The following is a 59019-nucleotide window of genomic DNA, read 5'->3' as shown; positions in this document are numbered from 1 at the left end:
CTCCTACCATCCCATCTCTCTCCTATCAACCCATCTCTCTCTCCTACCATCCCATCTCTCTCCTGCCATCCCATCTCTCTCCTACCATCCCATCTCTGTCCTACCATCCCATCTCTGTCCTACCATCTCATCTCTCTCCTACCATCCAATCTCTCTCCTGCCATCTCATCTCTCTCTCTTATCATTCCATCTCTCTCCTACCATCCCATCTCTCTCCTACCATCCTATCTCTCTCCTACCATCCCATCTCTCTCCTACCATCCCATCTCTCTCCTACCATCCCATCTCTCTCCTACCATCCCATCTCTCTCCTACCATCCCATCTCTATCCTACCATCCTATCTCTCTCCTACCATCCCATCTCTCTCCTATCAACCCATCTCTCTCCTACCATCCCATCTCTCTCCTGCCATCCCATCTCTCTCCTACCATCCCATCTCTCTCCTACTATCCCATCTCTCTCCTACCATCCCATCTCTATCCTACCATCCCATCTCTCTCCTGCCATCCTATCTCTCTCCTGCCATCCCTTCTCTCTCCTACCATCCCATCTCTCTCCTACCATCCCATCTCTCTCCTACTATCCTATCTCTCTCCTACCATCCCATCTCTCTCCTACCATCCCATCTCTCTCCTACCTTCCCATCTCTCTTGTACCATCTCATCTCTTCATTCCATCCCATCTCTTTCCTTCAATCCCATTTTCTCCCACCATCTCATCTATCTATTACCATCCTATCTTCCTCCTATCATTTCATCTCTCTTCTACACTAACATCTCCTATCATCACTAATCACTAATATTGAACAGAAGAAAAGATATGCAATAATCATATGCAAGTGACATTTCTATACTTAAATGATACACAACATTATACCCATCTATTTTGGTTTCATATTTTTTTCTTTTTCTGTTTTAATTGGTTTTCATCAATTAACAATAACAAACAATATAGGCTGACAATAAGTTCAAAGCTATTGAAACATATTACCAAGCTTAATTATCTCAAATTAACTTATTAATCACCCACAAACATCCATCCTCACACATACACATGCACATCCATGTCTTACCAATGTTAAAAGCTTGTATTAAGTTTAACTTTCTTCATACTTTCTTATGTTTTAAAAGAGGACCCTCATTACTGCATAACAAGTACAAATTAAATTAAATAAGTAAAATAATTGAACCAGGATAAATTTCTTTATAACTGTATGCTCCATTTCTTGAAATGAGCACTCAGCTTATTCTTTTTTTGAGCTATCTTATATTCTACATTTTGTTTTGTTTTGTGACTCTTCCCCTAACAAAGGAATATCTAAGGGTGCAACAAACTCATTAAAAAATTCCATATCATTCTGAGAAACTTTTGAAGAATACAAATTCTCATAAAAAGTATAAATTTCATGTAAAACTTTTTTAGGATTGACCACAATTGAACTACTATTAGTTTTCAATTGACAAATATTCTTTTTTCATAGCTACGCTTTTCCAAATTACAGAAGTACTTAGAGGTCCTCTCCCCATACTCTGCCCATTTCCCCTGCCTTTAAGACTCCATACAGTTTCTGCAATTCATCTTTATATATAAAGATTCATTCATTATAATCTATGATCGTTCAATATGTGAAAATTTTAGATTACATCACCTATGATTTGTGTATATTTTTATCACAAATAAAACAAATTGCAAAAATTTGAAAAATACAGTTGTATCGATGGATGGTCTGATGACAATGTTATTTAAAATGTCTTTAAAATCATCATCTTTTGTGCATCACAGATTACAAATTATTGTTACCAATTAAACAAGGAATATAATTACCCCTTCGTAGATGCCCATCAGTCAATTATCTTTCATCTTGGAATATTTATCTTATTTAATATACTAAAACATTACTTTAATTCCTTCATGATAACTATAATACATTGGTATGATTTCCGTTTTCAATGAATCCAATCCTATACTATAAACATGATCTATCAATGTTCCATTTTCTGTTGTAGCATTCACAACATGTTGTGTGTAACCATGTAAACACATTAACTGGTGTATTTTTGAAGTTCCTTTTAATAAATCTTCATTAAAATCGCCTGTAATAATGCATTTTGTGGTTTGTTTACTTAGTTTGTCTAATAAAGTACGTAAACTTTCACAAAACGATGTTATATTGTAAGATGGAGGTCGATATACCACTGAAATAACAATTGAAATTGGATCAGTAATAACAGTTGCAATAAATTCTAAATTATCTATACATATATCTAATCTACTTGAAGTTTGCTTTTTAGTGTAAATTCCAACACCACCATGTGATTGGTCTTTAAATTTGTTTAATATACCAGATTCATTGTATGAATGATGGCGTGGCTGATGATAAAATTTAAAATCTTGTATATTAACATCACAGATGTCGTCATCATTAATCCACGTTTCAGTCAAACAAATGATGTCTGCATTCATAAATTGACACTGTGACTGAAGATCTATGAAATGTTGTTTTAATCCTTGTATATTGTGTAAAATCAATGTAAAGTTATAGTTATCATCATTTTCATTCTCAACGTTTTCAATGAATACTTTCATGTTTTTCATTCTTTCTTTGATTTCAGGATTACAATGTATATTTTGTGGTTTGAAATTCTCCAATGTAAGTCCAGATAATGAAGAAACACGACTAAGGCCTACATATGCTTGTCCAGAGTCAAATATTCTTTTCAATGATACAACAGCTTTGTCTAACGTCAAACCCTGTACTTTATGTATTGTACATGCGTAAGCAAGTTTAAGTGGAAACTGTTTCCTTGCATATTTTTTACCCAAAAATTCTTCACATCGTTCAATAGAATGAATACCAACATTTTCTCTGTCAAAGTGTACTTTGATGCAAATTGTTTTAGAATTTGATTTGATTATTTCAGTAACATTTCCAAAACACCCATTTGTAAGACCTTTGCTAACATCAATATTTTTAAGTAACATGACCCTTGCATTAACAGCAATCCACAAATAATTAGGTAGCTGGCTTTTACAACGTGTGACGGGATTTTCACGAATTTTACTTCCATTCTTTGCATCTTTCTCAGTGTCTTCTGCTTTTAAACAAATTACATTAGCACATTTTTTATGCAATAATTTCTTATTCCATTCATCTACTTCTTTGTTACATGAATAAATGTGCAAAGCATCCTCACATTCTTCACCTGTTTCACAAGATTTTAGCATTGATAAGTCTCTATCATTAAGAACATCATCACGTTCTTTTATACGTAATCTATTCAATAAAAGTGCAAATTCTGTATCATCCTTTTGTCTCATTATCTGTTGTAGTTCTATTGTTTTGAAATTATCATTCCATAATACCCCTTGAAGACTATCTTTATATAAAGGATTTCCAAACACAGGTGGTAACTGATACATATCTCCAACAGCAATTACAGATACACCACCAAAAGGAGTTTCATCTCGAGATTGTTTGATTTGTCGTAGACGACTATGAATATAATACAGTAACTTCTGGTCTACCATTGATACCTCATCAATAATAAGAATTTGCAACTGTGCCAGTTTATTTCTGAGAGCACTTATTTTCTCTTCACTTAGCGGCTGATAAGGCATTTGAGCTCTAATTGGAATTGACAAGATACTGTGAATAGTATGACCATTGATATTATAAGCTGCTACACCTGTAGGGGCTATTTTTAACACTGAAATATCGTCAGGATAATGTAACATTCTGGCCAGTATACGAGTAGATTCATAATAAAGACATTTGACTAGATGACTCTTTCCTGTTCCAGCACCACCAGTAATAAATACATGAAAAGGTTCTATCATTTTTCCATTAACTTTATTTAAACACCATTCTCGTATTTTATAAAAGACAAGCATTTGTGTTTCATTCAAATTTCTTATCATACAATGTCTTTCTGTTTTAGATATTTTTGATGACCGTAATTCTAAACTGTAATTTTCTGATTTAGAATCATTTTTCAAATCAGGAATATCAAGATTTTCATCACAATCTTCCAGATCTATGTTTTGTTTTGGATGCTCAAGGCGTTCTACTTCACTTTCAGGACATAAAAGACTCCAGGCATCTTCCTGTACACCAAATTCTTCTAAATGTGCTTGAGCTTGATCTATTGATTCAGCATTTATTTCAAATTTCTTTCGATTTGTGCAGACAATCAAACTAACTTTTTGTACTGAGCCGTGTATCTTCACAACACCTGTTTCATAGAAATTCTGATATGACTCAAAACCTGGAGGCTTTAGATGTTCATCATCATAGTGTGGAAAAAAGAGCTGTAAGATGCTAAGGAAATACTTTTCAGGTGAAACAACAACAGAAAATCGAGGGTATCTTACAACTGCATCTTTTCCACGTGTACGTTTTTGAACATATCCCAAATTTTCATCCAATTTAAAGATATTTTCTTTGCATGTATTTGTAATTTGTGATTTTGTTAAAATTCGATATTCCGAACAAAACGTTGCAAGACACATGGCACTAAATCTTTTGGTTTTAGGTCTGGCTTTATATCTGTCAAGTTTGCTTGGCATCCAGATATTATCTTCATCATCATCACATTCTGGTCTGTTATTAATGACACTTAATGGTAAACTCATTCTAACTGGATCAGGTCCAACAGGTATGAATTCTACTTTTCTAGAGCTCTCTTTTAATCGAAGACTACAAACACGATAGACACTTTCTTGAGCGGACACTTCGCGATTATGCATGTAAGCTTGACCTAGTTTTTTCATACTTTGTTTTGCATCTGTATTTCCTTCTTCCATTTCCGATAAGGTATGACTCAAAAGCATTCCCATTTCACGTTCGGCCTTAGACATATAAGACACAATGTAAGCTACACAGGCATATGCATTAGTAACATATTGCAAATCCATATTTGCATTCCAAGCTCTAAGTAATTGTGGATTATATTGATTTACCCATACATCTTGTGGTTCTCTTTGGATGATCACACTTTCCTGTGAAGCAATCTCGTTGTGTGCACTTTCAAACTGGTTTTGTGTTATACCCAATTTTTCAAAAAGATCTCTGACACTGTTATATTCAGTCCCACCAGATAATGCATCTTTTACACTATTCAATAATTGTTTTGCATCTTCTATCCTCCTTGTTTTTTCAGATTTTTTCCCCTCGGTCTCATTTTTATTTTTTTGTTTTGTTTTTTTATCTTTCACTTCTGTATCCTCAACAGGTTTTATGATAAAGGTTTTCTCTGAAGGTGGCCTTGGAAAATTAAACCTACATGTAGTTCCTTTCTTTTTGCATGATTTAGAATGTTTTTTACTATGCTGTTGTACAGAGCTAACTATTTCATACAGTTCTGGATCTTCTTCCTTATCAGGTTTCCGGCAAGAAATGTATTTATCTATAAATTGTATAACATCATCGTCTTTATCAATTCCTAATTGCGGTGCTTGTTCTACCCACATCAATAAATGTACGTGACTACTTCCGCGACTCTGAAACTCGATTCTTGTAATATAGTCTATGCAACGACCTACTGGTGCAGCTGTAGACATAATGACTTTATTCATAAACATATGGAATCTATGATCAAACATTCGTGCAACGGTTACTGGATTTGATCTTATAAGTTTACACTTATCTGCCCAATCTAATTCACTCAATTTTCTTGAGTCTCCAATCTGACATAAGAAAGTATTTAATAATTCTGGCCATCTCATATCTGCACATGAAAATGAAGCAAACCATGTAGGTTTTCCAAGTTGCCTTACCATTGCCAATACATCTTTTTGTGTCTTTTGCCAGTAAGGAGGTGTTCCACGAATTTGTTTTAAAAATTTATATCCTTTGTCTGCTTTTAAAATATTCTGAATTTTTTCTGCATCTTTCAAATCCTTGGCAGTTATCGGTGAAAGGTTATCTTTGGTATTCTTACTTTGTCTCAATGCAATAGAAACTTGCGACAAAACTTGTTGAATTTCATAAATATACTGTGCATAAAAGATAAAGTCTGTATTTTGTGCGAACCTGTTATCAACATGCATTAGTCGATTGTGTAAATATCGTCCCAATGTTAGCTTTTCATTTCTTTTATCATGAAAAGTAGGCTGACCTTGAGGAAACAATACAGGAAAACATTTGGCCTCATTGGTTTCATCTTGCAATACTGATACAGGGCTTTTTCCTTCACATGGAGCACAACATATTATATCGTCAAAATACTGATCTAAAATTTCCTGTCCAATGTCAGCTGGTTGCAAACATGAATTTAAGTGAATCCCATTTAATCTTTCTTCAACATCATCATCATCTTCATCATTTGGTTTATTATTGACTGAAACACTGTTTTCTTTCTTTTTTCCATGTGAACTTTCAACATCTTTTGGGAAGTATTCATCTAAACAATCCAAAATTCTTCTCCTAAATTTCTTTAAATTAGATATATCACACACTGATGATACTTCTTCACTTTCATTTTCTTCTTCATTCTTTTCCATTGAATTTTCCCATTCATCATTAACTAAAACATCACGATAATACTTATTATTCATTTTCAAATAACTTAATGCATTCAATAATTTCGATTTATCTACAAACTTATACTCATAATAACTTTTAAAAGACAACTTCCTTTTCAACTTTACACGTATCAGCTGATCTTCTGTCTCATGTCTAGGCAATATCTGTACAGTTTGAATGGTATTTGAAGGAACACAAACAACTGGGCCATGAACTCCATTTTGACCACCTTTCGGTAATGACATCATTTTCATGAAAGGAATATTAAGTGCAATCAAGTGTTGCTCTAGAGTGTTTAAATTAGCCAGTTCTTCTGGAATGTCATGTAAATGCAAATTATTAGTATGTGCTTCTGCCGGGACCTTTCCACATTGTAACTTTCTATGACAAGTGTAACATATCCACAGGGATGATCTCACTGATTGGCCTATCTGGCATTCTAGTTGACATGTTGAGTTGCAAACATGCAAATACTTTTCACTGATACATGTCTGTAATTTATATTTACTTTTATTGCATTTCATAACTTGGTTTTCAAAAAGAAGTTTAAGGCACACACAGCAAACATATTCTGGGCCATGACTTATAATCTTCTGAAATTCTTGCAAAACATTGTCAAACTGAGACATTTCCAATTCTTTCTTTACATTTCTCTTAATGTTGTGTTTTTTTACTTGTTCTCTATAGCTATTGTTTTTTTGGTACTTACTTTTTAAACTCAGCAATTTTCTTTGTTTAAAACTATAATCTTTCTGATATTTATTTCTCATTGTATTTTTGTGTGGCTGCTGGAACTGTTCATCAGACTGATATTTATTTCTTATTTTATTTTTGTATGACTGCTGGAACTGTTCATCAGACTGATATTTATTTCTTATTTTATTTTTGTGTGACTGCTGGAACTGTTCATCAGACTGATATTTATTTCTTATTTTATTTTTGTGTGACTGCTGGAAGTGTTCATCAGACTGATATTTATTTCTTATCTTATTTTTGTGTGACTGCTTAAACTGTTCATCAGAGTGATATTTACTTTTCATAGTATTTTTCATCCTACTCTTCTGTGACTGCTTAAACTGTTCATCAGAGTGATATTTACTTTTCATAGTATTTTTCATCCTACTCTTCTGTGATTGCTTAAACTGTTCATCAGAGTGATATTTACTTCTCATGGTATTTCTCATCTTACTCTTCTGTGATTGCTTAAGTTCTTCATTTGTCTGATAGCATTTTCTTGTTGTTTCTTTCCTATTTTCACGAAATACTTTATTTAATCTATACTTTTCATTCAACAAATTGTAAAGTGTTATTCGATAAATTGAATCAGTATGATATTTTTTGTTGCAATCATAAGTCATTTTCGGCCTTTTTCCAGCATCCTCATATTTTTTCGTTATCTTCAAATCCTCATAATTAAGAAGCTTTTCTATATCCATATCTTTTTTTTTCTTAAAACTCCGCTCTTCTCTTTTTTGTTTCTTTTTTATATCCTTCTTTACACTATAACTTCTCTTACTTCTACGTCTTTTCATTGATAAATCAGATATTTTAACATTGTTTACTCTAGCATATTTTCTTTCTTTGTCATTTGCACTGCTACTTATATTTGTGGTTTCATTACATGAAAAACTAGAATCACATGATTGCACTGACATAACAACATCATAATGGATGCCATGAGTATTTCTTAAATAAACACCATACGTAGTTGTTTCTTTTCCTATTTGAACATTTTTACCAGAAAATAGACTCCACTTTAACCGGTCTTCATCATATACATAAATGTCAGTTTCAATCAAATTAGCTAAAACCATAATTTCCATTTCAGTTGCCCATGTACCATTTTCCTCCATATCATTACTTGACACATAGTGTGAAATACTAGAGTAACCCATTCTCAAGAATCCAACAAACCTATCTTCATTTTCCATGAGATGTGTAAGGATAGCTTGTCTAATGATAAGATGATATTCCTCACTTCCTGTCAATGCAAATGATATAGCACGATAAAAACAGTTTCCATCATCTTCAATATCTTTTACATCTTTTGGTTGCTCTAGAGGTACCCATTTTTCATAAGCATAATTTTCTAAACTAGCAACAAAATGTGGAATATTTATTATCTCACAACATTTTTTTTTCTGTTTACCAACAAGAGGCTTGAACCACAATATACTTTGACTTTCTTCAATTATCATTAAATCATCATTCGTATCATAATCAATTTCACCAATGGTTGATAAATCAGTTTCATTAAGTTTTGCAAATTTTGAATTATGAATTTGTGTGTGAAAATTGTCATTGCATTTCAAGCCACTTTCAGGATTAGTCAATTTGCGTTTTGTACCTAAAATACTGTTAGAGTTCTCTATTTTAGTCATAATTTTCAACTTTTTATAGTCATTGCTGTCAACACTATCTTTCAAGTTTGGCTCATTTTCATTTACATGCATTATTTCTTCATCGTGTAAATTATTATTAACTGTTTCATTAGAGTCCTCAGTGAAATATACATTATAGTTATGAAATACTTCTTGTGCAAATATCCTTCCATCTAATCTTTCAGTTTCATCTAAGCAATCAGATTCCATGTTAAATTCAGATGATCCATAATTTCTTTGACTATTTGTATTTGAAGGACCTTCAATCAATGAATCTTTTAATTGAAAACAACCATTCATTGTTTCATTTTTATTTGACAATGCTTTTGCACATATACTAGTTACCTCATATTCAGTTCGTGAAGAACATTTCAATGTTTTTGCCAGCCTCATGCAATGATTATAAACACCTTGCCAACTTGGAGTTTGAAGCACTACACTATAGCCATCATCAATGAGTAAGCCTCTTGTGTTTCTTGAATGTGAATCAAATATAAAGAAACAATCATAACTAGATATGACAATAAAAGTATTTCCAGAAAATGTCACAAAACATGCATCAGAGTCACTACTCAATTCTTGTTCAAGTGCCTGTTTCAACGGCATTGAAATAGATTCTTCCATTGTTGTTTCATCTCCTAACAATCCAGGTATTGATTCACGTCGTTTTATCTCAAACAATTCATCATATGCCTCTAAGTGTTCAAGTAGATCAGAAATTAATAAATATTCTTGTTCACGTGCTACATAATACCTTATGTAACGATAGAGTTCATCACCATTGGCCAGAATTTTATCTAAATCTTTATTGTCCCAATCATTAGCATTTTTCATTTTGCTATACAACAAAGCAGACAATGAATTGGCAACACATTGCTTTCCTGCTGAATCACCAAATCTCATGTCACCTTGATGAAATGTTCCTTGTGCAACTGGTTTTATTTGCATATTTACTGTTGTGTTTATATCTTTCATTGTTGCTATGTTCTTTGATAAATCACTACTGACAGAAGTAACGGATTCAACTACATTAAAATGAACATTTCTTGTGTATTGTATATAAATGCCTTTATGAGATGTAACAACATTTATTCTTCCCGGTTTCCTTGCAGAGTACAACTGCCAACATGGTACTTGATCATTGTAAGAATAGATATCGGTATCAATCAAATTTGCCAATGCACTCATTTCAGTGTCTGTAGCCCAAGTTCCATTTTCCATTATTCTATTTTTCAAAACATATTCTCTGACAGTTCTGAACTCACTTCTCAATGTACTCTTAAACTTATCATTGGTCTGTAATAAATGGTTCACAGTAAGATTCCTTAAAAACACATGATGACATTCAGTTCCAGAAATAGCATATGAAATTGCACGAAAGAAACAGTTGCCATCCTCATCTATTGTTTTAATGTGTGAAGGAATTCCAATGTACTCATTGGTATTGCACTTTGCATGGAAGCTTCTGTCTGTATAGGGAATATTCAATTTTCTACAAATGGCTTGTTTGTCAGTTATCTCAAGAGGTAAAAATTCAAAATATTTGTCTGGCCTATCACACATTCCAAGATCTGATACAAACTCTACTTCGTCTCTCGATTCATTGTACAAAGGATGCATATCATCTTCTTTTCTTTCCTGAGCAATTGCTGCTTTCATATGAGATTCAAAGGAATTTTGTGCAAAAGAATCATCAGTAGACTCATCTCCTGCATTCAAAATTGCATTGTCTGTATTTTTATTCAATCCTGCATCTGGGACAATTTCAACGCGACATGTTTCATCATGTACAAGCTGTGTATCAATAGGCTGACATGACCTTTCACTTTCAAATGAACTGCTCAGTAAATCATCATCTTCAACACTTGTGTCTGATTCAGATTCTATGTAATTTCTCCCACGATTGCGTTTGATTGCGTCAATGTCACTATCGCTCTCATTCTCTTCAAGATCAATCTGTAATTTGACATGGCTTACTCCATCTGGGATGTTCACGGTTTCTGAACTAGTCATGTGTTCTTTTGAAATTCCATCTGCTGGACATGCACTCTCATTTGAAAATATGTTTGAATGATTATTGTCGTTTCTGTCTGTCAATTCTCCTTTATCTTTGCCTACTGTGATTGATCTACCAGAACTGTTCGACTGATTACACACTGGTTCTTTGTCACAATTTGCATCATTCTTAATCGTATCCATGTTAAATTGTTTTGTGATCTCTTTCTTCGGCAACTTTGAAACATCAGGGCAATCATCATCATGTACCCTTTGATTCACTTTTGTAAACTGACCTTTCATGTTCCTTTTTCGACCTCTTCCTCTTTTACCTCCTGCATAGACCCTGTATCGTCTCAAATCCTGCATCTTTTCCAGAATGTTGCATGTTCTTTGATTACAGCGTTGATCAGAATCTGGTTTTGACAATGGAGACAAATTAGCAGTTACGTCAGCGTATGATTGATTATGCATTCTTTTCATTTCTTCACAGGCTTCATTGTAAACCTTCATAGAATGTAGAGATTGCACACTGCAAGCATAAATGCTCAATAGATTTTCTGCATAGGATTGCAAACTGACATCTTTTTCTTTCATCTTCTGCTTCACCTTACACTCTTTTTCATGTACTGTGTTTTTTCTCTTATGACTCTCATAAAACATCTTGAATGCTTTGCCAATGTAGGTTACACCTGGTTCCAACAATACACCATTAACTGATCTTCTCTTTTTTTTTCCTGTTCGTTTTCTTCATCTGAGTGTGTTCTTCCTTCTGTTTTTCTTGCCATCAATTTTGTTCTTTTGCATTTCACTTTTACCCAATTATCGTCAAGTTCTTCATTGAGCAAGTTTTGATCTTTGACATGAGACAGATTGTCTGTTACACCATTTTCACATCTGTTGCATTGCTCTGCAAACACTGTGCTCTTTTTTACTTTAACATACCTCTTTTTTGCTCTCCTTACTTGTCTTGTCTGTTTAAAGACTTCCATGTTCTCATCATCATTGTCATCATTATCATCTCCTGACATGAGAGGTTCATATCTGTTGTAATGAGATGGAATACCTACTTTGTCAAATATTCGATCACCAATGTTGCTATGACCACAGCATGAGCAAATCCAAATCAATCTCTGGTCAGTAAGTTTATCATTATTCAAGTTTCCCTCACATGTCACATGGAAATGGTTTGTACAAGACTCGCATGTTACATAGTTGTCACTTTTATTGATCTTATCCATGCAATGATAACATTCATCAACATCTGTGTTTATCATCGATGTGTAACTGGAAAGCATGCCTAGAATCTCATGAACAATAGAGCTGAATTGAGTGGAAGCCATTTTCAATCTCTTTATCTCAATAGGCATAAAATGCACAATATTAAAAGTTTAGTCTAACTATAGTTATATTCAAACAAATGCCTCGATTTGTTTTGGATGTACAAGAAGATAATACAGAGATTTCAAATACGAATCTTTGTATTTATTCTGCAATATATCTCTTCAAAGTGCAATACTTTATTAAAAACTGTTAGTTCCCCAACAATTTTTCAATTCTGTTTTCTAATGAACGAGACTCTTAAGTGGACTCTGTCACTCTTGATGCAAAATTATTTATCCCCTTTTCACACTTGTCTCCCTTTCTAGATTATTCTTCTTTTTTATTGTTTGTTGATTATGATTCTCTTTGATGGTACTCTCTTGGTTTTGGTGGTTCTCTTTGATAGTGCTCTTGCTTTTAGAATTCAGTTATGGTATTTCTCAATATCAATTCAGTTCAAGGTTTTGTATGCAAATCCAAGGTCTCACTTTTTCACACTTAATTGTCTCCTTTTTTAGATTCTTCTTTTTTTATTTGTTTCTTGATTCTGATTCTCTTTGATGGTACTCTCTTCGTTTTGGTGGTTCTCTTTGATAGTGCTCTTGCTTTTAGAATTCAGTTATGGTATTTCTCAATTTCAATTCAGTTCAAGGTTTCGTATGCAAATCCAAGGTCTCACTTTTTTACACTCGATTGTCTCCTTTTTTAGATTATTCTTTTTTATTGTTTCTTGATTCTGATTCTCTTTGATGGTACTCTCTTGGTTTTGGTGGTTCTCTTTGATAGTGATCTTGCTTTTAGAATTCAGTTATGGTATTTCTCAATTTGAATTCAGTTCAGTTTCGAATGGAAACTGAAGGTTAGTACGTTCAGGGTCTGAACAGTCTTCCAGACACACCAGCTAACGCTATGAGTGGTTAGTGGATACGTCTGACTGTCAGATACATAAAACTTTAAACAATGACAAGACAAACGATTAGTGTTAGTTTGCTCGGGTCTGAACAGTCTCCGGACACACCAGCTAACATTCAGTGGTTAGTGGATACGTCTGACTGTTGCAGATACAAAACTCACAATCACTGCAACAAGACTACATACATTCAATACAAGTCCTTGCTTCTCCTAGTTGAGCCCTCAGAAAATCTGAAAAACAACCAAACCAAAATCATAAGTTATTATAAAACAAATTACCATAAAACCCCTGTAAGGGGAAGAGGGAGGGGGGACTACTGCTACTGAAACATTGACACTACGCTAAAAAAATCAGTAAATTACACAATGCATAACGTCCATAAGATATGTGAGTATACTCCTTGTATTTGTACTGCAATATCTCTCTTCAAATTGCAATACAGGTACTTTATCAAAAACTTTCAGTTCCCTTTTGAAAATCTCTATTTTGTCAATGAAGCAGACTTATAAGTGGACTCTGTCAGTCTGAATATAAAATTGTTTATCCCCTTTTCTCACTTAAAGGTTTATTATAATGTTATTTTCCTTGTAATGAAAGTCACTTAATACAGACACTGAATATCTTATCCAAATTTTTAAAACTATTTTCTCTATCAACAAACTTGAGTTTATTACTTTAGATATTAGCTATATTAACATGTTTCATACTGTCAATGAAACTACTTAACCCTAAATAGACTGGGCTATTTCGACGCCTAAAAAGACTAGGGGGGGGGCTGATTCAGCCCCCCCTTATGATCTTGGCTGTTGATCACGCGATCGCGACCAAAATTGGCAGACGCGTTACCCATGGCATTATCTACAAAACTATAACATCAAATTCTGCAAAAATCTCATGTTTCATTAATTATGCTAATTTATGCGTAAAATCATAAGTTTGCTGTTACTAATAAAATAATGCCCCTGAAATGCTAATTTTTGTTTCACTTACTCTAGATAGGCATCTGATCACATTTATTTTTAAACAAGTGGAATGCCTCTGGCCGTCTCACCTGCATCACGCGGTTCAATATAGCAGCAGTGCTGACTTTGCGTACAACTCTAACTCACACAAGATGTTCAGTGATACATGGTTACTCTTATGTCCTCTTTTTATGAACTAGACCAATAAACTTACAGAGATATGATGGTTATTCAACAAAAAACCCCTAACATGGCCAAAGTTCATTGACCTTACATGACCTTTGACCTTGATCATGTGACCTGAAACTGGAACAGGATGTTCAGTGATACTTGATTACTCTTATGTACAAGTTTCATGAATCAGATCCATAAACTTTCAAAGTTATGATGGTAATTCAACAGATACACCCAATTTGGCTAAAGTGCATTGACCTTTGACCTTGGACATGTGACCTGAAACACGCACAGGATGTTCAGTGATACTTGGTTACTCTAATGTCCAAGTTTAACGAACTAGACCAATAAACTTTCAAAGTTATGATGGTAATTCAACAGATACCATCGATTCGGCCAAAGTTCATTGACCCTAAATGACCTTTGACCTTGATCATGTGACCTGAAACTTGCACAAAATGTTCAGTGATGCTTGATTACTATTATGTCCAAGTTTCATGAATCAGATCCATAAACTTTCAAAGTTATGATGGGAATTCAACAGATATCCCCAATTCGTCCAAAGTTCATTGACCCTAAATGACCTTTGACCTTGGTCATGTGACGTGAAACTCATGCAGGATGTTTATTGATACTTGATTAACCTTATGTCCAAGTTTCATGAACTAGGTCCATATATTTTCTAAGTTATGATGACATTTCAAAAACTTAACCTCAGGTTAAGATTTCGATGTTGATTCCTCCAACATGGTCTAAGTTCATTGACCCTAAATGACCTTTGACCTTGGTCATGTGACATGAAACTCTAATAGGATGTTCAGTAATACTTGATTAACCTTATGGCCAAGTTTTATTAACTAGGTCCATATACTTTCTAAGTTATGATGTCATTTCAAAAACTTAACCTCAGGTTAAGATTTGATGTTGACGCCGCCGCCGCCGCCGTCGCCGTCGCCGTCGGAAAAGCGGCGCCTATAGTCTCACTTTGCTTCGCAGGTGAGACAAAAAATTCAACATCACATTTATTTTCTTATGTATTCTATTGTGGTTAAAAACACTATTTGCATTGGATTTGTACACAAATTCACGTTTTTGAGTAATTTTGGGTGTGCATGTACTTACGAAATGTTAAATAATTTCCGAATTGCGTACCGGGGTCACAATTTTGGTCTCAAAAGTTGCGCGAGACTTGAAAGTAAAAAGTCAATGAGTGACGCGGTCAAAAAATTTTGTGCGGCGGATTTATCGCGAAAAATGTCAAGGGGGGGCTGAATCAGCCCCCCCCCCAGTCTTTTTAGGGTTAAGCCTACTTGTTTTTCCTAACCCTTGTTCTTCCTAACCCTTATACTTCAATTTATCTACTTTTGTTTAAAGGGAAAATCTGTGATTAAATATTTTCTTTCCAACCACTCAAGCCAACTTGTATTTTTTGTACCTTGATCTCTTTAATACTTCAAATTTCTTTGTTTATCTCAAAAACTCTGTAAAGGATAAAATACCCTCTCTGCAACTTCTCAACCCACTTGTATTTCTGAACCTTATTCTCTTCAATTTTCCTCATTTTTTTTTAAATGTGTGTAACTTATCAAAGTCACTTCCTTTTCTCTAAACTCTGTAACTTCTCAACTTTACTCTGTTACTTCAACTTTTCTCACGCTTTTGAAATCAATCAACCTTACTTTATTAAATAAAAGAATTTGTTATGAAATATCCTCTATCAAAGTTCTCAAACCCACTTGTATTTCTCAATCTTTTCTCTGGCTTTAATTTTCCTCACAAATACAAAATTTACTAAGTTCCGTTTTTTTTATTGAATTATTCTAAAAACATTCTAATCAAATATTTTCTTTCCAACCACTTAACCTCACTTGTATTTACAATATTTCCTCTTACTTTAATTTTCCTCAATCTTTTTGTTATTTATCACAGATTTTTTAACAAAAATTTTCCTCACCTAACTTCATAATGTATAATTTAACCCTATAGAGCCTGCACTATTTTGAAATTGTACAGCCAAGGGGGGGGGGGGGACCTCAGATCTCGGCTGTTTTGCGACCAATTGCAACCAAATTCAGTGTGGGGGTGTCTCATTATGTATTTTACAAGAATGGGTTGTCAAATTTGTCATATTTATTATTTTTTATTTATCTAATTAATTATGCAAATTTTTTCAAGGAATTTTCATTTTTTTTGTAGTTTTCCCCCCATTTTGGAGAAAATGCAATGGAATCAAGCATGTTAGTAGCCAGTCATGTAATCTAAAAGACAGCTCACTCAACTGTATTGTAATTGTATAATTATTAGATTATAATAGTAATTCATAATGCGCATTTGATAATTTTCCTCGAAATTCTGAATTTCACATATTACTATATCTGGGCATAAATTTTTCTTTTATAATAGTGTACTGAAGAAAGGTGATATTTACTTTAAATTTTAACATTATATCATCAAAAAGTGAAGATACTTATGCAAATTAGAGATAAATGAATATTCATTAGCAGCCAGAAAGTTCAATGGTTCAAAGTAATTTATTAGATGGATAATATTCTTGTTTCCTTCCATGTTTCAAATTTCTTATGTATTTCTTTGTTTTTAATTTATTATGTATTTCTTTGTTTTCAAATCTCTATTTTTTATTTTTTTTAAAATCTAGAATAGTTGGTGATAGCCCAAAAGAAAGTTATGTGAGGAAAAACAGAAAAAAAAAACAGTCATCTGACAACACTTCTTGTAAAACCCATACATTGTACACACAAAAGTCGATGGAAATTGCCATTTTCGGTGACATTGGTCATGAATATGTGCTATATCTTCACAAGTGTACCCCTGATTTTCGCAAACAGGATCTTAAAATGTGCGTGAGATGTGAAAGAAAAAAGTCATGAAATTTCAGCATATTATTTTTTTGCATTTAGAAATTATCACGAAAAATGTTGAGGGGGGGGGGCCTTTAGGCCCCCAAGGGCTATATAGAGTTAAGAGCCAACCCCCCCCCCCTTTTTTGAAGCTCTGAAACTTCGAAACCTTACTCTTTTACATCAATCTTCCTCACTGTTTGTAATTAAAAGGTTACACCTATTTAAAAAAACCTCTCTGTAATCAAATATGCTCTTTTAAACTACTCTAGGTTACTCATCCTCTTCACTTCAATTTTACTTACTCTTTTGTAATTTTTCAAACTCTATTCTTTTTATTTTAAGTTAAAAGACTCTATAATCAAATATCTTCTATCCAACTACTCTACTTCTTTCTTTCTCACTTTTTTCTTTTTGGTCTTTGAATTTATGTCACTTAAAGCATGTAATTTATATATCACTAGAGATAAAGTTGCTTCCTTATTTTACCGGTATTCAATGCAGTCTTGACAGTACACTATTTCATTCAGTATTTCATTTCACTTCAGTATTGACAGCCTTGCCAGTACTTCTTTCATTATTTACAGCCCTATCAGTATTTCTTTCATGCCAGAACCAGGCAAGGTTAGTGATTTCCACATAAACTTCTACACAGAATGATTCCTGAGTGTCCTTAACACTAGACTGCCATGTACTAGAAAACACAAAGAATAGAAAATTACAAACACAAGAAAGTCACAAAACAGTACTACAAGGACAGAAGAATTGTTAGTTTCACTTGTGTTTTATCACAAATTGCACAAATTGTGCTAGATGCACCCAACAAAACCATAGAGAAAGAAAACATACACTGTTCTTTCAAAAGTCTTGAGCATTGACAGAACCTGCAAAAATACAAAACAAGAAAGATTTATTTAACAAGAATACAATCATTAATGAATCAACTTTCACTACAGCTGCACAATATTGTGATAACATCACAATATTTAACATCAAAACTTAAATAAATTAACAATATTGCGATACAACATGTCTAATGACAATGTAAAGAAATACCAAATATCATTAGGTTTGTGATAACATTTCCTCAAATTGTCATCAATCATCATCCCTTATTCAACTCATCAGCTTCCAAACTAAATAAGGCCATAAAACTGTCAGTCCTACCCAATTGCTTTTGACTTTTCAGTGCACTTGTCAATGTATTATACAGAGTTGAAAAAATTTACTATGTAACTTTCATATATTCATGAGCCACAATATAATGTAGGCAGTGATTACATGCAGCCACACGCATGTGTCTTTACCAGCCAGCCACACGCGTGTGGTCATATCCAATTGAAAGCGGGCCCGATACAGCCACAAGCCACCCTTAGAAGAACTGGACGTTACATCAGTACGTACTGTATATAGCTACACTATGAGATTCCAGCCTATGCAGAATTGCAATCAAATTGGACTCATTCAGGCTCAATCGTTTCTCTAAATTGCTTTGATTTCATTCTCAGTCGTCTTCTCTCCTTCCCTTTTTATTCTTGTTTGAAAAGTACGCCAAGTTTAGCACCAAATTACGCCAGAACTTCTTCAACTTTAGCTTTACTTTTTGTGTCTCACTTTCTTCAGTTCGCGGCAATGACTCGTGTAAGCACTATATACACACGAATCCTGGAAGTAGATTGTGTGTGCTGCAGTACGAGTTGTCATGAAGCAAGCCAGACATGAAAAATAAAACTGAAGTTAAAGAAGTTCTGGTGTAATTTGCTGCCGAACAGGCAAGTGTTTCCAACAAGAACAAGGCAAGAGCGATTTTGTGTCTCACCCACATGTGAAAATAACCAGAAATATCGTGATTTGCGAGGGCACACAACAGAATTGTATCGAAACTTCATGGTGAAATGACTGTGATGATAACACTTGTCATAAGAGCCTTGCACATAAACTTTAATGTTGACCTGAAAATGAACTTTGACCTTACCATGTGACCCTCAACTACACCATAACATGCAGGTCTCCTAAGTCCATCTACCATCCAAGTTTGGTTGAAAAGTGACTACCAGTTGCGAAGTTAGGTATCACAAGGGTGTCTTACAAGTATGTAAACTTTAACATTAACCTCAAAATGACCTTTGACCTTACCATGTGACCTCTGACTCCAGCCTGACATGCAAGTCCCCCAAGTCCATCCACCATCCAAGTTTCATTGAAAAGTGACATACGGTTGCGAAGTTAGGTGTCATAATGGAGTCTTGCAAGTAAACTTTAACGTTGACATAAAAATGACCTTTGACCTTATCGTGTGACCTCTGACTGCCGCATAACTTGCAGATCCCCCAAGTCCATCTACTATCCATGTTTGATTGAAAAGAGACTTACAGTTGCGAAGTTAGGTGTCACAAGGGTGTCTTACAAGTATGTAAACTTTAACGTTAACCTGAAAATGACCTTTGACCTTACCATGTGACCTCTGACTGCACCCTGACATGCAAGTCCCCTAAGTCCATCTACCATCCAAGTTTGGTTGAAAAGTGACTACCAGTTGCGAAGGTGTCACAAGGATGTCTTACAAGTATGTAAACTTTAACTTTGACCTGAAAATGACCTTTGACCTTACCATGTGACCTCTGACTGCAGCCTGACATGCAAGTCCCCCAAGTCCATCCACCATCCAAGTTTTGTTGAAAAGCGACATACGGTTGCGAAGTTAGGTGTCATAAGAGTGTCTTGCATGTAAACTTTAACGTTGACCTGAAAATGACCTTTCACCTTACCATGTGACCTCTCAGTGCAGCATAACATGCAGGTCCCCCAAGTCCATCTACTATCAAAGTTTGGTTGAAAAGGGACTTACGGTTATGGAGTTATGTGTCATTAAGTTTTATGACAGACGACGGTTGGACACCTGACAGATGACGGACGACATTTGGATCCCTAAGTCTCGCCTTCATCTCTGGTGGGTGAGACAATAAAAGGAAAGGAGAGAAGACGACCACAGACAAATCATGTGCATCAAATTATACTACTTTAATGAACTGCTAAAAAAACATTTAGAAACATTTTTAATCACCAAGTAGGCCTAGATCAACTTATATTAAAATATACTTACACACAAATGAGGCTGCAATTGACAAAAACTGAAACTTGGCTTTGAAGAAGTCTTCGATTTAAACTCAACTGATGTAAACTGTCTTAAGAAAAGTAAAACATAAAATATGAATTAAATATTTGCATAATAATTAAGCACCTCAGTAAAATCAATAAAAGAAATTTTTGAAAGCACCGGAACTCCTCCTCACACTCCCTTCATACATTGTATATCAAGAGATTCAGCTAATCTTTCCTCTACAACATGCTGATATGAGCGGAATCACAATAAAAATTCAACTCATTCAGGCTCATTTCATTGTTCTCTAAATCGTTTCACTTTAATCCTCAGTCATCTTCTCTCCTTCCCTATCTATTTTGGTTAACATTGCATGCCTGTTCAGCAGCAAATTACGCCACAGCTTGTTGCACTTCAGCTTTAGTTTTTGTGTCTCGCTTTCTTCGTGACAACTCATACTTCAACATGCATAAATTACATTACAGTAGTACACATAACCGGGACTTGTGTGTACATTACATGTTTCTGCATACACAATTAGTATGAGTCATCACAGAACACACACACACAGACACAAAAACCTGAGCAAAGGTAGCTACCTAGACAGTACTCTAGTGAGCTACCTCAGCTCAGGCTCTGATACCTAAGGCTAAAACTAGTTCTGGCTCAGTAGCCTACTAAGTAGGTCTAGCAAGCCAGCTAAGTCTAGCTGCTATTTAGGCCTATCTCTCAAACTTGACCCTCAGCTCAAGGGCAATCCTGTATTTTAGGGGTCTAAATTATTTTAGGTTGCTAACTTCAGTTCAGGCAACACCTCCACGACCGCTGTTAACAGTACTTCAGTAGAGCGTACATTCGTGCCAGGTATCGCAGGCCGTTTATTATTTCTTCATTCTACATGTATAACCCCCCTCCCCCGCCATGACAAGTAACACTGATAACCATTGGTTTGATATACCATTTGGCCTATACTCTTCATCCTTCACCCATAAGTGCTCAGATATACCCTCTATTATGCCCCAAATAATAAAACCCTCTAGACCAACGCGTGCTGCATGCCATTATATCTTCATTGAATACCCCCCCCCCCCAGCATGTACGTACTCACTACTGAACTACCGTTAACAACAGTCCTGGAGCTGTTGCCTGAAGCACAGCAACAAATTGTGTACAACGGATAGCGGAGCGTGAACGTACCGGTCATGTGCATTTTTGCTTATGACATGACATCATCCAGCCACTGCCGAGAACCAATTTATGAATGAAAATATAGTAAGCATGTGCAGTGCAAGCCTTTTATTACCCCACACAGAATTCCACCAAAACAAGTGTGCAATTCTCTAATCACCTCGTACCAAAATCAACCTAGAATTTCTCTTTCGCGTATTTTATATGAATTATGAAAGGTTTTCTCGGAGGATCTATTTTCTCACCGATACCGCACAGGTAAGAGAATTTCGATTACTTTTTGCTTTTCCGTCAAAATCTTACAAATTAGTGTCTATATGTCATCGTATTCATTGAAATTTGTAAAGTCTATCGCAACGTGCACAAAGTCAATTGGCTTCCGGGTTTCGGAGTGTTGCGTGAATATGCATCAAATTGCAGAGTTTCGATAATTTTGTATTGATACCGGAGCGATCTGATCACGAACCAAGACCATTTACTGCGTGCACATCGTGACCGGATATCGTTATCACTATCGATACTTCCGCATGCAGTGTGAAGCAATTATTTTTCGGACCACGTGATCATGACGTGTCTGCGCGATTGACCAATCAGCGGTCTTCGAATCGCTGTGCAGAGACAATCTATCCGTTGTACACAGTCTATGGACAATTGTTCGTTGTGTGAAGTTAGCAATCTAAAATAAGTTAGACCCCTAAAATACAGGATTGCCAGCTCAAGGGTAACCAACATAAGTTCTCTACACCGTTCTCCAAACGAGTTCTCTTTTGACTTTGGCACCACATAGTTTGTATGTCTCTACAATGCTATCAAATTACATGCGCTATGACACTGCTAAAGTGCCATGAGTGCTATGCAACACCCCCGTGATTCAACAGAATACGTTATTCATAATGAATATTCATTTCTAGCTCCGGTAATCGGAATTCATCGCTTACCGGAGTTCCCTGGGTTAATCATGCAGATGCCCTTGCCATACCGTACTGCCTGATCTAGGCTAGGGCCTAGGCCTACGTAGTACCGGGTACGTGCCTGCATGCCGTGGCCGTCATGCCTCATGCCCGTGTAGAAATACGACCAATATTTCACAGCATTTCGAGCAAAACAACTTCAACGACTTTCAAAAGCGATATACGAACACACTTATCCAAATCTATATTTGAAACTATTACAAATAAATGTAAAAACTTTTTGAAATAAACATTAAAAATTTACGACTCAACACCACTCACCTCAGATCTCTAAGCTAACTGAAGAATCCTCTCAATTCCCAGGATATCGTACTTTTCAACACACCAACTACAAAGGAAAAAAATATGCATCCAAAATTTGAGCTGACCGTATTCCTTTCAGGTATTATTTAACATACTTTTTTCAAAGGTATCACGCCGCATTTTTGTGAGAAAAGGACGCATGTCAAGTTAACACATTTTACGCGTATTCTTTATTACTCTTTCTCAAATCATCATTTCACATTCCAGTTTTCTTTGTCTTTATCTCGGCCACTCTATCTCTACATTCTTCCTCTATTTCCCCCCAAATTTCAGTATGCTATACATATCTGACTCTACTTTTTTCCTCATATATGCGTTACACAAACACACACACATGCACACAAACACCAAAACACATAAAGCATGTCATTATTATGCACTGACATTCTACAAAACGGTAATTTTGAAGGTGAAAATGACCTAAAAAATATCTCAGTTAAAATCAAACGGCAACCTCTCCATCCATATATTTACCTAGTCCATCAAAGATGAAGTTGTTCACATGTGACATGACACATCCTTGTTGCATTGCTAATACGAGGATCTCGATAGCATTAATTATTCCAATATTCAAATGCTCATAACTTTCTCATTATTTGTCCCATTTTTCTCAAACTTCCTTTGTTCTTCTTTGATTTTTCTGTTTCAACAGAAGCCTACTTATTCCAAAGGCTTCATTCCCTTTAAATATCATGTACATGTTCATATATCAAACACCTTAACCAAATTAAATAACTATAGAATGTGATATAATTATGGAAATGACTTTGAGATTTTACAAATGTTATAATAAAAATGGAAGTGAATGTAAGCTCTAAAAACCTGAAATCAACCATAGAACACCACACAAAACACACAATTAAAAATGTTCCCATCAGACCTCAAATAATTCTCGTTTATAGACTGATTTACACATATACTCAAACTTTATGCATGCAGTTTTAACAAAGGTTGATCCTGACAACCGAAAAGCTTGTCCAACCTTTGCCCAACACAGCAACAACTCAAATAATCAGAGTGGATTCCAAGTATTGTATTATCACTGTCAGGCACATGTAAATTAAATAACTTCTTCCCAAGTCCCAAGGAAAGGAACATCCATGAATATATCAGTGAAAAAGTCTATTTGTGTGATATGTACTTCAAATAACTCTTACAAATCATATTTTATAAACACTCATATTATACAAATATATGATTTTAATTATTCATCGATTTCACAAAAAAGTCAAACAATAATCATCTGACATTAAACAGTCAATTATCATTAATTACACCAAAATGAAGACAAAACAAGCCAAAATCAATTTTGTGTCTCGCACACTATTCAAAACAATCAGAAAAACCGTATTTCCGAGAGCATACAACAAAATCATATCGAAACTTCAATGTGAATTGACTTAGATGAAATAACCATTCTCATAAGTCTTGCAACAATTCCAGAGTTACAATGCTAAAAGAAAAACATGTCACTGTCACTTTGATTTTTGACCTCTGCACCTCAAAATCAATTTGATAATCAATATAATTTCTGAGATCCGCCCTAGTGACATTCACACCAAATTATAATGAACCTAAGTTAAGGTAGTGCCAGTCATGGAAAGTTTATTGACCTTTCACCTTATTCAAATTCAACTCATATTCAAACTTGACATGTGCATTCAGGAGATGGTAAATTTGGTGATCCAACCTCGAAGATATAAAAAGTTATTATGTGTACAATACAGCACAGTGCTTTCTTTCTTTGTTCTTCTTTGATTTTTTTCTTTCAACAGAAGCCTACTTGTTCCAAAGGCTTCATTCCCTTTAAATATTATGTACATGTTCATATATCAAACACCTTTAAAGAACCAAATTAAATAACTATAGAATGTGATATAATTATGGAAATGACTTTCAGATTTTACAAAAGTTATAATAAAAATGGAAGTGAATGTAAGCTCTAAAAACCTGGCATCATGATTTAATTCCATTTTGATATAAATTCAAACTTACTGACTAGTTATCAACCATAGAACACCACACAAAACACACAATTAAAAATGTTCCCATCAGACCTCAAATAATTCTCGTTTATAGACTGATTTACAGATATACTCAAACTTTATGCATGCAGTTTTAACAAAGGTTGATCCTGACAACCGAAAAGCTTGCCCAACGTTTGCCCGACACAGCAACAACTCAAATAATCAGAGTGGATTCCAAGTATTGTATTATCACTGTCAGGCACATGTAAATTAAATAACTTCTTCCCAAGTCCCAAGGAAAGGAAAATCCATAATTTGAATATATCAGTGAAACAGTCTATTTGTGTGATATGTACTTCAAATAACTCGAAAATCATATTTTATAAACACTCATATTATACAAATGTATGATTTTAATTATTCATCGATTTCACAAAAAAGTCAAACAATAATCATCTGACATTAAACAGTCAATTATCATTAATTACACCAAAATCAAGACAAAACAAGCCAAAATCAATTTTGTGTCTCGCACACTATTCAAAACAATCAGAAAAACCGTAATTTCCGAGAGCATACAACAAAATCATATCGAAACTTCAATGTGAATTGCATGACTTAGATGAAATAACCATTCTCATAAGAGTCTTGCAACGATTCCACAGTTACAATGCTAAAAGAAAAACATGTCACTGTCACCTTGATTTTTGACCTCTGCACCTCAAAATCAATTTAATATTCAATATAATTTCTGAGATCCGCCCTAGTGTCATTCACACCAAATTATAATGAACCTAAGTTAAGGTAGTGCCAGTCATGGAAAGTTTATTGACCTTTCACCTTATTCAAATTCAACTCATATTCAAACTTCACATGTGCATTCAGGAGATGGTAAATTTGGTGATCCAACCTCGAAGATATAAGAAATTATTATGTGTACAATACAGCACAGTGCTAGCCATAGAAAGTTCACTGATCTTTCAACTTTGACCTTGTTCAAATTTGACTCATATTCCAACTTGGCTGTGCCTTGAGGATATGGACCTCTGGTATAAATTAAGTGATCCTACTTCAAACATATACAAAGTTATAAATTGTACAACACAGCACAGTGCAAGTTATGAAAAGTTCATTGCCCTTTGACCTTATTCAAATTCGACTCATATTCGAACTTGACCTGTGCTTTTACAAGATGGACCTCTAGTACGAATTTGGTGATCCCATCTCAAAGCTATAGAAAGTTATTGGGTGTACAACACAATTGTTGATGATGATCCCGACACCAGAAATAATGATACCTATGTCTCACTCCGCTATACAGATGAGACAAAAACTAACAAATGGACAGATGGATGAAAGAGCACAAAGCGTGATACCATAACACATCCTGTAGGCAGGTGTATAAAAATACAATTTGATGCAACGCTATAAAAAATAACCTTCCACTATTTCAATAACTTCATTATTACACAGAGCATATAAAAAAGTTAACACCTTGAAAAAGGTCTTAGAATTAAAATATATACAACATGTGGGTAATTTTTTCACTTAAATTTTGGGTATAAATCTCATCTATCTGATGAAAATAACAGTTTTGAGAAAATGTTACACTTGAGTGAGCACTGTCCATTTTTGTAAAGCTCACAGAAGTCTGTTTGCACCAAAATGCTCATTTTCTTGCTGTGTCAAAGAGAAAGGGCAAAATCAAACTTACCCTGCGAAACTTTATTATTATTATTTATTCAACAAATATACAAAAATAAGTTTCAGTATAAACAATACAAAATAAGAAATATCAACCATTCAAACAGCAGAGACAAAAAAAAGTTAACTTAATTATTGTGGCATGAAGCCTCCTGTCCCAATTCCAATGGTTGATTTACAATATATATTAATAACTAAATAATAATAAAACTCTCATGATTATAAAGGCAAGTATCATGCGATTAATAAAATATATAAATAAATTTAGTAACATTTCTCATACATTTCCCTTGCACTTTTAATCAATTAAAATAAAACAGATACATTAAAACATTTTGTAACAATTTTGCCACCTAAATTAAAATTTTAACATTTACTAAGCACAATATTTACCCTTTTTGTGCTAGCTGGATGTAACAACATAACTCAATCTGAATAAAAATTTATAACACACATCTCCAGCATTTTTTACAAAGTTTTTATCATTTAAAGTGGTTTAAATTTCATTTTTCATTAAATACTTGATTCTCTACAGTTTTCACAATGATGAACCATTTTAAAATGAAAATCAAGTCAAAGCCTTTTTATGTAAATCACAGCTCAGTATAAAGGAAATATCGTCTCAATGGCCTCGACATGTGGGAGAGTCAGGTGGGGCACAATGCACTCTTTAAAGGGGAATGAAAACTTTGGAACAAATAGGCTTGTGTAGAAACAGAAAAATCAAAGAATAAGAATAAAGAAAGTTTGAGAAAAATCGGACAATAAGTGAGAAAGTCATGAGCATTTAAATATTGCAATCACTAATGCTATGGCGATCCTCCCATTGGCAATGCAACAAGGATGTGTGATGTCACTGATGAACAACTTTCCTTTTGGTGGACTATAAAATACCCTCAAAATGTCTCTTTTTGCTTTTTCTTATGATGATACAAACTCTATCCATGATGTATTTTAAAAAAATATGTATTACATGCCCTCATGTAGAAAGAACACATGATCTATGGATAGATGTGATAAAAGAAGCAATTCAAGTGAAATATATACTAAAGTAATGGGGAGAGTTGTTCATCAGTAACATCACACATCCTTGTCGCATTGCCAATGGGAGGATCTCCATAGCATTAGAGATTGCAATATTTAAATACTCATAACTTTCTCATTTATTGTCCGATTTTTCTCAAACTTTTGTTGATCTGTTTCTTTGATTTTTCTGTTTTCACACAAGCTATCTTGTTCCAATGGTTTCATTCTCCTTTCAAGTGTTTTGGGCAAAGAAACAAGTTTTAAAACGTAAGATATCTCAAAATCAAATTTACTACCTAAATTACATCCAAATTTTGTTGAAAATTGACTTATGGTTGTGGACTTAGGTGTCATAAGACAATGTTGCATGCAAAATTTAACATTGACCTCAAAATGACTTTTGACCTTATCATGTGACCTCTGACGCCAGCATGACATGCAGGTCTCCCAATTCTATTTAGTTTGGTTGAAAAACGACTTACAGTTCCGCAGTTAGGTGTCATTAAGTGGGTGAAACAATAACAAATCAGAGTCAATGCACGTCAAATCAACCAATTTTCTGACAATTTGTCACCCGACCCTCTTTCATTTTCTTTAAACTCACACCAAATGTTTCCCAAAGTGTCTGACGGAAAAATCTGAAAGATTTTGCCTCAAGGTCAAATGGTTGCTAAGATGCGGCCTCCAATAGCAACAAATGCGCACACAATAAAATCATTTTAAATAAAATTGCCTATTTTTGATGGACTAGTACAGAAAAGTTTCATTGATCAGTTTTCATTTTAAGTAAATTGGAACAACCTTTTGGTCTAAACATGCAGAGTATACTATAGCACGGACCTGTCAACCGGATTTCGCACATGAGGTCACGAAAAATGGCATTAAGCATCCGTGTCAATGATTTCAGAAGCATGTTTAGAGGCTCATAAATCCAAAACTAAATTAGCTGAGAACCAAATATTATACACATTTATAGACTTTCAGATACTAAACAGAATTACAAACAAGTGGAATGCCTCTGGCTGTCTCATGCAGTTCAATATGGCAGCAGTGCTACCTCGCAGAAGATATTCAGTGATACATGGTTACTCTTATATCCACTTTTTATAAACTAGACCAATAAACTTGCAGAGATATGATGGTAATTCAACAGATACCCCCAATCGGCCAAAGTTCATTGACTCTAAATGACCTTTGACCTTAATCATGAGACCTGAAACTTGCACAAAATGTTCAGTGATACTTGATTACTATTATGTCCATGTTTCATAAATCAGATCCATAAACTTTCAAAGTTATGATGGGAATTCAACAGATACCCCGAATTCGGCCAAAGTTCATTGACCCTAAATGACCTTTGACCTTGCTCATGTGACATAAAACTCACGCAGGATGTTCAGTGATGATTCATTAACCTATGTCCAAGTTTCATGAACTTGGTCCATGTATTTTTTAAGTTATGATGACATTTCAAAAACTTAACCTTTTACATTACAGTATACTCTGCATGTTTAGACCAAAGTTTTCTTAAAATGAAGACTAATCAATCAAGCATTGCTCCAGTAGTCAATCAAAAAATAGGCAATTTTATTTAAAATAATTTTGTTGCGTGTCCATAGGTTGCTATGAGAGGTTGTATCTTGACAATGATTAGACCTTGGGGCAAAATATTTCAGATTTTTCCGTCAGACACTTGGGGCAACATTTGATGCCAGTTTAAAGAAAATGAAAGAGGGTCAGGTGACAAGCATTGGTTGATTTGACATGGATTGACCCATCAACAAAACAAAATATAACATCACCAATAAAAACACATTAGTGCAAAACATGTGACAACCATAAACACCAAAGTCCTCCATTCTCCACCACAGCTTCTCTATGAACCACCACAGCCTATTCATCAACTGCATCAACCTCTCCATCAGCAGGAGCAGCCACCCCAGCAGTCTCTCCATGAGCCTCTGCATTAGCAACTCCAGCAGTCCCTGCAGCCACATCAGCCTCTTGACCAGCCATTTCAACCTCTCAACCATCTGCATCATATCAATAAAATGTTCAGTGATGCTTCATTACTATTATGTCCATGTTTCATGAATCAGATCCCTAAACTTTCAAAGTTATGATGGGAATTCAACAGATACCCCCAATTCGGCCAAAGTTCATTGACCCTAAATGACCTTTTACCTTGGTCATGTGACCTGAAACTCAAGCAGGATGTTCAGTAATACTTGATTAACCTTATGTCCAAGTTTCATGAACTAGGTCCATACACTTTCTAAGTTTTCATGTCATTTCAAAAACTTAACCTTAGGTTGGAATTTGATGTTGACACCACCACCATTTGGAAAGCAGTGCCTACATGTATAGTCTTACTCTCCTATGCACACATGACAAAAACACATGGACATTTCGACACAACACAAACAGGCACAAGCATAGACAACCTGAAAACATTATGCCTGTGGCATCTTTCGTGCAGAAACATAAAAACAAAAACAACCAAAACCAAGTTAACCCCATACTGTAAGTCCCTTGACTACACAAATACATTTCAGTTAAACTTGTTCACCTACATAACTTTCTATTAAACTTTAATAAAATCCAACAACTCATACTTCACTTAGCACACAAAGAAGAACTTCCAAACAAATGTGCACATGTCTCACCAAACATACAATTATCTAGACAAAAAGACAAACATACATCTAGACACAAACAAACTGATAAACAAATAACCCCAAAGCAATATACACAACCATAAAATACAACACTATTCCATACCATTCACAAGTTCCACTGACACGATCTTGTCCCCATCTCGTTCAATCACTATAGCCACTGGAAAATCACTGAACCGAACACCATAGTCTTTCTCCAGCACAAGACATTCCCCACCTTCAATTAACAGCTCCATGGGATATCTGCAAATCAAATATTAAATCAACAAAGTCAAAAATATATATACACAAAAAACAATTTAACATACAGCAATTCAATACAATATTCAGCAAACATTCAACCTTAAAAATCACATGTACTTAACCAAATTAATATATACCTAAGACTTTAATTTATCTAATTTTTACATCCACTTTTATTACAAAATGAATAAAATTGAATTTTAATACAATTCAAACAAAAACATTTAATAAAACAAACCCATTTGAAATGAATAAATCATTTGCATTACAATTTTTCTCAAAAAATTACTTAATATTCCAGTATTTGAGATACAGATGTGTACAACAATTTAACCAGATAAAATTACAAACTGACATATGAAACTCCTATAACTTAAACTAAAATAACTCACTAAAACCTACATATTCTACATTCACTATCCAACACAAATGACTACACCACTCCTAAATATCTTGATGCTAAATAATAAAGATAACTTTGTAACTTTCATAAAAAAATGTTAATAGCAATAAATGAAGTATTCTGTCATGTAAATGCAGACACAGTTTCAACATAAATACAAGCTCTTTTGGTAAATGACTTTAATATGTTTATGAACTTGGACGAACTATACCCACTTCTGATATATAATACTGTACATATTTATTACCAAAAATTACATACTTACACATTTAACTCGGATGCTGCTTCCACCACACAAGTCCAATACCTGTTCCGCTATAAAAAACCAAAAAGAAACAAAGTATAAGTTACACTCAATGACACAACAGATTCCCACTAACATAACAAAATTTCAACATCACACATCACAAACTCTCATACCGTACACCATACGGTGTGTAGTGCCACTTTCAGTCTGCCAAAATTAAAAGATATAAATTCCTTTATAAAACAATGTTAAAATACAAAGACACAACATTCCAAACTGTATACTAAAAACACAACAATAAATAACAAATAATCCATTAATCCAACCATACAATGTAAACTCAACCAAAAAAATATTTTACCTAAGCCAATTACCACAATTTATAAGCAAAATTTATAAAAGTAGAAATGTCCATTGCCATGCAATGCAAATATATCCCCCCGACACTGGCAGCAGTTTTTACTGTGTACAGTACTTGTTTTTCATGCAGAGGTAAAAAAAATGCTTTTTATTACAAGCATATCAATTAAAATACTTCTAATCTACAAATATGCCAAAAAAGGTGATAATACAAAGAATTCAACACAACTAAAGAACAGAAATGGCAACTGAATGTTTAAAGGGGAAGTTCACCCTGAAGAAAACTTTGTTTCAAAAATAGAAAAAATAGTAAACAAGTGGAATGCCTCTGGCCATCTCACCTGCATCACGCGGTTCAATATAACAGCACTATTGACTTTGAATACTACTCTAACTCGCACAAGATGTTCAGTGATACATGGTTACTCTTATGTCCACTTTTTATGAACTAGACCAATAAACTTACAGAGATATGATGGTTATTCAACAAAAAACCCCAACATGGCCAAAGTTCATTGACCTTACATGACCTGTGACCTTGATCATGTGACCTGAAACTCGCACAGGATGTTCAGTGATACTAGATTACTCTTATGTACAAGTTTCATGAATCAGATGCATAAACTTTCAAAGTTATGATGGTAATTCAACAGATACACCCAGTTCAGCCAAAGTTCATTGACCTTTGACCTTGATCATGTGACCTGAAATGCGCACAGGATGTTCAGAGATACTTGATTACTATAATGTCCAAGTTTAATGAAGTAGACCAATAAACTTTCAAAGTTATGATGGTAATTCAACAGATACCCCCAATTCGGCCAAAGTTCATTGACCCTAAATGACCTTTGACCTTAATCATGAGACCTGAAACTTGCACAAAATGTTCAGTGATGCTTGATTACTATTATGTCCAAGTTTCATGAATCAGATCCATAAACTTTCAAAGTTATGATGGGAATTCAACAGATATCCACAATTCGGCCAAAGTTCATTGACCCTAAATGACCTTTGACCTTGCTCATGTGACGTGAAACTCGTGCAGGATCTTCAGTGATACTTGATTAACCTTATGTCCAAGTTTCATGAACTAGGTCCATACATTTTCTAAGTTATGACATTTCAAAAACTTAACCTCAGGTTAAGATTTCAATGTTGATCCCTCCAACATGGTCTAAGGTCATTGACCCTAAATGACCTTTGACCTTGGTCATGTGACATGAAACTCTAATAGGATGTTCAGTAATACTTGATCAACCTTATGGCCAAGTTTTATTAACTAGGTCCATATATTTTCTAAGTTATGACGTCATTTCAAAAACTTAACCTCAGGTTAAGATTTGATGTTGACGCCGCCACTGTCAGAAAAGCGGCGCCTATACAGTGCGTATCAAAAAAAAAAACAGGACAGATTTGAAAAGTCTATAAAATTTTTGTTTGAAATTATGATGTCTATATTTTGGTGCTATAGGTGTCCTAAGGTCTTATCTTTAAAATGCAATTTAAAAAAATAAATTTTGTTCATGCTTGAGCAAACACAGGACGTTTTTGTTGGTAGTTGAAAAAGAGGCTTGCACCAGAATTGCAGAATTTAAATAATATGTTGATCTGACTTCTTGCTAATCAGGAGAGTTCCTCTGGACCTTTTCATTATTTTTGCCACAATTTTCGAATTATGCTGTCAAATCTTATTTACAAATTTATTTATTTACTTGAATTACATTGTTTTTTTTTCATTTAAACTTCTCTTACCTTTGAATTTCCCTTCATAAGTAACTGAGAAAAAAATATTTTTTGGCAACCCAAGCAAGTGATTTGCATTATTAATTGGAAAAACTTGTGATTATTCAAATCCTTTTATTATATGAAAAAATTATGTTATGTACCTTATAAAAAGACATGAATCTATTTTTCAAGGGGTCATTGATTCTTTGATGTTAAATTGCTTGACAGGAAACACAGGAAGGGATTCATGTCTTTCAATGACAATGGTGTATTGCATCAATTTTCAAGGAGGTAGATATGGCAGATCAGGTAAAATGTATTAAAAAGTTGTGAACGAGCAAAGTGAGCATGCAAATATTCCTACTTTTTTATCATAATATCAAACTTTGTGATAGATTTTGACATAATATTCAGAAAATCATATCATATTTTACTTTCTATCTTTCCTTTTATTTCCTGTCCACTTTTTTCTTTGTCTTCATTTTTTTTAATTGAGGGGGGGGGGGGCGCATCCCGAGCCCCCGCCCATCTGTGTGGCACTGTTCAAAGGGGACAATAAAGCTTGTAGCACACAAAGAAAGGATTTGAAAAAAAAATCCACCTTCTCCCATACTTCGTTTGAAAATTGTTTTAGCTTGAAAAAGGAATATTCAAAGCTAACAGAGAGCATGTTAAAAAGAAACAACAGACCAATTTAAGTAAATGAATAGATCTGAAAATGAATTTTGACCCTATGATTTGAAAATTATGACAAAGATAATGAAAAGGATAAAAGGAAGTCTGCTAATTAGCAAGAAGTCCGATCATCATATTTATAATTTTATGCCATTTTGGCGCAAACCTCCTTTGTAACCCCTGACAAAAACATTCCGTGTTCGCTCAAGCATGAACGAAACAAATTTGTTTTAATAGCATTTGAAAGATAAGAGCTTAGAGCACCTATTAACACCAAAATATAGACATCATAATTTGAAACAAAAATTTTATAGACTTTTCAAATCTGTCCCATGTTTTTTTATACACACTGTAGTCTCACTCTGCTTCGCAGGTGAGACAAAAATATTAGTGAAGGTTTGATGAAAATCTGTTAGAGTAAGAAAGTTATTAGAGATCAAAGTTTTGCATTTGTGATGTCATAAACAAGCACCTGCCCCATGTGTTATGTCATATAAAATGCATGAATTTCAATTTTTTTATGGTTCCTGATGACTTAATTTTTTTTCTATTCATCATCGGGTGTGAAATGATTTGTCTATTGATATACAAAAGGTACAACAAAAACCATTACCAATTATCTGAGAAAATGACATTTCATTGATTTTTTACCATTCGCTATCTAGGAATGCTGCTCGCATATGACATCAGAAATCAAATAATTAAAATTCTGATAACTTTTTAATTACTTGATGAATTTTTTTCAAACCTGCAATATTTTTTATTATTTTTTCTGCTATTTTTACAATAAAGTATTTGTCAGGGTGAACTTCCCCTTTAATATGAGTTATAACTTGAATAAAGAGATGTGGTTAAGTACTTAAGAGATACGTCTTACTTAAAGAAATAAACCAAACCAAAATATCAATTATGACCCTATCAAAGACAAAACTGAACACAACACACCATAAATAAAACACATGTAAATAGTGTCAAGATACTCCTTCAAACAGAACTTCATTAAAATCCCCCAAAAATTCAGCTGTTTCAGCGCAAATAATAATTCAATGTTCAACCAAAATTACCTTTGACCCTACAAAAAAAAAACAATGGTGAGCATCAACGAAAACTATCAGTGTATACATTGCACCCAAATACACCTTCATATTATAAATCAATAGAAGTATTTCTAACAATATGTCCAGAGTAACAACTGCACTTGAAATGATTTTACATAAAAACGCCCTATGTAATTTTATCAGCAAATAAACACCTTAACAATATTCCCATCATGCCACACATTTCTTATTGAAAAATATTACAATTCATTGCCCACATATCCATTTTGGTGTTATTTTAACAGCAACATCAACTGATATTATCTATTTATTTCTATCACTGGAACCAATAATTTAATTGTTCAAGATTTCATACACTTTGACTTCAACTCACTATGAACACGAGCAGGAATTGCTCTCGTTTTACTCTCAACAAAACGAGAGCCACTTCTCCCGAAAAAGTGTCTCATTTTGAACCATTTTTAACGGATTTTCATCTCAAAATTTTCGAGAGAAAAGTTAGTTTTTATGATCCTCTCGAAGGCCACACCTAGAATTTAATGGCCGTTTGGCCCTGAATGGCCCAAGCGAATCACTTCGCTGATGGGATTTACGATCCTACAGGGAGTATCCGTTCCCTCTCGATCGTGGCCACTAGTGCGCTTAATCTCAGTCCCAGGCTTTCATGAAATTAAAAAAAAAGTGCAGGCCTATGCAGTGAACTGTACATAAAAACCGATATAAAAAAATTATTAGAATAAGTTTGAAATTGAAAAGAGCTTTTGATAGACGGTGTTCTGCAGCATCCTTTGGCAGTATCACGTTTGTGTTGTTTTATACTTCTACGGATCTGAAAGGCCCAGAATTTTGTGGCACCGTCGAACAGGAAAGAAAATTGTGCTGTTAGATAGTGGCTGTTCTCATATCTGAAATTTACTAGGAAAACTCTTCATCATAATTGTCTTCCAATAGTATCATATCACAGCATGACTTCAATAATATTTCATGAATTTGTAAATGTTATTATAACTTTATCACATTTTAAATCAATTACTGTTCTGTGCTATTTTCCACAGATCCCTGTAGAAAGCGTAATGGCAAAAAAGGGTTAAAAGTTACAGTTGATTTTTCTTCAGTTCTTGTAAATTGAAAAAATAGATGCAAAAAAAAATACAAAGTATACCCAAGTATATTTTTGCTTTGTAAAGTACATACTGCATGCGTTCATCGCATCTGTGGCTGAACAATCATTATTCGCAGCGAATAAAAAAATAAAGGAAACATTAGCTCAGACAACACCCTAAAGAATTATTACTCCCAGTTTTCACCTATTCGTTTTATTTTCAATTTTAAACAAAGTCAACAAAGTTAATGAGCGTACAGATGCAAATCATCGTGTTATAGCAAAGCAAACTTAATACAATAATCTCATATCGACATTTTCATAAGATAAACTAAACAATTCTGAAATTAGGCATATATGACATATTGAATGAATGCGTTTAAAATGAGATCAACAGCAAAGGAGCGAGAGGCTTATAACACTCAAAATGAACGCAAATATAAAACGGACGAAATTTTTTAGCAGATGGCCATGGATAAATGGGGTGGGGCTTCAATAAAAGAGAGAAAATGATACAACAGAAGAAGGAAACAACAATAATGGAGGCATCTAATCAAGGGGGCACGATCAAGCTACAAGCTAGTTCTATTGACAGGAAGCATTGGGGCGTAGTGAGTATAAACGGGTCCTACCTAAATGTTGTAAGAGTTCTTTGCAGGCAGGCGACACTTTTTCTCAAAATAAATTGTTAAAGGGATGATCCAGACTGGAGATATTTATATCTTGAAAAATAAAGTAAAATTCACAAAGCAAAATGCTGAAAATTTCATCAAAATCGGATAACAATAACGAAGTTATTGAATTTTAAAGATTTGCATTATTCCAGTGAAACAGTTCTAGGCATGTCTTTATAACATTCGGTAAGCTGATGATGTCATATCCCCACTTCTTCTTTTGAATTTTATTATATGAAATCAGGTTTATTAAAAATTTTCTAACATGAACTAAAACAATTGGATGGACAACCGATTAAATTCATTACATGTAGTTATTTACTGCCGCAACTTATTTTATCATAAATGAGAGACATGCATCATTTACACATGCATGGAAAAATGAAACACTTATGATCTCATGTAATAACACAAGGAAAAGGGAAAGTGGGGATGTGACATCATCGGCCACCCCATGACGATGTGCATATAACTGTTTTCACAAAATATTGATAAACTTCAAAATTCAATAACTTCGTTATTTGTTATCCGATTTTGATGAAATATTCAGCATATTGCACTGAAAATTTCACTTTATTTAGTTAGATATAAATATTTTCAGCCCGGACCATTCCTTTAAGTAGGGTAATTCTTGGTCGTTATACCCGAGTATATATGGCAAGATTCGATCGATAAAGGATGTTTGAATAAAAGAGACTGTCTAGGGAATGTCTAAAATTAAACATACTTATAATCTGCAGAGGTTTCTTTTTGTAAAATCATGTAATAAAAATATAAAATATAATATAATAATATTATAATATTATAAAAATATAAAATATAAAATATAGGATCCATGGTAAAAATTAATAATTCAACATTATGTTGCACTAATATTACGAATATTACGCGATGAGATTTGAGCAGAACTGACGATGAATATAGGTCAAATCCCAGGGTCAAATAATTTGTATGTGGGGGCGGGGTCCATTTGAGTGTGTGATTTGTGTTAGTGTGTTTATTACATATACACCAACATTTGTAAGTATGGAGGGACTATATCCCCCCCCCCCCTGAATAGGGACAGGGGAATCCAGCGTTGATCATAAAATGTCGTGGTAGAAAGGGCAAAATAAATAAAACAGAATGGTGTAAAGGAGTTAGAGAAGCACTTTGTCCGCTATTCAACTTTCCCCTTTCAACTTGTCTGATTTTTCTTTTTCTTTAAGTCAAAACCGTTTGTATTTGGGTTGGATTCCCCTGAAATACTAGTAGGGTCCGTGATTAGCGACATCATCGGGCGCGTGCGACCTTCAACATGCCCACTTTAGATCAGATTCTACAAAAAAAAAAACAGGTAAAGATAAATCTCATCACGTGTAAGCCCTTTACGACATAGTCTGCTGTGCAAACCCTTACTCGAGTATATGCCTTGTGTGAAACAGAAAGTTTTGTATTTGCTAGTCTGTGCGTGGAGACACACCTGTTGATCAGTTTCAATCAGGGTCTGTGCCTGCAAACTATTTAGGTCATTGTGTGCAGGGGCGTAACAGGCGTCGTTGGTGGAGGGGGGGGGGCAAAAATTTACCAGTCATATCATGGTATGAACGGGCAGTGGTTTAAAGGGGAAGTTCACCCTGACAAAAAGTTTATTGTAAAAATAGCAGAAAAAATGATAAAAAATATTGCCGAAGGTTTGAGAAAAAATCATCAAATAATTAAAAAGTTATTAGAATTTCAATTATTTGATTTGTGACGTCATATGCAAGCAGCATTCCTACATAGCGAATGGTAAAAAATCAATGAAATGCCATTTTCTCAGAAAATTGAAAATGGTTTTCACTGTAACTTTTGTATATCAATAGACAAATCATTTCACACCCGATCATGAAAAGAAAACAAAATTAAGTCATCATGAACCATACAAAATTTGAAATTCATACATTTTATATTATATAACACATGGGGCAGCTGCTCGTTTATGACGTCACAAATCCAAAATTGTGAAATCTAATAACTTTCTTATACTCTTTAACGGATTTTCCTCAAACCTTCACCAATATTTTTTACTACTTTTACAACAAAGTTTTCTTCAGGGTGAACTTCCCCTTTAATGAGGCAAAATTTTTGAGGGGGTCAGATATGGCGTATCGGAAAGAAATTATCTTTAAAAAAAGTTGCGATGGAGCAAAGCGAGCAAACAAAAAAGATCAAATTTTGTGATAGATTTTGACATAATATTCAGAAAATAAAATATCATACTTCACCCTTATCTCTTTCCTTTTTTGGTCTTGGCACTTGCATAAGATGGCTATGGTTAGATATACAGTAGGCCTATATATTCTTAATGGATTCCTAAACTGTATTCCTCAAATGTCTCTGTTTGGGGTCATACACGAAAATGTCAGGTCGCGCTTCGCGCTTGCATTATTTGTTTAGCTAAACAGGTACGTATCGTGATTACAAAAATTGCTGTAATGTCCCTTTTTAGGTCTGAATATCAAAACTTGAGATTGCGCATCACGCTCGCATTATTTGATGAGTGAGATACATATCCGTTCAATGGCACTGTCCCTAATAGGTCAGTCAAAGTAAATACCTGGAATTTTTGCCGGTCCCCCCCCCCCTTCAATGCCGCAACCCAAGGTATGCCAGTAAAGGAATATAACAATTTATGTGTAGCGTCTCCGGGAGAACTACTCTGTTACAATCATCCACTTCTCCAATATTTTATGTCTTTTGACACCATTATGTACATGTCCCTAGTTCCTGCTTTGTTATTTGTAGTTAATTTGCAAGTTTTCTTTTAAAGGCATACCACCCGCGCACATACACCCATACGCACACCCAAACATAAAATATGATAACTGATCCACTTACCGTGCCGGATAAGTTTTCCTTTGGCAGGGCATTGCACTGTTTTTGCCTCTTTTGGCGGAACGTGGTTGGTATTATTCTCCATATTTCATTAGCTTCAGTACTTAGTAGTCACTGAATGCTGGACTGACCATATTTGCAGGGCAGTGGCTGCTGGCAGAGTGACCGATCGAAAGGGTGTGGATGGGCGTGGCACAATTTTTAATGTATGTGGTTGGAACATGGTCGGAATCACGAAAGCAATCTTGATATTTCTTTGGTTCAGTTCTGCTTTTGAATAACGGTGTACTGAGGGGAAAGTGTCCTTGACTTTTAAAGGCCAAGCCGATAACTATTTAGTCCAAGTGCTATAAGGAGTAATTGGCTTGAAGCGGAAATGGAAGCCAATCTCCACTTACCGACTTTATGCGTCGTGTAGAGAAATCCGACAGACAATTCTTCAATGTGTCGAATTATCATTGCACGATCCCAGTATTTGTATTTATACGTGTATAAAATATACACAAGATCACACAGATTACCAAAAAATAACTTGACTAGCACAAGCGGTATTTGGGATTTTTCTCTGAGTGAAATGACGGAGAAAAAGGGTAGTACGATAACTGGTATGTGAGATGAAGTGGATGAAGTTTGCTCAAAGTGAGATGATGGAAGTCCACATAATATAAAGCCTGGGGTATAAAGTAATTTGACGACGTTCTCAAAACACGTGTTTACGAAAGTAGGAAACCTTGAGAAGTGTGCCAGAAAAGAAAGTACATGTACATGGAATACTTTTCATCCCAAATGAGATGGAGAATGTAAACAAAGAGAGAGAGAGAGAGAGAGAGAGGGGTACCAATTCAGAGAATTTATGAGTCACAGGTGAGTGTGCGGTGTTTGAGAGTCACCACTTGTTGGCATGTTTATTGCTAAGGAGTGGAGGTAACCTGTATCCAAGGGTGATGTCCTCTCGAAGATGATGGGCAAATTTGAGAAATGGAAAGCGATAAGATTTTGAAAATACTACAGGCTTTTTAACCAACTGGTTAATATGGTGAGTGGATACATTGGCAATTAGACCATGTGGATAGTGGAAAGGCTGATGGTAAATCATAATTATGATAGACGAGTTGGCAATTGGCTTGAGACTAATTGAAAATAAAGAGCTATAATCTTCAATGCCAAAACTTTTATTCATCCGAGGAAAGCAAATGAAAAATTATGGTTTGTTATTGTAAGAACATGCGAAAAAACAGTGGGACATACTTATTTTTGCCTGTAATATACCTATATGTTCACACCTTTGTCAGCTCGTTCTACAAACGTCGCGGTCTCATGAGATCGCGCGGCCTCCTGATAGAAGCAACATCATAACATGTAGAATGATTTGATTCTATTTTCTACAATACTCGATCGTGTTGACTTATGTATACAAGGCAGTGATTATTGGGGTGCATTCATTTGCAGCCTGTATACATGCTGAGTATCCAATTAAGTAACTTAACGATGTTACAGATGTATTCGGATGTTCATAAAGTGCTCCAAATGCAATTAAGGTTTCACTTCAAAATGTTTCTACCTGGTCACCACATTCCCTCGTAATAAAAGGGTGTCATTGACATTAAAACCCAATATCTTGCTTTATTCTGTATAATACATTTTTTTGCATTTAAGGGCTCTAAAATATGAGAATATCGCTCTTAAAAAAAATCCTGAACGTACCAGTCCCATGAATCCCAGCCCCCCCCCCCCTATCGTTAAATGCCCTAACACCCATTAGGGTGTTCTCAAGCATTTTGAAAGTTTGATTTTTTTTTCGTCTGTCGGTCGCTACGCTCCCTCGCATATTACAAATATTTTAATGGAGGGGGTGTACAGCTTCTTGGTCAGTATAAGGCTAGCAGCAATAGGTCATTTTCAGTGTAATGAGTAAACCAACGTCAAAATTTTCCCAACTAAGCGCCCCCCCCCCTCACCAAATAAAAAAAAACACTTTCGTCTAGAATCGCGCCTGTTCATATTGTGTCTTATGGCTATGGAGAGGCATCAATTAGCACTTGAACGTCTTTCAATAAATGGAAATAAAATTATCCAAATGATGAAATGAGTGATTGATTTGTTTATTCTTATTAAGAAACATGTTCAAACAATAAACCTTTTATGACTCGGTAATGACATGGTAAATAATTGTTAGTCACAGCATAGAGCTATTGTCAAATCTGTAAAGATTGAAATATTGTAGATTTCAAACAATAAAACACAATAGAAGTGGTGAGTGAGGGTGAGGGACATCATCGATTTTGTCATTTGCATGTGACTAAATTGTGCATAGGCCCTATAACTATATTTTGTGAAAAATAAACGAAACTTTAAAATGTCCCCACTTTCTCATTCTACATCCGATTTTGATGTAATTGTCAGCATTATTCTTGTCTGATTTTTCTTTGATTCAAATTACACTATTTTTTAGGTGGACTAGACCTTTAAGTTGTTCCCAATGTATTGCTCTATGGTCACATCATGGACCTATTACGTGGTAGGGTCCATGATGTAGGTAAACTATTCTCGACCTTAACCCTTAGCCTTTTTATGGGTACTTCAGAGGGAAAACAAAGGTGCCACTAGTCTGCTATGCAGACTCTGAATGGCTCGTGAGGTGGGATCTGCTACTGGTTTGCGAAGCAAACCAGCCTGAAAGGGCGAGCGAAGCGAGCCATTTCATCCATCTTCTGCAGCCTCATCCATCTTCTGCAGCCTCAGTAGACCTAGTCTGCTGTGCAGACTCGTTGAATCAGCTGAGGTGCAGATGTGGGTCTGCATGTAGACTAAGGTGCCACCGTCTCGAAAGATGGGTGTGTTTGGACCGATCACCATGTATAGTAAAAGTTGTGAACATGATCATGATTTCAAATGAACAGTGAAACGCGAATAAGACCGGGGAATAAGAACCTTGTCTATTTGTTGCTCTGGGATATGAAGCTTCAAATGCCATGGCAGCTAATAATGAACACGGTCCCTTTGCACATGATAGAACAAACGTTTAATACACAGTCCTCTATATGGCTTTGTGTTTTTTTTCTTTCTGTCCAAAGAATAAAACCTATATTCTTCTCTCTCTCCATATAAATTTTGGTTTCCATTAGTTCCCACACCTTTTTTCTACTCAGTTTTCCCCTATCTTGCCAGAAATTGTAAAGTATACACGATGTAAGGGTATGAAAAGTATTTTTTTCATTGCACATAAATACACAAAATTTCGGCTCTTCTGTTCGGAGCGGATTAACACTTCCGTCACTCCCCGAGTTCCAAAATACTATTTCTTCCGCTTTTCAGCAAGCAATTTTTGAGCAAAGTATCTGCTCACAGGGGCGGAGGCATTTAATTCGTGTCATGCTACATGAAAATGTATATGTGATGAAACTTTTTATATCGCTGCACATCCATCTCCTGTCTGTTTTGAATAGTGTTTTAATTATAGTTACAGAGGTTTCCATGCCTCGCCTGCATGGAAAAGTAAAAGTCCAGCATCTAGCTTGCATCATGCCGTTCATTATTATGTTGAGCTCTTTTTTTTCTTCGTAATCGAGTTATAAATTTATAAAAATATCAAAACTATAGAGCAGGTTAGAGTTTCAGAGAAAGTTCTAAAATTCAGAGCTTCAACGCCATTCGCGGGAAGGAGTATTTGCTCCCATTGCACATTTTACAGACAGATCAAGTGAAGATTATCTACATGAATTACAGAGATAACTGGATATTATGCAATTTGCATGACATCCATTAAAAGTTAATTTGCATATTTGAAACGGATTAAAATAGGAAACAATCAAAGTCGTGTAATTCCCTATCAGAACAACACATCACCGTGACACACTTCCAAACGTATAGGGTTTCTCAAATGTAAGATCTCGATAAATTCAGAGATTCAGTGATATACAGATCATGCAGATGGAGTTATTTTAATTATTGAACCGAAAGCCTTTTAAATGAATTCACATTTGTGAAAGGTGGGCCTGAATAGCAAACAGTTGTCAAACATTGTTGGTTGTTGGCAAGATATGATATATAGAATGTTTCCCACAATCCTAAAATGTTTGGCAACATGCTGTCCACACAACAATAACTGGTTAAAACTTTTTTTTCAATTTTGTGTAGTTTTAAACCAATAATGTGTGCTTTGGGTGAACGACTGTGTTCATTTTTTTCTTTAATCCGTTTCAAATACGCAAATTAACTTTTAATGGATGTTATGCAAATTGTATACTATCCAGTTTATATCTCAGTGATTCATATAAATAATATTCACTTGATCTGTCTGTAAAATGTGCAAAGGGAGCAAATACTCCTTCCCGCGAATGGCGTTGAAGCTCTGAATTTTAGAACTTTTTCTGAAACTTTAACCTGCTCTAGTTTTGATATTCTTTATATAACTCGAGTACGAAGAAAAAAGAGCTCAACATGATTATGAAAGGCATATACATGCTGCAAGCTAGATGCGGGACTTTTACTTTTCCATGTACACTCTAAATTACAGGGATTTAAAATATTAAGTCCAGATGGACTGTAGTTAGGGACCAATCGATTTTTGGACTTAGTTTTAATCACAAAGACTTAAATTTAAATCTCAAATGATTTAAATTTAAATCTTTCGAGATTTAGAAATGAATCTTAAGGATTCAAACTAAATCCGGAATTCGATTGGTCCCTAACTACAGTCCATGTGGACTTATTTTAAATCCCTGTAATTTAGAGTGTAGGCGAGGCTTGGAAATAACCTCTATATAACTTGGTTAAAAAACTTCAAAACAGACAGGAGATGGATGTGTAGATCTCGATAAATTCAGAGATTCAGTCATACAGATGGTGTTATTTCAATTGAACGGAAAGCCTTTTAAATGAATTCAAATTTGCGAAAGGTGGGCCTGAATAGCAAACAGTCGGCAAACATTGTTGGTGGTTGGCAAGACATGTTATTCTAGAATGTTTCCCACACTCCTAAAATGTTTGGCAACACAACAATTGGTTAAAACTGTATTAAATATTGTGTAGTTTTGGGGTGAAAACTACAGTACCGGTTGAAAACTATTGTTGGCCAATTGTGTGGACAGTTTGTTACCCAACATTTTACGAGCGTATTTTTAGTTATTATTACAAAAAATACAGTCTTATTCAAAAGAAGATATGGTTGATACTGCTGTATAATGGGGATATGGATCAAGATTATTAACTTTTATTCAAATTATAGCAATTTACAATTTCATTTGGGAAGTCTGTCAAACTTTGGATTGAATGCATGCATTTTACGTGTTTGAGAAGTGTATATACATGTGTGAACTTGTAAATTGAACGAAGGCACTAGTGAAGTATAATTAGACAAGGAAAAACATCATATTCGCTCTTTTACCAGTACATGCATAATTATAATGAAAAATGTATAGGCCTTTGACTTCAAACATCACAAAATGACCATATTTCAGAAGTTCTTATATATTGTATTCGGTCTTAAAAAGATGGAAAAGGAATACACTATAATATCATTGCATTATGGTATAAAGGCATATTACTTTCAATTTTATTCATACTGAATCAATGTTTAACCATAGAATGTGTAAAATTTCAAAACAGACATATTTGTTTAAAAATCAGTAAATGCAAATAAAATCATACAAATTATGAAATAATTTATTGATTTGTCTAATCAATAAGAATAACAAATCAACCTTGCACGATTTGTTTTTATCGAATAGCGAATACTTTGTTATAAGAAGCTGGAGAAAGGTTAATTTTCTTACAGCTTTCAAATAACCTCATTTTCATACAGGCCTGGATATGTTGCATGTAATTTCAGAGGAGCAAATTTAACGAAAACCCTGTTGAAATGACATTTGATTATATTGTTAAACGGGACAATCATACGGATCTTATCGAAAACAAGGAGAAAACATAAATATTACGTATGGCATAAAATCTTTCAAAATATCCAGCAGGAATGATGCCCGACCCGGACTGTAATTCCCCCGGAACTCAAGGCGGGATGTGTCAGGCGTAGCCGTAGAAGCAGCAGGCTGGAATTGCCAGGCTTGACATGATTTAGAATTCTTTGCACATTTTACAGAAAAAATCAAGTGAAGATTGTTTATATGAATTATAGAGATAACTGGATATTATACAATTTACATGACATCCATTAAAAGTTAATTTGCATATTCATTGAAACAGATTCAAGAGAACACAAACATAGTCGTGTAATTCCCTATCAGAACAACACATCACCGTGACCCTTCCATTTAGGTGGTTCTCAAAGTGTAGGCTAAGGGCTATCTAAGAAATAAAACAGATGTCTATATAATGTATATAATATATTAATGTATTGATGTAAGATCTCGATATATCAGAGATTCAGTCATACAGATGGAGTTATTTTAAATGAACCAAAGTCTTTTAAATTAAATTTGTATTTGTGAAAGGTGTTCCTGAATAGCGAACAGTTGTCAAACATTGTTGGTGGTTGGCAATATATGATATTTAGAATGTTTCCCACACTCCTAGAATGTTTGGCAACATGCTGTCCACACAACGATAATTGGTTAAAAAAAAAATTACAATTTTGTGTAGTTTTAAACCAATAATGTGTGCTTTGGGTGAAACTACAGTACTGGTTGAAAATTACCCAGAATTTGATTTTTTTAATAATTGTTGTGTGGACAGTTTGTTACCCAACAGTTTAAGAGTGTATTTTTAGTTATTATTATAAAAAATACAGTCCTATTCAAAAGAAGATCTGGTCGATGCCATAACGGGGATATGGATCAAGATTATTAACTTTTATTCAAAATAATGATAGCATTTTACAATTTCATTTGGGAAGTCTGTCAAACTTTGGTTTGATGCATGGGTGTGTTTGAGAAGTTTATACTACAGTACATGTGTGAACCTGTAAATTTAAAGAAAGCAACAGTGAAGTATAATCAGACAAGGAAAAACATCCCATTCGCCCTTTTACCAGTACATGCATAATGTAATGGAAAAAAGTAGGCCTTTTGACTTCAAACATCACAAAATGACCATATTTCAGAAGTTTTTATACATTGAATCCAGTCTTAAAAAGATGGGAAAGGAATGCACTATAATATCATTGTATTATGGTATAAAATCATGTTACTTTTAAACTATTTTAAGAAAGAAAACTGTTACAATAATTCTATAATATTCATACTGAATCAATGTTCAACCATAGAGGGCGTAAAATTTCAAAACAGAAATATTTGTTTAAAAATCATCAAATGCAAATAAAATCATGCAAATAATAAAATAAATTATTGATATGTCTAATTAGTCAGCATAAAAAAATCAGCCTTGTAAAATTTCTTTTTATCGAATAGCGAGTGCTTTGATTAAAAAGCTGCATGGAGAAAGGTTGATTTTCTTTACAGCTTTCAAAATGACCTCATTTTATAGGCCCAAACATGTTGCATGTAATTTCGGAGGAGCAAATTTAACGAAAACTCTGTTGAAATGACATTTGATTATATTGTTAACGGGACAATTATACGGATCTTATCGAAAACAAGGAGAAAACATAAATATTACGTATGGCATAAAATCTTTCAAAATATACAGCAGGAATGATGCCCGACCCGGACTGTATTTCCCCCGGAACTCAAGGCGGGATGTGTCAGGCGTAGCCGTAGAAGCAGCAGGCTGGAATTGCCAGGCTTGACATGATTTAGAATTCTTTGCACATTTTACAGAAAAATCAAGTGAAGATTGTTTATATGAATTATAGAGATAACTGGATATTATACAATTTACATGACATCCATTAAAAGTTAATTTGCATAATTGAAACGGATTAAAGAGAACACAAACATAGTCGTGTATTCCCTATTAGAACAACACATCACCATACAGATGGAGTTATTTATGAACCGAAGCCTTTTAAATTGAATTTGTATTTGTGAAATTTGTATTTGTTGGTGGTTGGTAAGATATATTTAAAAAAAAATTCCACCAGTATGATCTGTTTAATATCAAGAATACAAAGTTATCCCACAGCTCTATAACAGCCAAGTTGCAGTGGTAATAATTAGTGGGAAGAGCACCGAAAAATGATTGATTGATTGCATTTATTCTTTTTCATTCCAAATTTAACAAAAGTTACAATGTAAAGCATAACACAAAAATATAATATACAGAAATGAAAAAAGGGAACCCACTGGAAAGCAAAGCTTGTTAGTATGGGTTCCCTGCAATAAATAGTTAAAGTATATATTTGATCGATGAAATTCAATTCGTAAATTAAAAAGGTTTGTACAATGAAAAAGAATACCAGTGGGGTCAAGCTTTTTATGTTTACTAAATAAGTTACAATTAACAGAAAAAAATGTTATATCGTGCCCCTGCTGTATAAATAAAAAAACCTAAGTTCAGGAGTGTTTGAACAGACAATCACTTGGACAAGAGAGGACGAATACTAAAAACAAAACAAAGACAAAAACAAAAACGGCACACACACAAACAAAAAACAAAACAGAACAGGACAAGACAGCAAAAAAAGGAAAAGAAACAAAATGGCACACACACACACAAACAAAAACAAAACAGAACAGGACAAGACAGCAGAAAAAAGGAAAAGAAACATAACAAAACACACTACAAAACATAGACGGACAGAAAGATTATAAAAGCAATAGAACTAGACATAAAGATGACAGGAAGAGAGAGAGAAAAAAGAAATGTGAGAGGAGAGGGAGAAAGATAAGAAGGAAGAAAATAAGAAGGGAAGAAGAACAAAAGAGGTGGTAGCTGCTTACACAGAAATGTTTGAGTTCTGGGGTTTATACTGAAGGATAAAAATTTTCTTCAACCCTCGACCGAAACTTAAATGTGTTGGTTTGTTACGTAATGATTCTATAAGGGAGTTCCATAGTTTGATACCTGTAAAAATAAATGTTTTATTCAAGAGGATTGTTCTAGCTCTTGGTGGATGAAAGAGCCCGGCAGACCTAGTAGGATAATGATGAATATCGACATTTTTAGTAAACATGGAATAAAAAATATTTGGAAGTTCATTTTTATCTAAACTATACATGAGTTTTCCGAGATTGTATACAAGTCACCAATCTTTAAAATATTATATTTATAGAAAAGTTCGTCAGTGTGTGAACGAAAATCAGCATGACAAATAATACGAATAGCCTTTTTCTGCAAAAGTAAAATTCTGTTCAGGAGGCAGTCAGCACAATTCCCCCATGCTGTTATACCATAGTTTAAATGAGGCAGGATCAAAGTTGAATACAAATTAAATAGTATATATAAAATGACTTTATATCAATGTGTTATTATTATTTAAACAAAATACAGTCGATCATATTCAAGAGAAAATCTGCATTGGTATACAATAACGGGATATGGATCAAGATGATTTAATTCAAATTACAGCATTTAACAATTTAATTTCAGTAATCTACATCGGTCAAACCATGCGTTTGAGAAGTGTTGTAAAACCCACTCTCAAAACTGTTTGGCAACATACAGTCCACACAACAATTGGTTAAAACTTTATCAAATTCTGGGTAGTTTTAAACCAATAATGTGTGCTTTGTTTGAAAACTACCCAGAGTTGGATAAAAATTTCAAATCAATTTTTGTGTGGACAGTATTTTTCCTAACATTTTGCATATGTGTACCTTTAAATTGAAGGAAATCAACGGTGAACTGTCATCAGACAAGGAAAGTCATATTTGGCCCGTATGGCTTAATAAGAGCTCACAGAATTCCAGGGGTGGTGGAGCGAAGTTGAAAAGGGGGAGGGTTAAGGGCACATTTTTTTCCCGAAATGGCACTCACTGCACTCACAAAGCTTTGACATGAAACTAATGTACATAGCTTATCATTTGATTTTAGCAACAGCCTCGTTTTCCTCGAGGCTCGATATAATATTTAGTAATTTAAAATGTGTGTTTCCAGAATCTTTATACATGTAGTAGGAAAACTTGTGCAAAAGGAAAAGGGACGCTATTAGAACATTATCAAATTGAAAATTTATCAAAAGTAAACAAGGGTATGTTTTAAGACTTTATGCAACGCTGTTTACTATATGAACCTTGCAGTATTTGTTTAACCATTTAAACAATCCTGTTTAATTTATTGAAGATAAGATATTGAAAATTAAACTTTGTTGCTTAAGAGTAAAACACTAACCCTTGTTTAATCATTTTACACAATTACTGTAAGGTTCGTATAGTAAACAGCATTGTATATATTTTTTTTACTATGTAGGACAATCAATAATTTAGAGGTTATAGGGATGAATTTCATTATCAAAATAAATTTGTTCTCGTACACAAAGGCTCGAACAAGATAGAATTTCGATTTCATTACCACTACTTTGAACGCTAAGATTTTATTGGATGTAATGTTAATAAAATATGCATCAAATGTTATTACAATTTATTTGCTTTTCGGATCGCTACGAATCGTTTTGCACCGCGGGCTTAAGGGGAATCCAGTCTTCATATTTTGTAGTTAAGAAATGTTGAGGTCCGTGCCGGGGTGCACCTTTATAAAAGTTTAATTACAGATCTATGGATTAACAATGTACAGAAAAGTAACCCATCAGTAGATTAAGTAAATTTAAAAAAGACCTCTGGAATAATATATCTTGTACGAGAAAACAATGATAGTTATTCAACAACACAATGATAATAACTGTGACGATAATGAATAATTCTTGGCCAACAGAAAGTTTGGGAAGCAACAAAAAATATCGATACAACGTTTATAGCTTTGATGAAAAATGAAACTGAAAAACGTAGGAAATATAGTATTCTGGCTTAAAATGTTTCACACAGCCTTAATATTACGATCATGGTTCCTGTTGATTGTTTTTAAATGCTAACTGTATTAAGCTATGCAAACCAATGTGGTGTGATTGCTGTACTTCTAATTATTTCGTTTAATCCAATACTGTTCGGCGCTAGGAGGACAGGATTCCTTGCAAATTTATAAGATCACTGACATACTGATGGGTTACACTCCCCGGGGTTACACTCACGGTCTACATTTGATTACCGTATATTTTTTTCGGAATCTCAGCTGTAATTGACAACATACAGAAAACAAAATCAGCTGAAGAAAAGAAAATCATTGCCCCTATGTTAAAGTTATGCCTGCCATGACTCATGTAAAAATAAATCAGATAAGCACACGCACAATGATATCGACCAAAGATCGTTGCACGCTGCATATGCCTTTTGGCTGCCACATTTTTGGCACACCCGACGATCCGAAGTGGGGGGGGGGGGGGGGGGGGGGTCTCATCCTTGAATTCTAAAGCAAAATATACTATTTTAGAGTCTAAATTTGGCGTGTTGGCTAAAAATATTTTTTACGAATCATTTAGGCTATAAACAATTATTTATGTTAGCAGGGAGTATTTTTTTAATAGAAAAATTATTTTGCCTCTCTCGTATGTTATGCAACTTTCTTTTTATTTTGTTTTCTTCTCACTGGTATAACAATCAAGGGGCTATGTTCCGAAAGAGATGTATAATATTAAGTGGTAAGCTTTGAAGCTCCATTTGCACCCCCTCTCCTTCCCTCCATGCATGTATAGCATGTAAAAAAATCGTCTCCTGCCAGAAAGTATAAATGCCTCAGACCATAGAGCTATTAATACTAGACCTACCATAAAGCGTGCAGACCATGGGTCAGGGGGTCAAGGCGGGGTTCCATTATTGTTAGTACTGACTTCTAGCAAGATTTTATTGTTTACGAAACACGTCTACAAATTTCATGAAAGAGTTTCCCGACTTCGTTTGATCGCAGGAGATGAAAAGTTTCCTCCCCCCTCGACCCAGATAGATTGTGCCTTTATATTTGATGGCGTAAATGATATAAATCAATGTGGGAACTAGGCGAGTGAAACAGTTTTCAATTATTACTACATCAAACGACAGAATTATGTTGCCCAAACCATATTTCAAGTGTAGTTTACAGTATTTATCACACGCATATGGGGCTCCGTGAACAATAATACTACCATTTCTGAATTTAATATCGTGTTAACAGATAAGGCCTCTCTCGATTTTTTTTTCCAGATGGCTATTGCTATGGAAATTAGATCTTTAGCAGCTAAAGGCAGAATAGTATCTAAAACGTCGTTCAAGGGGTATGTAAGCGAGCGTAGTGAGTGAGCCTTGAAGATTGCTTAGAAAGTAATGTGCATATTATTACAGAAGAAAGTAAGTGCAAGAAGAACGAAAACTTAAAGGACAAGTCCACCCCAACAAAAACTTGATTTGAATAAAAAGAGAAAAAATTCAACAAACATAACACTGAATATTTGATCAAAATCGGATGTAATAAGAAAGTTATGACATTTTAAAGTTTCGCTTCATTTTACAAATCAGTTAGGCTTATATGCACATCTCGGTCGGTAAGCAAATAAAGAACTGGTGACATCACTCACTATTTCTTTTGTATTTTGTTATATGAAATATGAAATATTTTTTATTTTCTCATCATTGTCATGTGAATGAAGTTTTATTCCTACCTGAACACGTGGAGTTCCATTATTTTAACATTGTGTGCGTCAGGTAAGGAGGTCCTAATCGTCAAATTCGTAAAAAGTGAAATATTGTATAATTCAAACAATAAAATAAAATAAATAAATAGTGGGTGAGTGACATCATCGACTCTCTCATTTGGCATGTTTGGATGTAACTGGCTCGTTCATATAACTATTTTGTTAAAAATAAGCGAAACTTTGAAATGTCATTACTTTCTTATTTTACATCCGATTTTGATAACATTTTCAGCATTGTGCTTGTCTGATCTTTCTCTATTGATTCAAATCAACATTGCTCTGAGGTGGACTTGAACTCTAATAAGAATAGGAAAACGAAATATAAATTAGTTGTTACATCACAGTTGGCAAATAAGGATAAAAAACAAAAACAAATTGCTCTTTGAAGTCGAATCATTTAAGTATTAGGTAATTATTACAAATGTTATTATAATGAGCAGAACAAATTTCCATGTGAACAATAAAATAAAACTAAAATTGAAATGAAAACTAGTTTCCTAACTTTTTAGAGGTGAGATATTTAGACGATGGTTATCGGGTATAGGGATGTCTTATGAAATGATTATGCCATTACAGGCCACAACTTCAAACAAAAAACTTGGAAATATCACGATGATTAAAATGAAAAGGAAAATATTGCGAAAAGGACAGAGTTTGAACAATCTTTAAAACTATGCAGAGATGATGTAATTACCCTATAAAATGAATAAAATTGTAGAGATATGTCGGAAATGTTGTTGTCCTATCGTATAAGTGTTTTCATTAATGACATTGATCATATATATACACTTAACTGTTTTGAAGTATTAAAAAAAAGAAGAAAAGAATATGTCACTCGCTTCCACACACACCGCTAACATCCACGCCAGTGAATGTCAGGATGGTTCGGTTCATGATCAAAGTTATATTATTAAAGTTAATGAAATCATACAGTTCATATACGGAGCCGTTAATGATAATAAGAAACATGATTGCGGTCATAGACTTAATTGTGCACAATATTATGTACACAGTAACATATGAATAATGAGAATGTGAAATGATTGATATTCACAATAAATAAAAAAAAATATATATACTTAAAAATCGAGATAAAATGAATTAGAAAAAAAAAAATATTATATCATGATTGACTGCAAAAGCGGAAAGACCGCAGAGGAACTTTTCGTTTTTAGAATGCAAAATAATAGGCAAAATAAAACATTTTGAGTGCATTAAATTATGAATTCACGCGTTATTATTTGAACATTAATCAATTAATATTTTTTCTTTTAAGTACATTTCTCTTCACAAGGTGCGTATTGATTATCTCTAATGAAAATACTATTACTGGCGGGCAATGCTTGCATATATTGCCTACTTGGATGTGGAAGTTATATATCCATGTTCTGCTTGACACAAGTCATGTCCAGTCCTCCTGGCAGTGGTTGAGAATGGGGCTAATAGCTCCATGGGTCAAGGGTTTAACCCCTAGCTCAAACTACAAGGTCTGAAGTAGATGAAATGAACATTTGTATTATGATTTATTGGTCTATGGTCATACCGTGGACCATATATTGGACAAAATAAAGACGTCCAGATCTATAGACGAATGACTTTCCTCTATATGGATATTGCCATCCTCCAAGATGGTTGGATCATCTGGCACAAACTTACAATAATGTGAACAATATATGGATTAATATTTTCATTGAACAATCCATCATGCTTTCTCTCTCTCTGGCTCTCCATCCTCTAAACACAATGTATGTGTGTATTTTATACGGTGAACCCAGCTGGGTTCACCCAGGGATATAACCCCGGGATGCGCGGATATAACTTTCGCGCGTAACGTGACTGTCAGTGGTGGCGGGAACTATCTCACTGGGAAACTCTGAGGGAATATGCTTTCGCGCAGGCTTCTGTACATTAATATTGTGATATATATCATGGCGACGAATTGTCCACCAGTAGCATGAATGACCAGCAGAACACGTGGATGTTTGTGAGTATACCTTTTCCCTATAAATTGTATTCGTCCCGAAGGAAAAGTAAATTTTAATATTATAACCACATACAATATATATGTGTTTTCGAAACATACGTCAACATAATAATGTAATTTTCACATGATTGGCGTCTCATAAATTAAAGCAGCTCGTTTATTAGGCCTGTTGCCTAATAAATCCTGTAAATTGCCATTGTAAATAAGAGTAAATACAATTGAATGAATGAATGAATGAATATGCGCGAGCAGTATGATATCAGGAGGATTCATCATTTTGATGTTTTTGAGCGTTGGTCCCTTTTCCATGAAGGCGGGGGGGGGGGGGGGGGCGGGGAGTCAACATAAACTTTATTCAACTCAGTGGCGTGCATATAGAGAACTTGGCCTTGGGGCGCTTGCTCCTGACTAAAAAAATCACGACCAAGAAAAAAAGAAATTGAAAAGAGAGAAAGGTGAAATACATTTTCTGAATATGTCAAAATTTATCATAATACTTATGTCAGAATTTTTGCTTGCACGCTGACAACTTTTCATAAATGTTGTCTAATAAGCCATGATCCTTTTCACTTTTTATTTTTTACCCCTCATATGATTCCAATTAGTGTATATACATGTTTTATATATATATATATATATATGTTGTCTCAATGCAATCTGTAGTTTTATGCTGAATTCCTTTCAATATTTTTACACTCTTATATTGTTTGTCCTCTTAAAATTGTATGCGTGCACCAGAATTGTGTGTTATGATGACAGTTTCCAATAATTACATATTCATTTTGAATCATTGTACCTATTTTATTATTCCTTGCTCCTTGTGAAAGCCTTTTCAATAACGTGGTATCAGCCTAATTCATTCAATTTTATAAAATATTTAGTGTAAATTCTTGCCAAACTATTTAATTTTATGATCTTTTCTTATAACAACATATATCATGTCACTTTTGTTATTCTGTTTGATTTACCGTATAATGTGTTTACTTTTTTCTTTGTATATATGGACCCATGAAAGAACAGTATAGTCATGTAGACTAAACTGAAAATGGGCTATCCATCCGTTTTGCATTTTTTTTAATATACGGAAAATAAATACTTTACTATAGTATAATATCCAGCCCTTACAAAAAATGGCTCATTATGCCACTTATTCAATTCAATTAAAGGGGTACTCCAGCCGGGCTGAAAATAATATAATTTAAAGAGATAAATAAAAATCAGGCAAACAATACATTGGATCCGAATGGGATTAGGAATAGTTTCGGCATTTTAAAGATTTGAATTATTTTGGTGAAACAGTTCTAGGCATGTCTTTATGAATATTCAGTGAGCAAGGTGAAGTCATATCTCCACTTGTTCTTTTGTATTTAATTATATGAAATTAGCTTTTTACATTCTTTTTCAAGCAAGAACTGAAAAAAAATGCATTGACAACATATTAAGTGCATCAGATATTCATTGCTTCAACTGATTTCATTAAAAGGGAAACACATCATTTACACGTATTGATTTAATGTGATAACATTTAAAAAAAGACAATGGGGATGTGACATCATCAGCCCACCTAATGAATATTAAACGTGCAGATAACTATTTTCACAAAATATTGATAAAACTTGAAATTCAATCACTTCGTTATTCCTAATCCGATTTTGATTAAATTTTCAGCATTTTGCTCTGTGAATTATACTCTATTCATTTAGATGTAAATATTGTTCAGATTGGAGTACCCATTGAAAAATGAATTGAGAATTAAAAATGATTTATATTCACAATAGTAAATGATAAAGAAGAGAGATAAAATGTGTGCAATTGAAAATATAGATAAAAATGAATAAAAACGAATATGTTTGCTTAATACTATAAACGAGGAGAAGGCATAGAATACAGAGAAGCCTTATTGGTGCTGCCACCAAAAGAACAAAATAATGAATCTATATCAAATGTATTGGCATGAGGCTATGCTCAATGTGGAGAAAAGCTTACTTGTCAATTTTCTTGTTCAAAGTTTATCTAAACATAAAATTTCATATTTTATTCATTTTTGCATATTTTCTTTCGAAATCGTGTAAATGAGCAATGGAAATAGATTAGCCATCTGTACTTCACCTAGAGTCCAATGACCTTCTATTTGGACCAGATTTCAGTCGCTCTTGTTTGTCCAGACCAGTCGGGAGGGAATGTCAGTTAAACAAAACAAAAACAATGGCGTTGGTGTTATATTTTTTACACTTTGCTTCATTTAATTGCTAATTTAAAAACTGCATATTTAATTTCAGAATAGTTATTGCTGGTCAAATTGGTTGTTGTCATTATCTAGGATGCCTTATGAAATAATTATAATCCACCACAGGCCACAACAGGCTTATATAAATACGTGGAAATAGCAGGATGATTAAAATAAAAATAAAAATTTATAGGACAGATTTTAAACTTATATTCAAAAATGATGCAGTCACCATATATATTGGATACTTTGCAAAGATAATTATATGGGAAATATTGTCCAAACGTAATGTGTCATTAACGGGTTGATTTGATCAATGTAATCTCATCATACACTCTTGATTGCCTTGCAGTATGGGATAGGACTTTTTTTTGTAAAAAATATCATCCGCCTCCACAAAAATGACAGGGTATGACACCACCGCTTACATTCACGCCAGTGTGTCTATACTTTGATTGTTTGTCTATCTGTTTTATATTGGACAAAACGAAGTGTTTAGATCTACACTAGAATAAACAGAAGTTTAATGACTTTCTCTATCAAGATTACCATGGAGCTATTAACAGATATTACCACACTCCAAGCTCCAAGAGTTGGAGCACAAACTTACAATGAAATGCCAACATATGGATTGAATCAATCACGCATCTCTCCCTTTCTCTATCCTCTTTCACATACATGCGTGTATTCTCAACGGATGTGTCCATGGCGAAACCAAGGATATACAATAACTCAAAATTTCGCCCTTATAGTGTAACTGCCATAAGTGGTGGCGGGAGTTACCCAATGAAAAAATAAACTGAGGAATTTCAATATGCTTTTGCGCCAGCGTCCGTACATGACTCTCATGGCGATGACAATTTAATGTATACGAACACTTTTAGAAAAAATAAAAGAAGTTCCTGCAGCAGAGTCTCGAGAACACCTGTAATCTTACCGAATTGCGTAATAATCATTCTGTAAATTCATAAAACATGTATTTGTCTGCAATTTAACAGAACAGGTCTGTTTAAAAAGGGGGAAAAGGGTGTTTTATTCAAGGAAATTTGTAAGATTCCATACATCAAATACCAATTTCCTGTAAGATTACGCAATTCGGTAAGATTACAGGTGTTCTCGAGACTCTGCTGCAGGAACTTCTTCTATTTTTTCTAACAGTGAATTCTAGACCTGTACAAATATAGAATGCATGACCAGCGGAGCGCATTGATGCTTGAGAATATACCTATATATATATATATATATATATCCTATAGACCTAATATTGTATTAATTTAAGGGAAATCCTTCCTGAAAGAAATATATTTGCATACTATAAGCATACGAATAGAGGTTCTCTAAACAAACGTCAAGAAATAAATGTAATTTTCACATGACTGCGTCTCTGCATTTAATCAAAACAGCTTTTCCGTTAGGCCTGTCCTGAACATTTTCATTGTACATGAAAATAGATAAATGATTGAATAAATAAGTAAATCAATTATTTAATGATTTAAAAATCATTTTTATTACTTTTTTTTCTTGAAAACAAAGCTTGCGTAATATTTTCAATGAATACGGATGCAGTACCATGATCATTATAATAGGTGGAATCGTGTTTATGGTATTTTAGAGCCTTATGCAGTTGGGCCCCTTTTCCTCGAAGTTTGGTGGGGGAGCTCAACTTAAAGCTTTATCATTTCAGTGGCGCACAGATGCCCCCCCCCCTACTTGGGGCGCTTTACCCCCCACCCCAAAAGAAATTAAAATCACGATTAAGAATGAAAAAATAGAGAAGTGTCAAATTTATTATTTGAGTATTATGCCAACATTTATCACAATATCGTAAATTTATTTTGAAATGTTGAAATCTTTTTCATAAATATACCCGAAAAGCTATACAGCTCCCTCATTTATTATTATTATTTTTTTTTTTTTGGGGGGGGGTCATTACGCCACTGATTTAATTCAATTCAGGCGAGGTTTATTGAAAAAAAAACCCTGCTACAACCACCATAGTGCCAGAATTATTTAGATGTTGGCGGAAATTGCTTTAAAAGTTTTAGTTGGTAAGCTTAATATTTCTTCATGCGAGAGATACACAAGAAATCGAAATGATTTGTGAAATGAGGAGACAGCTCAGAAGGCAGCAGAAATAGCCTTATTATGGGGCTGCCACCAAAAGAACAAAATAATAAACCGATACCAAAAGTCTTGACATGAGGCTATGTTCCATGTGCAGAAAGTCGACTTCTCGTGCATCAATTTCCTTCGTTTAAAGTTTGTTTTAACATGAAATTTCATACTCTATTCATTTTTTTACATGTTTAGTCGATATCATGTAAATGAGATAGGGAAATAATCATGATTAGCTAATTTCTATACTTCACCCAGACCAATGACCTTCTGTTTATATCGGGGCCAGACTTCATAGTCTACGTACAGTTGTTTGTCCAGACCAAATTGGTGGGAATGTCAGATAAAAAACAATAAACAATGGTGTTGGTGGAAAAATGAATTAAAGTATATGATACATTGATTCATTTCATTGTTAATTCATTAACTATATTACTTGCAGAATAGAAAATGCTGGCCATGTTGGTCGATGCCATTATCATATCCAATCCAATGTATGAATATACAGACTATTTGATGACCTATCTGGGGAGTGAGCGCCCTTCGGCCGCTCGTAAAAAGGGACATCAAATCGGGACGGTTTCTAGTGATTCAGCAATGGTTTACGACCGTTGTCAAAATTTGAGAGGAATTGAAGTTCTCTGACCTTCGCCATTGGCTCAACGATGTATGAAAAATCTCAAATATATCCTTTTTCCAACTTTTTTACAAC

General features: G+C 34.3%; 1 protein-coding gene and 1 long non-coding RNA gene across 4 annotated transcripts; both read right to left on the bottom strand.

Moving 5' to 3' along the window:
• Nucleotides 1-1502: 1502 nt before the first annotated feature.
• On the bottom strand, nucleotides 1503-11313 carry LOC121413199. 2 transcript variants are annotated; one of them, XM_041605952.1, is made up of 2 exons: nucleotides 11197-11313; nucleotides 1503-9380 (listed from the first exon to the last, which is right to left on the bottom strand). In XM_041605952.1, the coding sequence occupies exon 2, from the start codon at nucleotides 9296-9298 to the stop codon at nucleotides 1889-1891; it is 7410 nt and encodes a 2469-aa protein (XP_041461886.1). In that variant the 5' UTR covers nucleotides 9299-9380; nucleotides 11197-11313; the 3' UTR covers nucleotides 1503-1888. The 2 variants fall into 2 exon arrangements, with proteins under 2 accessions (XP_041461886.1, XP_041461887.1); XM_041605953.1 differs by lacking the exon at nucleotides 11197-11313 and having other exon boundaries at nucleotides 1503-8505; nucleotides 9251-10364.
• A 5680-nt stretch (nucleotides 11314-16993) lies between these two features.
• LOC121413200 lies at nucleotides 16994-22777 on the bottom strand. Of its 2 annotated transcripts, XR_005969694.1 has the most exons (4): nucleotides 22651-22777; nucleotides 20234-20315; nucleotides 19979-20077; nucleotides 16994-18014 (listed from the first exon to the last, which is right to left on the bottom strand). It is a non-coding gene; the product is annotated as an uncharacterized LOC121413200 (long non-coding RNA). The 2 variants fall into 2 exon arrangements; XR_005969693.1 differs by lacking the exon at nucleotides 19979-20077 and having other exon boundaries at nucleotides 22651-22771.
• Nucleotides 22778-59019: the final 36242 nt, after the last annotated feature.

Source organism: Lytechinus variegatus, chromosome 4 (genome assembly GCF_018143015.1).
Source record: "Lytechinus variegatus isolate NC3 chromosome 4, Lvar_3.0, whole genome shotgun sequence".
Lineage (NCBI taxonomy): Eukaryota > Metazoa > Echinodermata > Echinoidea > Temnopleuroida > Toxopneustidae > Lytechinus > Lytechinus variegatus.
Note: the sequence above shows the minus strand (reverse complement) of the source record. Positions and strands in the feature narration are given on the sequence as shown.

Coding starts and splice junctions, on each gene's coding strand:
- LOC121413199 (XM_041605952.1), bottom strand. CDS start 9,298: ATGAGGCTGGCAAAAACATTGAAATGTTCTTCACGAACTGAATATGAG.